Here is a 70,940-nt window from a genome sequence, read left to right on the forward strand (position 1 = left end):
AATGTTTTTGAGGTCTAAAAAGATAGTTCTGTGTTGGTAATACAAGTTATGATAGAAAGTGCTTTAGGTACAAAACTTTCATAATTAGTAAGAAGTCTCTGTGTCATTATTGGGAGCTGGATGATGGGACAGAGAAAGATTCATTATAGATACTGCAGTGGTTGTTTGACTGTTATTATAGATTATTTTTTATTTATTTTGGTGCAATAAAGTTGAGTGGGAGGCTGGAGAGAGATGGCTTAGTGGCTAAGAGCACTGACTGCTCTTCCAGAGAACCCAGGTTCAATTCCCAGCACCCACACGATTCTAAGAATTAGCCATGGAGCCCAGGCTGGTTTCACACTTTAAGGACTTCTCCTGCCTTAACCTTCAGAATGCTAGGATTCTGAGTTTGTGCCACCATACCTTTTGATGGGGGCAAGGTTGCTCGTTCGTTTGTTTTGAGACAGGGTTTCACTATGTAGCCCTTGGCTGGCCTGGAATACTTTTTTTTTTTTTTTTTTTTTTTTTTTTAAAGTGGTATCATCTGGGCAGGCATGATTGCTCAGTGGCTGAATGCCCCTGCTGCCAAACCTGACTTCTTGAGTTGGATCCCTGGGAAAACCCACATGGTGGAGGGGAAGATGAACTCTTGCAAATTGTCCTCTGACTTGTGCCCCACACGGCCCTCCACCAACCAAACTCAACGAGAAATTAACTTTTTAATGTAAAGAAACGACAGCATACATGACAATTAAGTTGGTCCTTTGGGAGGATGTGCATCATGTTTTCTCAGTATGTCATTCCCTGGACAAATGATAGAAAGCGTGGCAAAGGCCCAAGCAAGTCTCGTCGGATGAGACAAGTTAGGGAGCCTGGATTTCAAATGTCCACCTGTCACCAGGGTTCCCTCAAACCTGTAATGTCACAGGCAAAACTGTCTACTGCTGGTGACCTGGAATTTTCTTCTTAGGAATTCACTAATTCCCCAGTGAGTGGAACGGTGTCTCTTAAAGTGATAAATGATAACAAGAAAAAGGAATTGGTGGGGGAAGAAGTAGGATGGAGTAATTAACATTTCAAATATGATGTTCAGGAAAGCCTCATCTGCCAGGGAGCGTTTGAACAAAGACATGGAATAAAGGAGAGCTTAAACTGTAAGATTATTCAGGGAGAGATTTTTGTGGGCAACATCTAAAGGTGTAGGGGCAGGGAGTGTGCTGTGTGTATTCAGTGGGATCCAATCTCTGCGAGTTCAAGGCTGGCCTGGTCTAAACAGAGAAGGGAAGGAAAGGGAAGGGAAGGGAAAACATTTGCTGTTCTTCCAGATGCATGGGGTCCAGTTCTTTGCACCCACATGGTGGCTTACAACCACCTGTTGGGAACTGAACCTGGGTCCTCTGCAATAGGTGCAAGGGCTCCTAACCATGGCCCCTAGCAAGGCATTTTTAATGAGGAGAATAGGGTTCATTTGGGTGGAGAGGCCAAAGTTCATTTTCTGGGTGTTATGTGACTGAGTTTATTTGCTCAGCCATGAGGAGGGCTGTCAGCAGTATCTCTACTAGTAGAGGCCCAAAGCTGCATGTAACTAACTGAGGGGACAGATACTGTAAGTTCATGGAGCACAAGATGATGCCGAAATGCCATCTAATGCCACTTTAAGTAAATATGACCATTGTCATTATTATTGTTATCATAGTTGTAAAATTAGAAAACATGCACAAGGCCTTAGGTTTGATACTCAGGATCACACATGTACACACACACACACACACACACACACACACACACACACACACACACACTTCTTATTTTCATGACAATTTGAGAAGTGTCCACTGCTGTTATCTCTTGACCTTTGTTACCTGTGGTGCCTGGGCTGGCTTTTTAGAGGGACAGCCTCAAAGGAAGCTAGACAGTAAGCAGAACTGCCCTGAACCATGTAATCCACAGACCCGCCCATCTTTGCTGGACCAACCCAGGAGGCAGATGTTGGATACCTAGTGGTAGTGATGCTTTCCGGGGGAGGAGCCCACAAGGGTGAGCTCAGATTTGAATGCCAGGGGCCAGTGCTCTGTCACACAACAGCACTGAAGCAGCCTTGCTTGAAGCAAGCTTCCTTTGGCCTAAGACTTTGAGGGAGACAAGACCGTCACGCTGGATACCGAAATGGACAGGTAACAAGGCACACTCCCGTCTTGCTGGCTGGCTGACTGGATGGCAGGCTTTGCCTGCCACTGTGCACTTTTCCTATCCTGGATCTGTCTCATCAAGCTCTGCTCAGGTCTTTTGTGCTCTGGCCCTAACTCTCCTCACTTCTCTCCAGTTCTCTCTTCTCCGTGTTGCAAAGGAAACAGGGAGCACTGGCTGGTCCTGAGATCTGGATGGTGCTGGAGCTGGTTCATGGCAATAACAGTTAACCCTTAGGGGCCCAGCACGAAGAGGTTGTAGACACCTTACTAAAAACAGGAGTGGTTATTTTCATAATTGTTTGGTGAATAGTCAACATTTTAAGAGTCGCACAAGGAGTCTTTACTGGAATTATTTAGCTATAGTAAGGAAATTTGTGCTTCTTAAGAGTACCAAATATTTGAGATGATGGCTTGCAACTCATCATGATGGCATCTACAGTAAGGAGAGAATTTCATTAAGACAGGCAATTTAGTGTTGTGGGCTCAACTGCTAGACACTTAGTGTCATTTTACTGCTTAATTAATCTGTGCAGAGATGTCTTAATTTCTTGAAAGGTTTTCGGGGCTCTTATATGCAGCTCATGATGAGCCATTATCAGAAGTTTCTCTCTCATTTTCCTCCTTTAACTGCCAGTGTGTGTGAGTCATGCCTAACCCATACACTTCAGCTCCATTCCATTTTGGTTACAATATTTAGAATAAGAATGAATATACCTAGCGATAGTGTAGATGCTCTTCAGATTCCAGTTCTCCCCTTCCTTGTCTTCTTTTTTTTAATTCCCTTTCTCTTCTCCCTCCTCCTCCTTCCACTTCCCCTCGTCCCTGTTAGGGACCACTTTGAGGACCCTGCACAGCTAGACAAGTGCCCTGCCATGTTTCCAAGGGGCAGTCGGTATCAACTACTTAGTGGGTTTATAGGAACATTTTGAAAACAAATCTGAAGTCTAGGCCCTATGGGGAAGGGTCTGGGAGAAGTATGTGCCCACAGTAAAATGCAAAGACAAAAGCAAGACTGAAAGCCCGAGAAGACAAACCAGAAAGTGGAGAGATGGCACGGAATGGAGCAAAGGGCATCGTGTAACTCCTCTGGAAGAACACATCTGCAGAGCCATTAGCGATGGCAGCCCTGCTTCTGCATCTGACTCTGCTGGGGTTATTTTTAACCCTTTATCTTTGGTTTGCATTGCTGGGGAGGCAGCTAGTGTTCTGCCTCAAGGAGCACAGCTGTCCCAGCAGCTGTCAGTCTCCAGGTCTGAAAAACTACCTAGCAATAGCCTCCCTTCCTGAGAGGGACACCCTGAGAAGAGGCTTCCAGCTAGAGTTGAGGGAAGGGATGGATCAAGGTACCCAGTCAACAGGTCAGGATTGTAAGGTTCCGCTCACTGCAGCTGCAATCGTGGCCTAGTATGTCTTTCTGTGGTCTGGACATAATTGTTTTACTTGTCTCACATCCTTCCTTTCTAAATTCCCAAGCTCTCATTCTTCATAATAGCAGCCCCACAACACACACACACACACACACACACACACACACACACACACACACACTTGCATACATACCCATGCTACCCACATTATGTAGGAAAACAAGTTTTCCAGGGCTGTGTGTATGGTTTTGTGGCACAGCCCTCTCTAACACATACAAGCTCCCTGTTCAATCCACTGAAAAGCTTTTCCCATTTTTCCTGTTTAGATAGCACAGAAAATTTAGTTAACTGTAAAGAGGATTTATTGCTGAGAGATGATGCTCACACTGTTTAAAACTGGTGGGATTCCAGCGATACGTGCATACGTGCATTTCTCCCTGTGCTTCTTGGAATATGCAGAGCTTAGCCCTGCTGTGTTTATTGTTGTTATTGTTGTTGTTTTGAGACAGGGTCTTACTCTAAAGCCTGGCTGGCTTAGAATTCTCCATGTAAACCAGGCTAGCCTTCTAAACTCAACATCCACCTGCCCCTACCTCCCCAAATTCTGGGATTAAAGGTGTGGACCACCATGCCCAGCTGCTAAGGGGCTTTATATGCTAGAGATGCATAGTAGACACGGAGTTACTAATCTGACTAATATAGTAAATTGTTATTTCAAAACAAGGCTAGTATTGTTAGAGGCGAACACAGGAAGATCATGAGTTTTGTTTGTTTGTTTGTTTGGTTGGTTGGTGTTTTGAGACAAAGGATTTCTCTGTATTGCTTTGGAGGTTGTCCTGGAACTAGCTCTGTAGATCAGGCTGGCCTTGAACTCACAGAGATCTGCCTGCCTCTGCCTCACAAGTGCTGGGAATTAAAGGTATGTGCCACCAACTCCTGTTGGATCATGAATTTGAGGCCAGCTGCAGCTACATAGAGATTTCCAGGTCAGCATTCTTCATAATAGCAGTCCCACAACACACACACACACACACACACACACACACACACAGACTTGCATACATACACATGCTACCCATAGTATGTAGAAAAAACAAGTTACATAGCAAGACCATATCTCAAATTTTTTCCCCCAAAGTTGGGGACTTGTATCACATTATTGAAATGTGAACTGTCAACTACATACACTCAGTGATGGCACATGCATATACACCACAACACCAAAGTGGATCATACCCTAAGATCAATCGGCACATGAGTGAATAAGCAAAGCACGCTATACCCACACAATATAATACTACTCAGCAGAAAAAAGGAGATAACTACTAATACTTGGATGAATATCAATGTCACCATGTCCAGTGAGAGAAGTCATACAGGGAGAGGGAATGTGATTCATATGAAATTATAAAAAGGCAGAATAATTTACATTTACAGAAAGCAGGTCAGCGGTTGCCTGGGTAGGAGGAGAAATAACAGCAAATAGAGATGAAGAAACCAAAGAAGCCTAGAAATACTACGTACTTTGACCGCATTGACAATCTAGGGTATGGGCAGTCAGCATTCATTGGGCTGTAGATTTTAAGTGAGTTGAGTTTACTATGTAAATTACATCTCAACAACAACCAAAAAAAAAAAAAAGTGAAAAAGGTTTCAATTCTCTTACATCAAAACCGTATTCAAATTCCTAACTAGCTTTTTTTTTTTTTTTTTAACAAATTCTCTGCACTTCCATCCAGCACCACTGTGTGGCAGTGCTGTCTCTACAAGTGAGGGACACTGGTTTTTACCATCTGCTTTATCTCGTGGTTCATGTTACTATTACGTCCATGGCGTTAACAGGGACTTTGCTTTCTTTAAAGATTTGTTTTGTTTTGTTTTGTTTTGTTTTGTTTTTGATACAGGATTTCTCTGTGTAGCTTTGTAGACCAGGCTGGCCTCGAACTCACAGAAATCGACCTGCCTCTGCCTCCCGAAACTTGAGGGAAGGGAAGATGGACCTGTGGAAGCAGTGCTTGCCATGAAAGCATGCAACCAGAGTTTAACTCCCCAAGGGCAGACGCCTGAATCCCAGTGCCTCTAAGGCATGATGGGAGGTAGAGAGGGGAGAACCTTGTGAGCCAGTTAGCCTGGGGTGGGTACATAGTAGAGAACAAGCCATCTTGCCTAAGACAAGACGGAAGGCAAGGACCACACCCGAGGCTGTCCTCTCATCTCCACACATGCGCTGTAGCATGGGTAGCCCCACTCTCTCCATACACACAAAATTTTTTAAAATTATTTTTAAGTCTCTCTTTCCCTCTTCCCCTCCCTCCCCCCTTCCCTCTTCTTCCCTCCCTCTCCTTTTCCCTCTCCCTCCCTCCCTCCCCCTCTCTCTTTCTCTCTCTCTCTGTGTTAGTGCAGGTGCCCTCGGAAGCCAGAGGTCTTGGCTCCCCCTGGAGCTGGAGTGACAGGTGGTTGGGAGTCACCTGATCTGGGTGCTAGGAATAGAACTCGGGTCTTCTGGAAGAGCAGTCCATGCTCTTAACTGCTGAGTCTCCTTTCTAGAACGATTTTATTTTTAGAGAGAGAGAACCCTCCAGGGGCTAGAGATATAGCTCAGTTAGAGAACTTGCCAGCAGGCCACAACTCTGAGCTGAGTCTCCAACACTGCTTAAATCAAGCGGGTGGAGGACACCTGTAATCCCAGCTCTGGGAAGTGGAGGCAGGGGGCAGTCATCCCCCATCAAGTTCCCTACCAGCCTAAGCTCTGTGTGGTCTTGTCTGGAAACAAGTAACAAAAATAAAAATAAATCAATAAATAAATCCAACGAAGCTGACCAAACAAAATCCAGAAACAAAGACCCAAGTCAGGGGTGGGGAGGGGGAGCTGTCGACATAGCTTAGCAGGTGAAGGTGCTTGTGGCCAAACCAGGTGAATTGAGTTCGATCCCTGGAACTCACATGACGGGAAGCAGAGAGCCAGCTTCCACAAGTTACCCTCTGACCATACTCACACATTATGCACACAACAGTAATAAATAAATGTAATTTTTTAAAGACACGAAGGAAACTTTGTTATATTGCTGTTCAGTGAAGAATGGTCACTATGCAGAAATGCAAGCAGGCATGACCTTATGTGACTCTGTGCTTAGAGAGGGGAGGAGGAGCCAGCAAGGCCAGTCTACAGTGTTCCTTTCCCTGGATGTAGGACAGGACCCCCCTAGAATGAGGGTCTTCAAGGAAGAGAATGACCTTTCCTTCCTCAGTAGCTCAGGCTGGCTTCGAACTGCTGCTCTTCCTTCTTCCACTGCTCAAGTGCTGGAATTGGACTTGTGTGCCAGCAAGCCTGGCTGAGAGTGACCTTTCTAGGTTTCTTGTTTTGTGGTGCTGGAGATTGGTATTGGGGACTCAGGTACCACAGGCAACAGCTATACTAAAGCACTGTATTCTTGCTGTAGAGGCCAGGCTGGGCTCACATTTCCAGCAACCCTTCAAAGTGCTGAGGTTACAGGCATGAGTGACCTTACCTAGCCCTTGCCAGGTTTTATGACTTGCTTTAAGAAGAGTTATGGTTCTGTGTTGCTCTTGGGGTAGCCAGGAGACAGGAGGAGGTCAGAGGTTAGAGAGACAGTTTTCAAGGCTGTGTCTCCCAAGTTCCAAGTTTTCAGAATGTTAAAGCCTGTACTTTTTTCTGAGACCCAATAGAACATTTTTTTTTTTTTTGAGACAGCATTTCTCTGTGTAGCCCTAGCTGTCCTGGGACTCCCTGTGTAGTCCAGGCTGGCCTTGAACTGAGATATCCACCTGCCTTTGCCTCCTGAGTGCTGGAATTAGTTGTGCACCACCACCGACCAGAAGAAATTACAAATTTATACTATTAATTAAATATGAAAACTGAGGAAGGAGAAGTAACCAATGGGGGCTGACTAACTAGTTTGATTACTGTGATGAGGGGGAGGCGTGGGCCATTGTAGGTAAGGACTGCTACTTGACCATGTAGAGTTTGAGATGCGTGTGGACCATGGAGGCAGAGACAGGAGGAAAGGCTAGAAATACAAGATCAGAAGAGCAGAGCCCTTTGCATCATCCTCAGCTAGAAGACAGACAGATTCAGAAGAAGAAATAGGTTAGGGCTCTCCCAATGGGTCTCAATTGGAAGCTGGAAAGGACAGATTTTAAGGTGAGCATGTCTCAGGTTCCAGAAAGGAAGCAAAGCTATCTAAAGGGGGTGCAGCTCAGTCATGAGGCACTTAGCTAACATGCACACAGCTCTAGGTTCAGTCCTCAGCGATAATAATGCTGAAGGAAGAACATGATGGCAGAGACGTGTGTCCTGAATTTTTTCTCTCATTCACAGCCTTCTGATGAAACAAAAGAAGTTTCTTTACCATTTCAAAAATGTCCGCTGGGCTAAGGGTCGGCATGAAACCTACCTGTGCTACGTGGTGAAGCGGAGGGACAGCGCCACATCCTTTTCACTGGATTTCGGCCACCTCCGCAACAAGGTACCAATGGTGTTGACTGCTAAGTTGTGGCATCGACACTAAGTTGTGGATGGCACTGATGCCAAGTGCTGAGGGGACAACTCTCCTATCAACGCATGTGCGTGCGTGCATGCATGCATACGTGTGTGCGTGCATGCTCAAAGGGGAGGAAAGGGAAGGAGAGATGGAGAGAAAGCAAGCACCTATACTCCCAAGCTGACCTGACCATCTCTGGCAATCCTCCTGCCTCTGTAATTACAGGTGCCCACCACCACACTGAACTTTTTTGGGTTATTTGATTAACGTCTCCACCAGCTTCCTCTGGTTCTTTTCACAATCTATTCGCCCACATTAAACATGTTCTGAAGGGTGTTAGTCCCCTCCTCAGGAATGCTGGGCACCCTAATGTCACACCTTCTTTCAGTGACAAGATTGTTTCTAAACTCTCCTGTCTTTCCCCAGCCTCTGAACTGCTTTGAGACTAAAGTAAAGAAGGGGGCCTGAAGAGGCATTTGGTGATACTTGCTGATATTCTGGAAAGCCTAGGCTTGAGTCCCATCACCTACACGGCAACTCCCAACCAGCTCTAACTCCTCCTGTTCCAGGGGATCCAATGCCCTCTCCTAGCCTCCCAGGGCAGCAGGCACATGCAGGCAAAACATCCATGCACATTAAATAAAAATGACTGTGACTCCAACTCATTTCATTGCCTTTGGTCCACACATCCGCAGCCTTCCTTTACCCAGCAGGGCCAGTATAGTAAAGGTATTTGGCTCCAGCAAGAAGTCTCTTAACAAGAAAATTATCATTAAGCTACATGTGCTAGCTCACGCCTTTGATCCCAACACAGCACTCTGGAGGCAGAGGCAGGAGGATGGACCCCTGTGAGTTCAAGACCAGCCTGGATTACTACGTAGCAAGTTCCAGGCTAGCCAGTTGCAGCATTCTCTGCAAGCATCCCAAATGGCCCTGGGTGGGAGGGGCGTGCCTGTCACACCTCGAGTGCTCTCTGCTCTCTCTGCAGTCCGGCTGCCACGTGGAACTGTTGTTCCTGCGCTACATCTCAGACTGGGATCTGGACCCGGGACGGTGTTACCGCGTCACCTGGTTCACCTCCTGGAGCCCCTGCTATGACTGCGCCCGGCACGTGGCTGAGTTTCTGAGATGGAACCCCAACCTTAGCCTGAGGATTTTCACCGCACGCCTCTACTTCTGCGAGGACCGTAAGGCTGAGCCTGAGGGGCTGCGAAGACTGCACCGCGCCGGGGTCCAGATCGGGATTATGACCTTCAAAGGTGAGAGCTGTGCACGGGGAGGTGTCTGAATTGCAGCTCAAGTGAGGGTAGTCAGCGGAGACTGGGGGCGGGGAGGGAGGCGCCACAGCCGCTCTCAGTTCCTCTCCGATGTCAAGCTTTGGTTTTTGAGTCAGGGTCTCACTATCTCAGGCTGGCCTTAGCTTGCAACTCTCTGGCCTCTGCCTTCTAAGTGCTGGAATTCCGAGCACACACCCATCTCAGAAAGGTCAGAATTTGAGGGACAGAAGTTGGGAGTGCTACGGGTGCGATCAGTGACAGAATTCTTGTCCAGTGTGTGCAGATCCCTGCGGTCCGTCCTTAGCAGACAAATAATAACAATAACAATAACAATAATAATAATAGAAATAATAAGAGGGCCAGGGGATGGCTCAGAGGTGTACTTGCTTTGGCGACTTAAGTTTGATCCCTGGAACCCCACGGGGTAGAAGAAGAGAAGCAAGCCTCAACAACTACCCTCTGACCTTCTAACCTTCTGACTTCTGACCTCCTGACTTTTGACCTTCACCCACACACACCTTCTTATTTACTTATTTATTTATTTTTATTTTAAGACTATTTTTACTGCTGGAATACATTTGTAGAAAATCATGAAAGAACTTTTAAAGCCTGGGAAGGGCTGCATGAAAATTCTGTCCGTCTAACCAGACAACTCCGACGCATCCTTTTGGTAAGGATATCCTTGCTTTCCTTTCTCTCTTCCCCCTACCCCACCAGACTGGAACTTCTTACTCTTAGATATTTGAGCCACTGTTTTCCATATGGTGAATACTCAGGGCTCCTTCCTCTTACCTTCTCTCCACTGAGTCTCAATAACGCTTTCTTTTGTTGACCTCCCCTCAAATGGGTTCCTTCCAAGCCAGAATTCTCCCTTCTTTTTCCTGGTCCTGATCCTAATTTTCTTTCCTGTCAAGCCACCCACTTCACTTAGATGCTTTCCCTTCCCCCAGCTCAATTGTAAAGCCATTCACTCAGTCTATATCTCTTTCTCCACAGCCCTTGTATGAAGTTGATGACTTGCGAGATGCATTTCGTGTTTTGGGACTTTGACAGCAACCTCCTGGAATGTCACATGTGATGAAATTTCTCTGTTGAAGAGAGTGGATAGAAAAACAATCCTTCCAAGTACCTGTTTTTCTTCTTAAATACTCAGTTTCATAAGAGTGTAGAGGGAAATTATATGACTTTTGAAAAATACTTGCAATGCAAACTAACATAGGACCTCCAGAGTGATGATGCAACTGGCAGCCTTGAGTGCAACGTCGCCATCTACTGGAGAACAGCAGAACTTCAGGACTTTGGACCATCGTTAAGTGCGGGTCTCTGACTTGTAAGCAGTATGGAAACAGAAGGTTGTATGCTTAGAAAAACATATGGGGGTGATCACACGGTTTGTTGCACCTGCCCTCTGTGTTTTCATTCGTTTGGATTGTCGGGGGTATCAGTGACAGATTTTTCTACTCTCGTCCTTTGAGGCTCACTTTCAAGGAAGCCCCCCCCCACCCCCCAGAGGTCGTGGATTATAGGCTGTCCTGGTAAGGGAGACTGAGGCACCATAAGCTGCTCTCTCAAAAGCATTAAGATGCGAGCATGCGCTGTACATTTCATTGTCTGTCGTGTCTTTTATATTTGCATGTGAGAGGGCTTGGGTGGGATTTGAACTATGTGTGATCACCTCTGGATGATTTTAACAGAGGATCTTTAAATACAGATGAGAACTACGAAGAAATCACTCTAGAGATGAGTTGATGCCTCAAGGAGCAAATGCTCTGGGGACACACACTTTTTTTTTTTTTTTAATGTCATCAGTTCATTTATGAGCTTATCTAGTATAAGAGTTCAAGAGTTTAATCCAATTTTCACATCACATCTCTTAAACAGTCTTCATTCTGTTAAAGGGCTGCATTAAAAACATCCTATTTCTTAAGTAGCTAATAAAAGAGCAGCAAATCCAGATCCAACAGCCACGATAGCCACTTGTTTCCACTGAAAATGGTAAATTCTTTCCGAGCCCTCCTCATAGTGGCTGCGACTGGCCACAGAGGTGATGAACCTTGGGATACGCTGGCCCAGCATGGGGCTGTTGAGGCGAGGGGTGCAGAGACAGATTTTGAAAGCAAAAATGGCCGCACCACCCTTGTGTCCTTTCCTTGTAACCCTGGGACACAGACTCTTAAAGGAGCCTGTGATTTAGAAACACCACAGACTTCTAGTAATGGACACCTGGGAGCTGCTTGAGTAGCGAGAGGTAATCTGTTCTCATTGAAGGATGCCAACAAAGGGTTTTCTACTTTTCATATGTGTGTGATGCCATTCCCCCGAATTGTGAACTATGTAAGAGGGTGACAAAATGGATTTGTATCTGATGCCAGGCAAAGTGATACTCATCTGTAATCCCAGCATTCAGGAGGCTGAGACAGGATTGCTAGTTCGAGGCCAGCCTCAGCTGCACAGTGAGATCCTATTTAATTGGAAACAATGGTGGGGGGGGGGGGAGGGAGGAACAATATTTAACAAGGAAAAATGCAAGACCACAGCAAGGAAATTATGCTTTACCCAACAAAATATGGGGACCAACATAGACTTCCTGTTTGTCCCTGTTTGTGCCTGGTCTCCCTAACAGCTATCTTTGATGGTGAGAAAAAATTCAAAATAAACATCCTCACACAGAAATTACCCAGTTACCCTTGCAATGCAATTACAAGACCCACAGGAAATCCTGTGCACACATCTGTATTTATTGTATGTCAGTTGCTGTGGAAGAGTTGAAAGTTACATATCCTTACTTCTTGTATCTATTCGTGTTTTATGTTATGCTGTATAGCATCCAGTGATGCTATATCCCTGCCATCATTTCCTCTTCTGCAATGCTGAAGTAGGTTCCTGACGTCTCATAAATTCGAGACTTTAGAAATCACTATAGCAATGCACAAAATCGTAACCATTTGAAGTCGTAACAGTTTTGCTCAGCAGCTGTTCTCTTGGTTTTTAGGAACTTTTTTCTCCACAGCAAATTCATTCTGACTAATTTTAAATGAACAGAACAAATGAATAAAATTTGGAAATTTTGAAGATGAACTACTGAATAAAATAATTCCAAAAGTGATTTATAAAAATCAAAGTCCTGTAGATTGCAGGGCAGTGTTGGTGCATGCCTTTAACCCCAGCATTTGGGAGATAGAGGCAGGAGAATCTCTGTGAATTTGAGGCCAGCCTGATCTAGATAGAGAGTTCCAGGACAGCCAGAACTACATATGGAGACCTTGTCTTAAAAAAATTAAGTAACTAAATACATCATGATGGAGTAGAATTTAATTAAGAGTCCCAGAATTAACCCACACATCTACAACCAACTGATTTTAAACAAAGGTGTAAGGTGTTGAGTCCGGTCAGCAGATGGTTGTGGAACAACCTGATATCAGGTGCTAAAGAGTGCACTTGGCATGGTGGCACCTGCCTGTGTTCTACTGGGAGGTGGAGTCAGTACGATCAGTAGTTTGAGGCCAGCTTGGGCATGAGAAAGACTGTCTTGAATAAAACAAAACAAATAAAAGAATCGCCTTGGGGCTCTTCCATACATCACACACAGAAATGTGTTCAATGTCAAATGCTTCCATGGAGGAACTGAAGGTTTATTTCAAAGCAGCACAGATGCTGTTTCCTACCCACCAGGATGGCCACCAACTGGAAATCAGGTCAATGAGTCAGTGGAGCAATCAGAGCTTGTGGATGAGTAGGAATATAAAATGGCACAATCACGGTAGAAAATAGTTTGGCAGATCCTCAAAAGTTAAACCGATAATTGCTATATGATCCATAGTTTCCACTACTGAGTTTCAAAGAGAATTACAACTTTGAGGGGTTAGACAAATGACTCCTTTGGTAAAGGGTTTATCTTGCAAACACAAGGACTTGAATTTGAGTCCTAGCACTCATGTAAAACAACTGGGCAAGGTAGTACATAACCCTGGCACATAGAAGGTAGACACAGGTGGATCCTGAGGCTACTGGACAGCCTAACCTACTTGGCAAGTTCCAGGTGAATGACAGAATCTTTTTTTTTTTTTTTTAAGGCCATGCTTGGTGCACATGTCTTTAATCCAAGCACTCAGGAGGCAGAGACAGGTGATCCTGTGAGCTCGAGGTCAGACTAGTCTACATAGTGAGATCCTGTTTCCAAAAAAAAAAAAAAAAAAAAAAAAAAAAAAAAGAGGAAGGAAGGAAGGAAAAAAGAGAGAGTGTGTGCACACACACACACACACCACAAACAAAATTTGTACTTGAATATTCAAAATAACATTATGTATAATAGCCCCAAAATGACACATTTAAATACTCATCCTTGGTGAATACATAAGCCAAGTGTGGTGTATCCACAGGAGAAATTTAATTTATTTGACTATAAAAGGAATGAAGTACCAAAACATGCTATAACATGAATATCCCAAGAAAGCACCAGCCAGGTGGCTAAGTGGGTAAAGACCTCTTCAGCCAACACTGACAACCTGAATCACAGGCCCCTGGAACCCTATGATAGAAGAAAGAACCAACTTAAAAGAAGCTGTCCTCTGACCACATAACCATCGTGACTTGTGAGCCACCCTCACCCCCACACACATACAATAAGTAAATGAAATTTTAAATAGAAAGAGAATTACTAATTAATTTAAAAAGAAATCTTCATGCTCTGTAAGAGAAACACACAAAAATCTACACATTGTATGATTCCAGTGCCTAAAATGTCCTGAGTAAGAATCCGGGTTTGGCTATGCATACCTGTAACCCCAGCACTTGGGAGATGAGGCAGGAGGATCAGAAGCTCACACCCAGACTTGACTACACAGAGAGTACAAGGCCAGTGTGGGGTGCATGAGACCCTGTCTCAAACAAAACAAATCAGAACAGACAAAACAAGTTGATAATTGGTAAACCCATGGAGACACTGAGCGCTTGCCAGGGGTTGGAAGGAAAGAGAAATGGAGATCTGACTAGGATTGGGTACCAGGGTTCATTCAAATGGAAGGGTTTTCCAATGAAATTAGTAGAATCCTGTGAGGTTGAACTTTTTTTTAATTAGTTGGTTAATTTACTTTTTTGGAGACAGGGTCTTCCTAGGTAGCTTTGGCTGTCTTGGAGCTTGCTATATAGACCAGGCTGGCCTCAAATTCAGAGATCTACCTGTCTCTGCCTCCCAAGTGCTGGGATTAAAGGTGTGCACCACCACGCCTGGCTGGCATTGTCTTTAAGAGTGGCATCTGTCCTTTCTGCCTACAGGACAGAACCCTGAAATCATCCCTGCTGTGTCTAGTCTCCAGCCTGGACAGGGGGATTTTGTACTGAGTTTTTCTCCTTATTTTGGTGGTGATAGATTCTAACCCTAGGGCCTCCTGCTAAGCAAACATTCACCTAAGAGCCACACACACACCCCTACCCCCACCCCACCCCCCACTTCTAAGTAGCTCTGTATTTATTTATTTATGATTTTTTTTTCAGCAGGTTTTTTTTTCTCACATAACCAATGCTGGTTTACAACTTGGCCTTGACCACCTCATTCTTCTGCTCCATCTCCTGAGTATTAGGATTACAAACACACACCACCACAGGTGGCCTCTAAGTAGCTCTCTAACCCCTCCATTACTGTCTGGGGAAGGCAGGAAGTAAACAGCCTCCAAGATGCAAGCTTGCCCAACACTCAAGGCAAAGTTGTATCAGTTCCTGTTGCGCATACTTTCTTAAGATACCAACTTCATACACCGTTAGTCTGAGAAATTAAAATCACTTTGTAGTTGAGTCACTGTTGTCCTGCTCCCTCCGCAGGTACTGGGAACATAGCAAGAAGGTCCTTGCTCCCACAGATCTCCAGAGAAACCAGGGATGCTAAGCATACAGGATTGTCTTTCCAATGGGAAAGATGAGAAACCTCTTCTTCCACCCAGAAAGCTGAGAATTGGGAGTGACAAACTGCCTGGTGCTCTGTGTCATCTGTTGGGCCAGGCTATATCAAATCCCTACAACCAAGACCGGAGGTGGCTAGTAATCCAATGACCCTGATAGCCAGAGGCTCCCCCAAGCTCCCACAACCAGGACCAGAGGTGGCTGACAGCCCAGATGACCTCTACACTCTGTATGACCCGGACCAGGACAGAGCCTTAGGCCTATCTCTAGAACCCATCTTCCCGGAAGAAATGACATGGATCCCGAGTTGAGTTTCAGTGTAGTATGGAGGATTGTATCACACCAGGGAACTTTCCCCAAACTATACTGGGCTTAAATACACTGGGAATAACCCGCCCACCCAGTTTTAGACTCCACAAGTCTGATCCAGGTTCCCTAATTCAGCCTTATCTCTTGGAATGGTTCACTTCCCTCTGTGATACCTGCAGGGATCCCCTCACAGAGCACCATAAGGCTTAGTCACAAGCCCAGCCACACAAGTCACACTGTCCACAACAAACCCTCCTTTGCTATCACCGAAGCAAACTCTGGAACCTGCTCTCCCTGGGAATCCTCATGGCTCCCCACCATGTATTTTTCCTTCTCTAGAGTCATAAATGTGGTCAACATTTTCAAATAAATCTGAAGATTCGCACACTGAACTCTGAGTCATCAACACCTGTAGCTCTGTCTATTGAAATTGCTTACAATGGCCACCAACTGGTTTTAGTTACTTTGTGTGTGTTCGTTACTGTTTTGTTGTTGTGCTAAAACAGCATGCCCAAGGGCAATTTAAGGAAGAGTTTATTTTGGCTTTTAGTACCAGTCGGATGATCCCGCCACGGTAGGGTGGAGGGTACAGCATCAAGGGGCAGGCATGTGAGGAGCAGGAAGCCAGCTGAGCAACCATATCTTTAACAGCAAGCACCAAGCAGAGTGGACTGGAAGCAGGATGATACTGCAGTGTGGTACCTTAAAGCCCGCCCAGCCCTGGTGATGTATTCCCACAGCACTTCCCGAACCTCCCAAACAGCACCACCAACTGGGAACCAAGCTCTGAGCCTGTGGGGACATTGCTCATTCTAACACCACTCATGACAAGTGCTCTTACTCAGTGAGCCTTCTTGCCAGCTCATATTCCATAATTTTATTTCACTTTATTAATCAGTGGTGGTAATGATAATTGTTTTTAAGGAGACTACATTAAAGATTAATACTAATCTACTAATTGTTCACTCATCCAAAATTTTATGCACTGTGATCATTATGCAGGTGTAATAAACACACAAACACAGAGAGAGAGAGAGAGAGAGAGAGAGAGAGAGAGGGAGAGGGAGAGGGAGAGGGAGAGGGAGAGGGAGAGAGAGAGAGAGAGAGACTGATTTTAAGGCTGAAAAGTCTTGGGACTGGAGAGCTAGCTCAATAGTTAAGAGTATTTCTTGGTCTTCCACAGGACCCAAATTCAGTTCCCAGTACCCACATTTAGCAGCTCACAAACACCTGTAACTCCAGCTCCAGGGGATCCAACGCCCTCTTCTGGCCTCCATGAGCACTGCATACATGTGCCATACAAACACACACACACACACACACACACACACACACACACACATAAATAAATAAAATATAAATACATAAATCCTTTTTAAAGCAGTATTAAGCCTAGTGATGGTGGTGGTGCAAGTCTTTAATCCCAGAACTCAGGAAGCAGAGGCAGGAGGACCTCTGTGAGTTTGAGGCCAGCCTGGTCTACAGAATGAGTTCCAGGACAGCCAGGGCCACACAAAGAAACCCTGTTTCGAAGAAAAAAAGTCTTAAAAATCCATGTACCCAGAGGAATGCTATTTGAAGTTTTGAAACGGGACTCTGAGAACTTCTTTTCACAGAAACTGATGTTTATAGTGTTTTAAAATGTAAGTAAATATTCAAACCAGTAAGGTAAGAATTCAATGTAGCTAGGCTGGTAGAGTGCTACACACTGCTGGATATGGTGACCCATGTCTGCAACCCTAGCATTCAGAGAAAGGGTACAAGAGGATCCGAATTTCAAGGTCAGCCCTTAAAAACACCTCCGATGTTAAATGTGCTTGCCACAAAGTCTAACAAGCTGAGTTCTGGCCTTGGAACCCATGTAAAAGTGACAGGAGAGAACAAGTTGTCCTCTAACCTCCACAGGATTGCAGTGCACACATGCACCTTCACACAGACATCTTATAAATATAAAGCTTATTAATATATATATTAAAAGTTCAAGGTCATTCAGCTACATAGGAAAGTTGAGATCAATCTGGGCCTGTCTCTACAACAACAAAAAGGTAAAAAAGTAAAACATATTAAACCTTTACTTCCTTTATTATTTACTTAGTGAGATGGGTGTGCTGGGATTAAAGACCTGCATCACCACACCCAGCCTCTGCCTTTGCTTTCACAACCATATACAACAGGTTCCTTCATTCTGAGGGTTAACATGTGTTAGTTTTATTTCCTTAGAGGACTAAACTTCCATGATGTGCAGTGATTTCATATTTTGTTTGTGCATGAACTTTAAGATTATTGTCTCAAGGTGTGGTGGCACACACCTGTAACACCAACACTCAAGAGGCTTAGATAAAAGGTTCATGAGTTCTCAGCCAGCCTGGGCTCTATTCCAAGACTCACTGGCTCCTCCTCTCTCTATTCAAACACCCTTCCTGTATCTTCTAGTCCTCTCTCTATTCAAACACCCTTCCTGTATCTTCTGGTCCACGAGCTGCATCCAGCCCCAATAAAGATGAACAAAAAACAGATCCTGAGGCAGCACTGGCTATCCTCTGACCTGTTGGCTGTCTCTGACATTTAATGCTGTGATACAAAGGCTACCCCAGGCATTGCACCTATGGTTGGATGTACATTGTTCTGGGCTTTATCCCACATGGATATGCAAGTTGAAAGTAGCATCTGCCTTATTTTTGGCTCCTGAAACCTAAGTGACACACTGACATATCCTTCCCTTTAAATTACTAATTCTTGCCATATTTCAGTCTGGGAGGAGTAAGAATGCATTGCCCAATAGTTTCATAAAAATGGGATTCTGTCTGCAGAAGGTAACTTTACCTAGGAAATCTAATAAATGTTTAATGAGAGGATGGTTTATAAAGTTAAATGAAGCTTAGGAGGAGTCAAAAACAAAATAAGGATGAATCCCTGGGTTAGTCACTGATAAGAGTTGTCACCCTCCCTGGGAGGTAGATAATCAGGATGTGGCAGTGTTGGCTATAGAGAGAGCCACTTTGGGAGAGAACTTACCCGGAGTCAGGGCCCATCTGGGAGACAGGCTCAGAACCCGGCAAGCGGTACACATAGCAAGATGTTCTAGTCTGCAGACCGTGACATCTTCACAGCACAAACAACCACATTAGGGCACTAATCAAATGTAATCGGTCCCTGGGGTTTTAAAACTGTCATGGTCTATGAAATTTGGTTTCTTTTTTCTTTCCAATTTAAATCTCACTGGGGCATCACGTATCTTTATCAGACATGAGATCTAAATAAGAAATTAAGACAAAGATACAAACGTTAGAAAAGATTTCACAAATGTCTGTATAAAAAGCAGACTGAGGACCTGTGGTGACCTTTGCTTGTAGTATAAACCCTAGATGTTCTTTCCCAAGATTTCAGCAGGGTCTGTTTACTCGTAATGGAATGTTTTCACACAAACAGGATTTCATAAAACATGCTGTGAGATAAACATGGTGATAACTTAGGCAGCAAAGTAAAAGAATTTCTATGTCCGAGGATGCCTCGAGGATGTTATCAGGGACCTGTCTTCAGCACAGCACCTATTGTGCTCTGTCAGGATTCACTAGACATGGGTGATTCTGTTATAAAATAGTTATTCCAGGGGCTGAGGGTGTAGCTCAGTGGTAGAGTACTTATTCGTCATGGGAGAGGACCTAACTTCAATCTCTGGCACTGAAGGAAAAAAAAAAATTGGGGGGGGGGGGTAGATATGGTAGACTGTGCCTGTGCTTGGGAGCAGAAGCAGGAGAATCATAAGACTGAGGCCAGATTGGGCTATATAGTAAGACTTTGTCTCAAACGAAATAAATGAAGAGGGAATGACAACAAAAATAAATAAAAATAAAAGTTCTTCCAGGAGACACAGGAGTTGAGATGTAGTGTAGCTCTGATGGTTTGGTTTGGTTTGGTTTGGTTTGGTCTGGTTTTGAGACAATGTCTCTCGTGTAGCTTAGGCCAGCCTCACACTTGCTATGGAGCCAAAGATGACCTTGGGCTCTTAATTCTCCTGCCCCTACCTATCACGTTCTGGATGCCTATGGCATCACTCCTGGTTTATGTGGCTCTGAAGATAAACACGGGGCTTCATGAAAGCTAGGCAAGCATTTTCTTAGACACCAGTTTTCAGTGTGACCGCTGAGGCAGGCTGGACGTTCCCTTTATTACCAAAGGCCAGATTAGCATCCTTCTAACTATAGTGTGTAAACATGATGTACCTCCTGCCGGCAGGTCAAACTCCATCAATCAAATCTACACACCAGTGCACACGTCTGGGTGTTTGCTTGCCCTGAAATCTGGGGTTAAGAAGGGAAGTATTCAGGAAGTGACTCACATTTATTGGTTCCTCGTTACCAGCTCCTGTATTGGTTTACTCTTTAGTAATTGAACAAAGACTTGGAACCACACAAGCTCCCAGAGACATCACTTTAAAGTGAGTGTCTGTCTCTCAGAGTGGAGGAGGCACTTTAAATATTCAAAGCATCCATCTCACCATCCCTGAGCAATGTCAGAGCCAAAGCTGACTTCCTCCAAGGGTTATTTCTTAATTGCAAAATCTGGAGGGAAATATGTACATATATATTTGATATATGTATCAAAAGGCTGCTTCCTCTTTCCTGGGCCAGAGGGACTTAAAGTTCATCAGTTCAGTGGCCCTGGTCGAACCATTTGAACTTGTGTTTAAGTTTTCTCTTTTCCAAAGTTAAGACGGTGATAGGTAGAGGCAGCCGGTAAGAGTAAATGAGTTCTGGGTATGAAATACTCAGCACTTGGTCCAAGACGAATGCCATGTAGACATCTGCTGGATTTTTTGTTTTGTTTTTATTCTCCCATTCAACACAATACATAGAATCAAGAATCAAGGAGGCCTGGGGCTGGAGAGATGGCTCGGTGGTTAAGAGCACTGGGTTCAATTCTCAGCACCGATATATCAGCTCACAACTGTCTGTAACTCCAAGATCTGACACCCTCACACAGACATATATGCAGGCGAAACACTAATGAATATAAAGTAAAAATAAATAAATTTAAAAAAGAAAAAGAATCAAGGCCTGATGGCACAGTTTATGAATCTGTCTGCTGACAGTGTGTCCCTCCCTTGTAAGCACCTAGCTCTGGGTACATTGAGAGAGAGGAAATCGAAACTGATGATTCTCTTGCTTAGGTTTCATTTTCACAGCCCTATTTCACAAACGGAACTTTGTGGGTAACTTCCCCAAGAACCCTTGGCAGCAAGAAACCGAGCTGGAATTTGACCAGATTGTGGTGGCTTCTGCTAGCTACCAGAGTGTTTGAGTACTTTATCACTTTCTATAGTGTTTGAATAGTATGGACTGAGCGGTTCCCAGCCCATTCAAGAGCATGGGCAGACTGGTTATCTATTCAGTGAGCCTCTGTCTTAATTTAGTTAGTGCTGTTGTGGTGTCAGTATAAATGTGTTATGATGGTTACTCCTGAGTGTGGTGATGGTTGGAGCCATCAAGATGGGCCAGCAAGATGGCTCAGCAGGCAAAGGAGCTTGCTGCCAAGCCTGAGGATCTGAGTTTGATTTCCCAGATTTACTTGGTAGAAGCAGAGAACCCATTCCTTCAAACTGTTCTCTGGCTTCACATGTGTGCTGTGCCATGCACACACACACACACACACACACACACACACACACACACACACACACACCACACACAGGAATGAACACATAAAATAAATGTAATTTCAGAAAAAGCTTTTTCCTTGGGGAAACAGGAAATGGTGGGGTGCAGCAGGAGGGTCCAGAGAACCTGGGTGTTTCGGGAAGTCCAAAGGTCCAGAAATGAGCTCAAGCTGGACTATAAAAGGATTCCTGATGGTTAGACAAAAGCCTTCACTCCTGAGGAGCTTGTGAAGTGGCCTCTAGTGAAAGGGCCATATGGCTCTGCCTTGACATACCTTCAGCTGCTATCAACATATCAGAGCCCATTCCGACCTCCCTATTCATTACACATTTCGAAGTCCACACTAGCATCCTAGCCCTTCTCAACTCCTCTTCCCTATACTCCTCCCGGCCCCTGGCTTCCCCCCACCCCCAGCCACTCATCGGCCTTGTAACTGGCTCTTCTCCTGATACTCCCTGTCTCCCGAGCTCCGCTGTCCTCTCCATTGTCCCTGCCACTCTCCTTCCTGCTAGCTCTGCTTCCCCTGTCCTGGCTGTGTCTAGCCTGCTTCTCTTTCTTTGTACTCTGGACTCCTCCAGATACCCCCAGATATTTTCTCTCTCGAATTCACAATAAAAACCATAACCAGAGTGGCCATTCCAACAGTTTCCTTACTGAGCCTCCTTACACCAGGGGCCCAGCTTTGGGAGGGAGTGCTGGCAAAAACAAGGAGTTGGTCCCCATCACCAAGCTGAGTCACCTAGTCAAGGACATGAGGAGCAAGTCCCTGGAGATCTGCCTGTTGTCACCGCCCACCAAGGAATCTGAGATTATTGGCTTTTTCCTCAGCATCCCTAAAGGAAAAAGTTCTAAAGATCAGGCCAGTGCAATGGCATTGCCTCTCGGTTGGCCACGAGGCCACATCTAAGGCTTCTGTCACTATTGGGAACGGCAATGTTCATGTTGGTCTTGGTCTTAAGTGCTGTATGGAGGTAGTCACTGCCATCCGAGGGTCCATTATCTTCCCCAAGCTTTCCATTATCCCTGTGCAGAGAGGTTACTGAGGTAACAAGATCAGGGAGCCCCACACCAAGCTGTGCAAGGTGACAGGCTCTGTGACTCTGTGCTGGTGCCTCTCATCCCTGTCCCCAGAGGCACTGGAATCATCTGCAGCTCCAAAAAGCTGTGGACCAGTCAGTATTGATTCACCATCACCCTGGGCAACTTCACCAAGGCCATCTGTGTGAAGTCTAGCCTTTAACAGCTGAGCCTTCCCTCCAGTCCCACCAAGGACATCTCTGATGCACTCCCAAGACCTACAACTACTCAACCCTGACCTCTGGAAAGAGATGTGTTCACCAAGTCTCCTTATCAGGAATTCACTGACCAGCTTGTGAAAACCCACACCAGAGTCTCTGTTCAGAAGATTCAGGCTCCATCTGGGGCTACCCCAGACCCATTCATACTAGAAAAGTAAAACCGATTCTGTTTTTAAAAGGTAACAAAAACCAAAAGAGGTAGGGGAAAGCAAGTAATAGATGTCAAAGAATAATGTAGCCAAACGTGGATGCTCTGAATAAATAAAGAATGATAATGAGTGGATATTACTATTTTAATACCTGTGGCAGGGAAGAAAAGGACACATGGGACTAACACATCACTAGAAGGCAAAGGAAAGGATACTTTTTACTCTCTATTTTTCTTGCCTTTTCTTTCTTCCATCCTCTCTTTCTTTCTCTCCTTTTCTTTTCTTTTTTTTCCCCCAGTGCTGGTGATATTAAACCCAGGGTCTCACACAGGCTAGACAAGTGCTGTACCATTGACCCACATCCCTGTGGTGGTTTGAATAAGAATGTCCCTCACAGGCTCGTACATGTGAAAGGTTCATCATCAGGGAGCGACACCATTTGAAAGGATTAGAAGGACTAGGGGCTATGGCCTTGTTGGAGGAAGTGTGGGCTTTGGCTCTTCAAACGTCCAGACCAGGCCCAGTCTCTGCCTTTGCACTGTTTTTCTCTGGCACAGCTGCTGCACCTCAGTCTACTGCTGTTTCAGCCAATAATTGCAGCTCTGCGGTTACTGGCCTCCTTCTCCCACAGCAGCCTGGTGGGGCTTTCACATTCTGCTGGATCTGCCTCCTGCCCCCCACCACCAAATGTAGTTTTAACTAAATCCTTATCATCCTATTCATCAGTAAGACTCTCAGGAGATGGAGGCTGGGGTGACAACCTGCTACTTCAGAGTCCTCCTGCTCTGTCCCATTCAAAGCCGCCCCTTACTACTTCCTGTGGGTCTCTCTATCCATCTTCCAGACTCTCTCTAATTCTCTATGATTACTTTCTGTCAACTAGTTGCTGGCTCCTCCTCCTGACCCAAGGCTGATTATATTTAATTAATGCAAATGCAAACTCAGGTTTCACAGTGTTATCATACATCCTGCAATACCTTTGGACCAAGGTGTAGCTCTCAGCCACAAGTTCCAGTGCCTGCCTGCCTGCCACCACGCTCCCCACTGTGACAACAAACTAACCTTAGGAAACTGTAAGCAAGCCCTCAATCAATTGCTTTCTTTTATACGAATTGCTTTGGTTAGGTGGGTGTAGTGTGGTGCACATCTTTGATCCCAGCACTTGGGAGGCAGAGGCAGATGGATCTTTGTGAGTTTTGTGAGTTGAGACCAGCCTGGTCTACAGAGCTAGTTCTAGGACAGCCAAGGCTATACAAAGCAACTCTGTCTTGAAAATACAAAAAAAAAAAGTTTTTGTCATGTGTCTCGTGTCTCTTCACAGTAGCAAAACAGTGACTAACATAATCCCCAAGAGTTAATTATTTTCTTTCTTTCTTGGTCTCATTAGTGGCATTTTGAAAACTCTAGTATGGATTGCTGGTGTAACTAGATAGTGGGACACTTGCCTGTGCAGGGCCCTTGGACAACCCTTTTCGTCTCAGGGGGATAGTCTAATAGAACCCTAGTAACTCTGAAAAATTATTCTATAGTCTATCAAGCTAACTCTACTACATGAACCCAGGAAGCACCAAGCTACTTGAAAATGCTACTTAACAGGGTAAATTGAAGGCAACAAAATGTCACTAATGAATTAGCTGGGTGGTGGTGGCATACCTTTAATCCCAGCACTTAGGGGGCAGACACAGGCTAATCTCTGTGAGTCTGAGGCCAGTCTGGTCTACAGAGTGAGTTCCTGGACAGCCAGGACTACATAAAGAGATCCTGTATCAAAAAACAAACAAACAAAAAATACAGGTTATGCCTAACATTGGCAAAAATGTAGAAAATCACTTAAAGTCTAGACAAGAGCTTGACCATAGGCCTCCATCCAGAACCCTTTTGTTACTTCTTAGTTTTAGACAAGGCCTTCTTACTAAGTTGCCCAGGCTGGCTTTGAACTCTTGTCTGTAGGGCAAGCAAGGTTTGCCACTGAGATCCTCTTACCTTGGCCTATAGACTTACTGGTGATGTTAGCCTGTGACTCAGGCCCAGCTCAATTTCATTTTCAAAAAAAAGTATTCTTTCTGTGTCTCTTCGTTGTCTTGCTCTAAACTTTATTGTCATGGTGACCCAATGCCTGAGGCCAACATGAAGTAAGGAGAGCTTCACCTTGGCTCATGGATGTGGTGAGGAGGGTGTGACAGAGCCCGGCAGTCCACACCAGGGAGCTGGAGAGCAGAGGGAAGATGTCCTCGCTTGCTGGCTTTCTCCTTCCGTTCCATCCAGACAGACCCTCAGCCCATGGGATAGGGCTCAGCAGTCTTCATGCCTTGTCGAATCTGCTGAAACACCTTCCACGATGTGCCCAGAGCATCCCCTAATCTCACAGGCTCTCTCCTCGGCTTTTTCCTGCATCTGCTTTACCCTGGTACTGCTCTGCCACTGACATGCTGGGGATTTTGCTTTCCCTTCTGATTGTGTCCCAGCCTCCAGTAATTCCCCCTTCCTTGGGTTAGCGTAGTAAACCCTCCAAATGCTTCCTGAAAAGTAACTTCATCCCTCACCTGTTGAAATGTCTTTGTTTCCCACCACATCACTATTCTCTTCACTGTAACAGAACGTCTGATAGGAACACTTTAAAGGAGGAGGATTTATTTCAGCTCATAGGTTCAGAGATTCCAGTACACGGTCCTTGGTTCCCTTGATCCTGGATGCACATAACTTCGACTGGCTTTCTGCCTGGGTTTATTGGGCAGTGGCATTTGCCCATTAAGCAACCTCCCTGCTCTGTCTTTTGTTTGATGGGTTGTTTGTTTGTGACAGAGTCTCAATAGGTAGCCCAATTGCTGGCCTCCAACTCATCGTCCTCCAGCCTCAACCTCTTGAGTACAGAGATCAGAGGCCATGATGCTGTGCCTAACACAAACCTTTTTATAAGAACAAGTGATGGTACACAGCTGTGGTGGCCTTTCAAGATAGAAGAGCATGGCTGGAGTCAAGAAAACGTGCTCAAAGCCAGAAGCGTTTCTGTGACAAGAAGCAGCCAGAAGGGAAGAGAGCAGAACCTAAGACAGAGTGGGCTAGAGAGAGGAGACCATGGCTGAGTTCTGGATCCCAGATGGACAGGTGGACGGATAAAAAACAAAAACGTCCTTGAGGAGCAGGAGTTCAAGGTCGTCCATGACTACATAGTGAGTTGGAAGTTTTTTGAGACCCTGACTCAAAATAGAAACAAAACGGGAAAATGCTGAGTTTGACTCTAACGAGGTGGGAACCCCTGACCCACATGGACAAACATCCTTTCCTTATTTTTTCACAGACAAACTTCAGTGGGTGCTGGGAGCCAAACAAACACAGTAACAACTGATAAGTGGTATCTTTCACGGCAGTTTTTTTTAATGTACAGATATAGGGCTATTGGGACAGCTCTGGGATAGAATTAATAATGATGAATTACTTTTTTGAACTGGCGATCTTCATTCATTCCTCAGAATGGATAGTAGGAGAGAGGAAACACTAGAAGTTGTTTTCTGACCTCCACAGGAGTGCCACAGTATGCACACACAACTCCCTCCACACACACAATAATAATAATAATCAATAAATGTAATTTAAAATTTTTAAATGCAGAGATAGACTTTGTAAGAAGTTGTAAGGTTAAGCCTCTCTCAGTGCCCAGGGACTGGTGTATGCCAGGACAGTCTTTGGAGGGGCGGGCAAGCAAATCCTGAGCTGGTCAGAGTGACTCTATTATGCAAGTTGGTGACATGTTGGCTGCTGGCATAACTCGAAGGATTTAGCACACTGAATCTCATATCTGTTGAGGCCGGCTTCAAACCTACTGTGTAGCTCAAGATGACTTTGAAGTTGTCATTCTCCTGCCTTTACCACTCAATTACTGGGCTTATAGGAATGTACCACCTAATCCTGAGTCTTCAATTTCAATTTCTAAATTTTGTTTTGTTTTGTTTTTCAAGACAGGGTTCTCTGTATTGCTTTGGAGTCTGTCCTGGAATAGCTCTGTAGACCAGGCTTGCCTAGAACTCACAGAGATCCTCCTGCCTCTACCTCCCGAGTGCTGGGATTAAAGGCATGCATCACCAATACCCAGCTCAATTTCTAGAGTCTTGATTTTGGCTTTTAGTTAGGTTTTGGTTTGGTTTTTGATGAGGTTTCACTGTGTATCCTGGGTTGGCCTGGATCTTACTATGTAGACCAGGCTGGCCTTGAACTCCCAGAGATCCAGTGCCTCAGCCTTCCCAAGTGCTGGGATTATAGGAGTATACAACAAGCCATAGCTGACTTAATGTCTAGATTTTCTGTTTTCCTCGAAGTTCTGAACCCTGAGCTTCACACCTATAACGAGTAATCTACCCAGGAGTGATAGCCCAGCTTGACATCAAGATTCTTCATGGCAGTCACTTTTAAATAGGTCACCATTGCTTGCTGTCCAAACAGTACATATACAAGGAGTCATTTTATTCATCTCCAACTCCCAGAGGTCATATCAACCCTGTAGCCCAAAGGATGTGGGGTGGTATCCTTTGGTAATGGCAACTTTGGAGATTAAGTGTGAAAAACGTAAGCGGGTGTTGGTGTCTTCTTATAATCTTTAAACAAGGTGGAAGTCCCTGAAACAAAGAAGATTATAGTTTATCTTCTATAGTTACTATATTACTATAGTTAGTATAGTTATAACTAACACTATTAATTACTTATTAATTAATTATTACCGACTAATAATGATTAATCACTATCACTGTGAACATTTTAAAATGTCTATTGGGATTCAGTCGAGCTACCATTTGGATCAAGAATCCAAATGAGGGACCTTTTCTTCAACGGTGTGACTGACCTCTGCCACTATGGAACACTTGGAACACTGAGGCTCTGGTCAGTGTGACAGCAACAAGAAGGGCAAAATGAAGTCACTGTGTTCTAGCCACACCTTACACGGATTGACACCCACCCCTTCCTCCCCCCGCCCACACTTGCTTCCCACTAAAGAAGCTATTTCAGGTGGCAGTGGTGCAGATTTTGGAGACAGTCTAGATTTATAGCCCAGGCTGGCCTTGAACTCAGGATCCTCTTGATTCAGCCTCCTAAGCACTGGGATTTCAAGCATGTGTCCCATGCCTGGCTTCAGATTATCTTGTTTTCTCATTTTAAGATGAGTTACCTAGTTAAATAACTAAATTTAAGTATAAATGACATAAATAAACAAACAAACAAACTGTGGTGAGAGTCTATGGGAAAATCCTCAGAAGAGAAGCACAAAAGAGGATTCCTTTTCTTTGCAGCAAAGCTTTTGCCCCTTAGGTAAATGTACAAGAAAGTGGGGGGGGTGCACACCTTAGTCCCAGCACTTGGAAGGGGAAACAGATCGCTGTGAGTTCTAGGCCAGCCAAGGTTATATAGGGAGACACTGTCTCAAAAACAAAAGAGGAAGGAAGGAAAGAAAGATGGGGAGGGGGAAGGGAGAGAGAACGGAATGGAGAGAGAAAGGAAGGGAGAAAGAGAGGAAGGGAGAAAGAGAGAGAGAGAGAGGAAGGAAGGAAGGAAGGAAGGAAGAGTGTGGGACAGAGAGAGGGAGAAATAAGACACATTTATGAGAGGATGGAGAGAGAGGTAGTCCGTGGTTAAGGGCGCTGTGCCGCTTGTATGAAGTATCCACATGGGCTCCAGTTTATCACTTGCTGTCCCGTGGTGGCACAGTTGGGGAAGGTGATGAACTTTTGGGACATGAAGCCTTGCCAGAGGAAGTACAGGTTTGAGAGTTTATAATTGCTCCCTTAGTCCCAGTTAGCCCTCTCCTGGCTCCTACATGGATGGGACTGAGATCCAGTCTCTCAGCATTCTGTATCTGCTACCATGTCCCTGCTTTATATACAGACTCTCCCTCGGGGATCTGCAAGCCACAGCAAAGGAACTGACACAAGACAGGCTGCTCTGGAGCTCAGTTCCCAGCCCCCACCACAGGTGGCTCACAACCACCTCTCACTCCAGCTGCAGGGACCCTCTCCAGGCACCTGCACACTTGTAGCATCCATTCATAAAGACATAGAGGCACATTAAAGGATGAGGAAGAGAGTGAGGTGTTGGTGGCACATGCCTTTAATCCCAGCACTCAGGAGGCAGAGACAAGCAGATCTCTGAGTTCGAGGTGAGCCTGGTCTACAGAGTGAGTTCCAGGACAGGCTCCAAAGTTACACAGAGGAGATGGACTTACTAGGGAGCCAGATGTGGTAGCACAAGACTATAACCCCAGTACTCAGAAGGTGGAAACGGATCAGGAATTCAAGGCTATTGTCCACTACATAGTGAGCTCAAGGACAACCTAGACTATACAAGAACTGTCTCAAAATAGAAACAAACAGAATACCAAAATCACTTACTAGAATGATGCAGTACAGTTCTAGCACATACATCCTCATCCACGGATTTGGGTACCTTGGCCAGTAAACTTCATTTGAAGGTGGATAGTTGACAAAATTCCTCCAGCAGTAACAGTACTCTAAAGAAACACATAATTCAGTTCATTTCACAAACACCATGGTAGAATATTTCAAATGACCTGGACACAGTGGCTCATGCCTGCAATCCAAGCTGTTCAGAAGGCTGAAGCAGGAAAACTGCAAATTCAAGGCTAGCCTGAGCTACGCCACAAGTCCAGAGCAACAACTTAAGGACCCTGTCTCCAATCAAAGCGAAAGAGAGCAGAGGCGTAGCTCAGTAGTGTAGAGCTTGCTCCCATGTAAGCTTAGCATGTACAAGGCTTCGGCTTCAATTGCCGATAGCAACAACCACAAAGCATACATAAAGGCTCTGCCTATTTGCTGCTAGAGGTGGTTGCGCTCCCTAGAAGGGAAGTCCATTTTAAGTGACTGGCGGGCAGAGGTGCCTAGGGTAGAAGAAGGAGTTACTTTTGTTCATCAATCCCTTGCTGTGAAGGTCAGACTTCATTCCCCCCTAAATTTATGTTGACCTTTCACCTCTGGGATTTCATCCCAGCATCACCAACAGCTGGTGTCTGCCCCCTACCATCTCTCATGGACATTCTGTTCTTACCTTGTTCAGTCATGATCTGGATGGTCACACCTCTGCTGATGAGGTCCCTGAGTCCTTGCCGGTTCCGCTGGTCCATGTGGTGATAGAGTCGTGCTACATAAATAAACAAAGTCACGTTGGGGTGCCGGCTCAAAAATTCTGTAATGGCTTTGGAGCATTCCCCACAGGGACTCCAGGACAGGAACCAGATGACAGAGCACCGGGTGGATGGGTAAAAGTATCTCTCTGAAGTGAATTTTTCTATGAAGTTGATTTCCACGTGTTTGCTGGTGTTCTGGCCCGTGTGTCTCCAGATGCTATTCCTTCCGCCACCCCAGTTGATCTCATAGAGCAGACAAGTCTCTTTCCGAAGTTCCCTCTGGTCGAAGAAGACCTCAAACTCCTGGGGTTCAATTCTTCTCCTGAAACACAAAAAGATTCCCATGAAGTCTAAGAAATCTAAGGAACATTTTCCTTCATTTTTTTTTTTTTAACCAGATCTTATATATTCCAGGCTGGTCAAAGATGACGTCAATCTCTCTATTCTATTCATATTTTATTTATTTATTGGGTGTGTATGTTTGCATGTATATGTCCATATGCACTTGCTCATATGTACACATGCAGAGGCCAGAGGTCAATGTTGGGCATCTTCTCCTAACATCCTCCACCTTGCTTTTCTAGACAGTCTTTGGATAAAGCTAGAGCTCATTGGCCATTAAGCCTCCTGGATCCACTTGTCTCTGCCTCCACGGTGCTGAGGTTACATAAACACTCCACTAGGCCTGACTTATAGGGTGCTGGCAATCCAAAATAGGGTACAGTACAGTAAGCATTGTATCCAATGAGCCATCTTCCCAGCCAGACCTTGAACATTTGATATTCTTGCCTCTACCCAAAGAACTGAAACTAGCGTAGTGGTTTTGTGCATGTAGGCAAGTACTCCACAAACTGAGATCACCTTCCCACCCCTCTCTTTTAAAAGTCTGTCTTTCAAATTGCCAGGTATGGTGGCACACATAATCTCAGCACTAAGGAGGCAGAGACAGGAGGATGACAAGTTTGAGAACAGCCTGGGTTACATAGCAAGACTCTGTCTCAAAAGCAAAAACAGGAGCTGAGGAGGTGGCTCAGGGGGTAAAGGCACTTGCTGCCAAGTCTGCTGGGTTGAATCTCCACCATCAGTGTGGTAGAAAAGAGAAGAGAAGTGACTCCCACAAGTTGTCCTCTGACCTCTACATTTGTGTCAAGGCCTGCATACTGCTACACACACACACACACACACCACACACCACACACACAGACACAGACACACACAGACACAGACACACACACACCACACCACACACACATACCACACCACACACACCACAAACACACACACACACACACACCACACACACAGACACACATACCACACCACACACACACACACAGACACACACACACCACACCACACACACATACACACACATACCACACCACACACACACACACCACACCACACATACCACAAACACACACACACACCACACACACATACCACACCACACACACACATACCACACCACACACACACACACACCACACACACACACACACACACACACACACACACACACACCATAATAATAAACAAGGAAAAGATAAATGGTTAAAACATGTTCACTTCTGTGTGTCACCAGGAAACCTGATTTTCTGCATGACAGAGGCACAATGACATGTCTCATTCCCTAAAGACACTGATGAGGAGCAGGGAAGGAGGAGGGGAGGGGAAGGGAGGGGAGGGGGCTGGCTCCTCAGTGCCTGTTTAGAAGCACCACTAAAAACCCCTCTGATTAGAGCACTGGACTTCTTGCTCAGCACACCTGAGCAAAGCCTGTAAAAGCAGATATCCAGGATAATGTTAATATAGAAAACATTATTTTAAAAATGATAAGGAATGGCCAGGCAGTGGTGGTGCAGGCCTTTAATCCCAGCACTTGGGAGACAGAGGCAGGCGGATCTCTATGAGTTAGAAGCCAGCCTGGTCTACAGAGTGAGTTCCAGAACAGCCAGGGATACATAGGGAAACCCTGTCTCAAAAACCCAAATAAATGAATTAATTAATTTTAAAGTATGTAAAAAGGAAATAAGCAAATAAAACTCATAAATATTCTTTTCAAAACTCCTCTACTTTTCATTTTACCGTAAATGTAAATATTATCTGTTTCTTTCACAACTGGCTGAGGTGCTTTTTTGCTATTTAATAAAGACAAGCAGATTTACACTCTAAAAACTAAACTGTAGTTCTGTAATTCCTAAACATCCATTTCTGTGTGATTGAGTTGGGAAACACTATGCCTGTCTTACCTCAGAGTGGGGTCAGCAACAGCAGGACCTGTAAACCAAGACATGACTTTGTCAGATAACATCCAATTCACACTGAACTGCTATGAAAATGTATTCTAGTCCCCCAGACCTACAAATCATATTGGAAAATAGAAGCCAGTACACACAGTGGCACACACCTCCCATCCCCACATACTAGACATTGTGGCATGAGGGTATGGAGCTCAAGGTCTGCCTAGGCTACACCTTGAAGTCCAACCTCAAGAAAAAGAAATCAACCTACTGGGAAAATCATTTCTCAAAGGAAGGATCCAAAAGGTCCAAATTGGAAATCAAATGGATTATGCCTATCTTATTCCAGGCTCTGTCATTCTACCCAAAACATGTCAGTTAACAATGCAAAGTACTGAATAACGATTGAATGAACTTTACTAAAGTCTACTACAAGCATAGTCTATTTTCTTTTAGGTTTGTTTCAGGGGTAATGTGCAAGCTGAACACACTTTATTCATGATTGGAGTCTACATTCAGACTTGGGTTTCTAATAAACACACAGAGAAGACCCTATGTCCATGAATGCTGCAATGCCTCCCAATCCTTACAGCCACAGCAATAGAAATGGCGAAGAAGAACTTCCAACTTTAAAAACTTTTTCAGCATTCCATACAACTTGGTTTAAAGTTTTGCTTTTAAAATAAAAATAATGTGAAAGTTCCCGGGTTTTGTCAATACTCATCAGATGTTTCGAATGTCCAATTGGATTACATACTTCCGGCCTACAGATGTAGTCTCTATTATTAACAGTTATGGCAATGTGGGTGTCCCCTACAGTGTCACTGCTTAGTGGATTATTAAGCAGTTAAGGTGGAGTGTCCCCTACAGTGTTGCTGCTCAGTCGGCTATTTGCCATTCTTTCATTTTGGATATTTCTTGTTGGTGAATTCTGCCCTGAACTGCTTCCTGTATATTCTCCAGTATTTCCAGAGTCAGAGATTTTAAGGATAAAAGTAGGTTTATGCACCACCATCATGGTTACATCTCCCACAGACAACTGTCCTTGGAAGAGCTTCGCTCCCACCATATGTAAACTGTTGAGTATGGCATTGCGGAACAGCTTTTACCTGTGTGAGGATGTGTCACTGGGATTGGTTTGATAAAGAGCTAAATGGCCAATAGCTAGACAGGAAGAGGTTAGGTGGGACTTCTGGGGACAGAGAGGACTCGGAGAGGAAGCAGAATGGTGAGTACAAACAGAGGAAAGGTAACCGCGCCACATAAGAGAACATAGATTTTAAAATATAGGTTAATTTAAGTTATGAGTTAGCTAGAAACAAGGCTAATCTAAGTCTGAGCTTTTGTAATTGTAATTGATAATTCTCCGTTTTTGTTTTTGTTTTTTTTTTTTTTTTTTTGGTGAGCTGGAGGCCCAAAGAAAAATCTGCCTACAGTATGGGGCTTTTGCTTTTGACAAGTTTGATTTTTTCCTTGCAGCTTTTTGTATCTGACTTGTAATTAGCAGAACCACTGTCTCCCTGACTGAAGCCTACAGAAGAAAATGTTCATTCCTTCCCAGATGGCTCCACTGTTCTCATGGCTCGCCATTGCCCTGGCTTGCTGTTGCCCTGGATTGTGTTGTTTGCTTGTTTTTGAGAGTCTATTATAATAAATAGGCCAAGTAGCCTCACTTTTTCAGTTATTTTCTGTGTCCAGCCACACACTAATTAAATAGTAGGCAAATGTATCCAACGTGCTACTTCAGCCATATCTCTAAGCTTCAGAAATTGTCAAGGTTGTCCTCTGCTACCAAGTGTACTCAAGGCCAGCCTGGCCTACATGAGACCATGTCTCAACAACAAATAATAGATAAATACATTTTTTAATATCCAAAGACCAGACCTCTGCCAATGACAATAATAAAATGCAATTTTAGGAGTTGGCTCCAATCCCACTTCATCTGAAATCATTTCCTTCCTAAGTTAGACATGTAATTCTTCATATACCACCTCTCAAACTCAGATTACAGGCAGCAGCCACCATGTCTGTTGTATGTGGTGCTGGGAATGGGACCCAGGGTTCCCGGCATGCTAATCAAATCTATAGCAACTGAACTACATCCCCAGACCATTTGTTTGTTTATTTGGGGGGGGGTGTCTCATATTGTAGCCTAGGCTGGTTTGAAACCTATTATGCTGCTCAAGTGAGCTTCAAATTCCTTGTAATCCCCTGTTTCTGTCTCCAGACTACTGAGATCACAGGTGGGAATAACCACACCTTACTGACATTAATTAATAATTGTCTCGTTAGTCAACTAGCATACAGACCATGTGTCACTACTTCTGTTTTATCTTCAGTAGTTTTAGTTTTCCTTTTTCCAGGTAGAAGAGTGGGCAGGACTGAGAGATTGAACTCAAGCTCTCACATATGCTAGGCAAGCTCTCTATTGCTAAGCTATACCCCCACTCTTCCTCTTAGCAAAAACAAAGCTTTTTAAGGTGTGTGTGTGTGTGTGTGTGTGTGTGTGTGTGTGTGTGTGTGTGTGTGTAGGTGCCTGTGGGGGCCAGAGGAGGACATCGGAACCCTTACAGGTGGTTACGGGCAGTTGTGAGCAGCCTCGTGTGGGTACTGGGAATCAAACAAGAACAGCAAGTATTCTTAACTGCTGAGCCATCCCTCCAGCTCCCCCACACTTTTGAAAGGCAGGTTCTTGCTAAGTTACCCAACTTGGCCTTGAACTTCCCCTATAATGCACAAAGACCATCAACTAATAATTCTCCTGCCTCAGCCTCCCAAGTAGCTAGAATTACAAGCCAATATCACCAGACTCACTAACTTAAATTTTTTATTTCCATGAAACCATCATTGATTTAGTGTTATTTGTCAAAATCATCAGGAGGCATAAATACTTCATCAGAATAGTAATTCACCTAAAGAACAATATTAATGTATTAATCATAATAGGAAAATTGCAAAGCACCCAGGGACCCAAGCATAAGTTGGTTATAGTCATGTACAGATGATGCACTCTTCAAGACCATGGAGCTAAGCTAAGCTTGGGAGCAGACATCTACCTGCATTCCCAAGTACTCAAGAGGGTATATGAAGCAGAAGGATCACTTGAGGCCAGAAGCTGGGGGCCAGCCTGGGACAACATGACAAAAATCTGTAGAGGAGGAAGCAAAGTAAAGAGGAAAAGATCAACTGCGTGCCTTGCCAGGACCTGGCATCCGCTTTTACCTGCCTCGGAGCTCATCATGCTGTCTCTGGACTCCTTCCTCTGGAGCTTGTGTGGTAAGGGTGACTTCTGCCAACTGTGTGTCTGGACTTCGTTTCCTCGGGTGTGCCCACAGCCATCTGCACTGACAGAGCATGACTCATTCCTGAGAGTAAGCTGTTACTTGATATCTGAACTATGTAAATGAAGAAGGAAGTGGCGTCTGGATTTTTGTCCTCCGTGGTGAGGAAGCCGGTGGGCACAGTAACCCTCAGTTCTGCAGAGTAGAACACCGATGACCCTAAACTTCAAATGTTTCATAAATGTCAGATGCTTTTTTGGTAACAGCTGAATTCAGAAAGCGTTCTCCTCCCTTCAAGTTCAAGTAAGACTGGAAGAGAAGACAGAACAGCGGTCAGAGAAAATGAAACTGTTTCTATGACTCGAAAGGCTTCGGAGTGACCCAGTGATAATATTGTGGTTTTCATCTATTTCTTCTTCTCATTTGCCCTTTGCTCCATATCTCTGTTGGAAAAGGGAGGGGCGCCTTGAACAGAAGGACCTTGGTCTGTGAGTCAGATATCTAGTGTGCTGGTCTTGGGCTCCTGAAGGGAAGGTTAAATGAATTTTTAATCCCTAATTTCAAATAAACTTAATGTGCTATAGTTTTCCACAGTAGCCACCTCTGTTGTCAGAACTTTGGGTCAAGTTCAGGCGACCAATTCCTCTGGGGCTCAGCATGGGCCCTCAGAATCAAGATCACTCTTCAAGACCAAAGCCTCCCACTAGGGTCTCATCATAGTTTGGCTTTTATTGCTGTGATAAAGACCAAAGGGAACTTGGGGAGGAGAGGGTTCGCTTGACTTACACTTCCAGGTCACACTCCCTCACTGAGGAATGTGGAGGCAGGAACGTGGAGGCAGGGATTGAAGCAGAGACCATGGAGGAGCGCTGCTTACTGACTTGCTCTCCCTGGCTTCTTCAGCCTGCTTCATTGTACACCGCAGAACCACCTGCCCCGGAGTGGTACCGCCCACAGTGGGCTGAACCTCTCACATCAATCATCAGTCAAGAAAATACCCACAGACTTCCCTACAGGCCAATCTGATGGGGCATTTTCTCAGTTGAGATTCCCCCTTGCCAGGTGACCCCAGCTTGTGCTTTTCTTTTGACCCAGAATTCCCGCCTCCTAGCACAAGTCCTGCTTCTTTAGGTCTGCCCACCGTTGTGGCTTGAGGGCCCTTGAAGATGAACCTCTGCGCACACACCCTTGATAACAGTTTTGGGCCTCAGCTCCCATTCTCTTGGTAAAACTAGGAGGGAAAGCATCATAAGTGTCCTTGCTAAGTTGTAAAATATCATATGAAGATAGAACTTATCAAGGTTTTGTTGAGGGCTGTTAAAGAAAATTTACTTCCTCTTGGTCAGAAGAATGAAATCTGAGTTCTGCCTAGGTGGAGACTTAACATTCCGGTCTGACAGGAAGATCAGAACACCCCCTACCATCCTTAAGAGTCAACCCGAGGCAGAGACAAGTCCACAGGGGTGGCCACGCATCTCGACGCCAAGAAGTTTGTGCGCTAGCCCAGCGGCCTGTGCATGGTGCCGGAGCACCGTGCCTTCGGAAGCCTGTCCGGCTTGGAGGAGCCGCAGTGGGTCCTGTACAAGGAGTGTCAAAGTTGTATGCGGTGTGATGCCAAATTTGACTTTATCACCAGAAAGCGCCACTGCCGCCGCTGTGGGAAATGCTTCTGCAACAGGTGCTGCAGTCAGAAGATGCCACTTCGGCGCGTGTGCTTTGTGGACCCAGTGTGTACTGGTGGCTCACCGTGAGGCCTGAGCTTTATGACAAGCAGCTCAAGGTGCTTCTAAGTGGAGCTACCTTCCTTGTTACTTTTGGGGACTCAGAGAAGCCTGAAACCATGGTTTGTCATCTCTCCAACAACCAGAGATGCATGAGTCTGGATGGGGACAGCCATCATGAAATTGAGATTGCGCATGTCTGTACTGTGCAGATTCTCACAGAAGGCTTCACTCCTGGAGCAGGTAGCACTGGAGCCGCAGGCATGTTCCTGCAGTACACAGTGCCAGGGGCAGAGGCTGCAACACAGCTGAGGCTGATGGCTGGAGAGGATGCAAACGGCAGCAAGAGGCAGGCAGCACATGGCTGGCAGCCATGCACGGTACCAAGCTCCTCTACGAATCATGAGGCCAGAGACTTCGCGGGAGCGGAGCACATCAAGTTAGCATGTCCAGGCTGCTTGCTCCTGCCTGAGTACTCAGGGCTCTGGGTGCTTGGAAGCAGTGTTCACTTACCTAGTGCAATATGTACACAGTTGATTAACGCTTTAAAAGAATCTATGTTGTAGCCAGGAGTCGGTGGCGCACACCTTTAATCCCAGCACTCGGGAGGCAGAGGCAGACAGATTTCTGTGAGTTCGGGGCCAGCCTGGTCTACAGAGCGAGTTCCAGGACAGCCTCCAACACTACACAAAGGACCCCCCCCCAAAAAAAAAAAAAACAAAAAGATCTATGCTGTATTGTTGGTACTTACTAAAGTTGGGAGATGCTGCACTACAGTACTAAATCAGTTTTAGTATAGCCTATACCATGTTTATAAATCCCCTGGTTTATTAGAGATTTTTGGCCCTGTTCCCACAGAAACAAATTAGGTGGTGGTCGACCATTCAGGCCCCTAGTTCAGCACTGGACCCTGCGTATCTCCAATAGCCCGTTTACAATGCCTTAACCTGTTTATGACTCTCCGTTTATTTTGTCACTAACTTGGGGCAATGAACAATCCTTTCCTAGGTCACTAAGGGGAAGGTATCACCTTTGTGTTTTCTACTTTTCACTTACTAGTTCACTTTATTAAATGACTGTACATACAGTAATTTGTATATAAGGCATATGATTAAAACTTATTTTGAAAGTTAAAAAAAGTCAACCCAACTGGGCCTGTCAATCTCCTGCTGAGGAGAGCGCTCTATGAGAGAGCTGACTCACAGGAAGACAAGCTGAGGAAGTGGGAGGAGTAAGCATTGCCTTCACGAGCAACCCCCGAACCTCGAACCCCGGGAAGTGGCTTTCCCCTGATGCAATTGCTTGAAGCCCTTTACTGCTAAAGGCCTGCCTGCTTTCTGAGTTCTAATTCATGAAGCGTAACTTTTCCCCCTTCCCACATCTTTTTTGGATTCCTGTCAACATCCTAACTATACCTGTCGTGATATTCTGGGCCCTCCCACTCTCTCTCTCTGAATTGTCTCCTCACCCCGACCATTGCCAAGCCCCATTCCTGGTCCTTCCTGCTTTCTTAGACACTAACTCAAAAGTCATGATCATCTCTCCTCCTCTCAGCCACCAAGACTGCACCTTGCCTGATCCCTGGTTTTCTTCCGAACTCTAATAGAATAGTCCCCAAAGGGCTGGAAAGGCAGCTTGGTGGTTAAGAGTGCTGGCTGCTCTTCCATAGCACTGGGGTTCGATCCCCCGCATTCAAGTCAGGCAGTTCATAGCCATTTGTAACTCCAACTCTGGGGGTCTTGATGCCATCTTTTGGCATCCACAGGTACTACACACTTGTGCACATACACACACATGCACACACATGAATAAAAATAATCTTTCTTTAAAAATGGCCTTCAAGGCCAGGCAGTGGTGGTGCATGGCCTAGCGGTGGCGGCGCTCACCTTTAGTCCCAGCACTTGGGAGGCAGAGGCAGGTGGATCTCTGTGAGTTTGAGGCCAGCCTGGCCTACAGAGTGAGTTCCAGGACAGCTAGGACTGTTACACAGAGAAATCCTATCTCAAAAAAAAAAAAAAAAAAAAAAAAAAAAAAAAGGCCTTAAGTGTTCTTCAGAATCCAAGTTAGTTAGTTTTCTGGGAACAGAGTCTCTTTATGTAGTTCTATAGTTCTGGCTGTCCTATAACTCACTATGTAGATCAGGCTGGCCTCAAAAATCACAGAGACCCTCTACCTCCAAAAGCTGGAATTAAAGGTGTGTGTCCCAGTACAGCCAGCTTCTAGATCCTTTTGAAATTAGCATACTAATGAGACTAAGAACTGGCAACCCTGAATCCCCTGTAATATTCTCATTCTCTCTAAATATGCCCCTGCCGTGCAGATGCTCACACTCCTAACTACCTGCTTTCTAACTTACGAAGCAGGCCTGGAGAGATGGCTCCGTGGTTAATAGCACTTGTTACCCTTCCAGAGGACCCGGGTTCAACTCCCAGTACCTACCAGGCCAGCCACAATCATGTGGCTTTATTTCCAGGGGGATGCAACACCCTTGCTGACCTCCATGAGCAACGGGCACAGAAAGGTGTGGGGGTGGGGGTGGGGGATTCAGGACAGGGCGCTTCTGTGTAGCTCTGGCTGCCCTGAAACTCTGTAGGCCAGGCTAGCCTAGAATTCAGAGATCTGCCTCCCAAGTGCTGATATTAAAAGCATGTACCACCACTGCCTGGTGGCATATATATAAAAAATTAGCCAGGTGGTGGTGGCACACATCCTTAATCCCAGCACTCAGGAGGCAAGACCAGGCAGATCTCTGTGAATTCGAGGCCAACCTGGTCTACAGACCTAATTCAGGACAGATAGAGCTGCTACACAGAGAGACCCTGTCTCAAAACACCAAAAAAGAAAAGGAAAGAAAAAACAGAGAGGAGGGAGAAAGAAAGGGGGAAAAAGAAAGAAATTCAGTATGCATGACCTCCTCTCTTACACGTTTCCATATCTCTCCACCTGGCAGCTGCTGAGGTCTCTAGCTTGCCTGGAGTGTAAATTTTCTCTTAAACTGTAGAGACTGTAGAGGGCTGAGAAGTGCCGCGCCTTAAAGATGGCGCTGGCTTCCGCCCTCCACCTTCCGGATGGTGAGTGCTGTCTGTATTAAACAATTCCATATTTGGCTAAAAGCTGAGAATCTGGCTTGCTTCTGTGTATGCGGACCTGTCTGTTTTTGTTTTTCACCACATGGCATTCTGGGGTTGACTGCCCAAGGACTTTTAAGCTGTGGGCCGGGCTGCCCTGGGGTCAGAAGATTGTACAAGGTTCCTGAATAAACTGCTTAAAGAAGAGTCTGAGCGTTGCATTTTCCTTGCTGGTCAAGGTAGACGTGACATTAAACTAATAAAATTATCCTTGAGTTTCCTTCTTGTATTTTTTTTTAATTCTTTTATCTATGAGACTGTGGGTGAAAGGACCCTTGTTTTCTCCAGTAACTCCATGAGTGCCATTGACAATGCTATCTTGGTAATGATTTCAACCCCTCTTTTATTTAGTGTCTACATAGGTCAGCTTCCACTGTGGATATGCCAAAATGTATTATGTCCATTGCCTTTTGATTTAAAGCTCTCTAGGAATCACAGGCTAGCATCAAATTCGTGCCAATGCTCCTATCTCAGCCTTGAGTGCTGGGGGGGACATATTTTATACCTGGGGGACACATTTTTACAGATGCTTAGGCACCGTAAATAATGTCCCAAGCATGATCCTTATATCTCCATCTCTAGGTAATCACTTCTTTAGGAAAAGGTCCTAGAGAGGGAGTTACAAGGTAGTAAGACATTAGTCACTCTTTTTAAAGACAGAATTTCATTTATCCCAGGTTAACCTCCAACTCACTATAGCCACTTCTGACCCTTCATCCCCGACCTCTGGAGTGCTGATGTTACAGCTGTGTGCTACCACACCTAGTTTATGTGGTCTTAGGAATGAAATGCTACATTCCCAGCTCTTGGGACATATGTTAGCCAGGGCCTAAGCAACCACAGTTAGCCTGCATGAAGACAACCTGGATACAGTGAACAACACTCCTGGCCGGCCTACCTGCCTTTAGGCTGTTCAGCTGCTGTGACCAGCCGGGCCCACAAAGCAAAGATCTTTTGAGCACCATAGACTCAATATTGAATACCCTTTCCCTGAGCCGTCTCTCCATTAGAAATCCAGGTGTGCTCACTATCTAGGCCAATCTGAGATCTGCAATGGTTCCCAGGCTAAGGCAGGTAGTTGGCTGGTTCTCAAACAAAGTGCATTTTATTGAACATATTTTATTGATAAGTAGAATAAGCCAAAGACAATGATGTAATAATTCAACAGTGGCAGACTGACATCACTCAGTCAGGATAATTACTTCATCACTTATCCTTTAAACTTCTGGAAAATACAGAGTTTCCTGGATTCACACTTCTCCAGTGTCCCTCGGGCTCTCACCCATACTTCCTGAAGACTGGCAATCAGTTTTCATATCATATATAGTTAATATATAAAAAATAATCTAATGTGTTATTAGATTATTTATCTATGTGTGTGAGTGTTTTGCTTGCATACATATATGCACTATCTTTTTCCTGGTACCCAAGGAGATCAGAACAGGGCATAAGATGCCAAGATGCCCTGAAACTGGAGTTACAGATGGTTGCGAGCCACCATATGGTTGCTGGGAACTAATTTCACATCCTTTGTAAGAGGGGCTCTTAACCCCTGAGCACAGTCTTCAGCCCCACTCAGTGGGTAGAACATAAGTTCATTCTCACATCAGAGGTTCATGAGACTATCTCAAACAAAACCCCAGAATTGCAAACTCTGGAAATAGGTTGTTTCAGTCTAGGACAGTATGATCCAAACAATCTGAGTGCCAGTTTATGCCAGCTTATGCAGGACCTCCAATCCAGGGTCAGATGCTCCTTGCTGCTAGAATGTGCCTGGTGGCATGGGCAGCATCAGGACCATGTGTATGTTGGGGCTTACACTCTCACAACCTTGCAGAAACAAACAACTTAAACAGAAGACGTAAGGGCAGCCCTCAGAAAATGACCGGTGAGTACAATTCATCTTTCCTAGGCAGATGATGCCTAAAACCTCGAATCACACCAGCTCACCCTCCTCTCTGGGGAGCTGTTGACTGCAAGCCCAGGGGGGCCTGGAGACCTGGAATACCGTAATGGGTTTGGTTGTTATTGCAAAATTCTTTGGATTGTTTTTGTCTTGGAGATCAGTTCTCCGCCGTATTTCCCGTGCTAGCTAGCCATCCTGCCTCCTACCGCAGCCTGCCTAGAAGCTGTGCCCAGCTTAGTCATCCTTGTTTTAGCCAGCAGAGGACAGAAAAACAACACAACTGGCTGCATCAAGTCCTGGGACATACATCCCTGAAAATCCTCAGGTTCCTGTCTCCCCCCTTTATTTTGACTTTTCACAAGGTGGAGCTCTTTACTTGCCGCCTCACAACTTACTCTGTAAGGGTCCGAACCCCTCCGCGCCTACCTGCCCACCACGTTTCCCCTCTCCCCTCCTTCCATGCCTGTTTCAATCCAGGTTCTCCTGGGTCTCACTTGGACTCTTGTGTCTGTAGTTATAATATTTACCCTCCCGCAGAAGCTTATGATGACTAAATGATTATTATTTCTCTGGGAGTCTTTGGACAACTAACCCTTTAGGGGCCAGAAGCGCCCATATCGCTCGTTATGTTAATACTTTTTATTTTAAAAAAATCTTGCCAGAGCCGGGCATTGGTGGCGCGCGCCTTTAATCCCAGCACTTGGGAGGCAGAGGTAGAAGGATCTCTGTGAGTTCAAGACCAGCCTGGTCTACAAGAGCTAGTTCCAGGACAGTCTCCAAAACTCACAAGAGAAACCCTGCCTCAAAAAGCAAAACAAAATCTTGCCAGGCAGTGGTGGTGCACACCTTTTATCCCAGCACTCAGGAGGCAGATCTCCATAGTTACACAGAGGAAAAGAAAAAGAAATGTTTAAGTCAGACATGGTGGTACATGTCTTTAATCTCAGCACCAGGGAGGTGGAGTGTCACCAGCAAGAAGATAGGCAGTACATATAACAAAAGGTAGGTTGGTATAACAAAAGTTGTATTTTATTATGTTGAAGGTCATCCCATAAGGTTCACACTCTAAATTCCTACCTATGGTGCTAAGTCTGTCTCCCCAAGGTTGCTCACCTGAGGTATCTTAGCTGAGGTCAGGGCCAGTGTCTAACAGAAGCCTCTGATTTGAGGGTCAGGACCAGGAGAATACTCTCTAGCTGCAGGACAGATCAAAGAAGCATATCTCCAGTGTCTCCATAGAACACTGCATTGCTTTTTTTTTTTAGTTTTACTTTCAATACAGGGTTTCTCTGTGGCTTTGGGGCCTGTCCTGGAACTAGCTCTTTGAACAAGGCTGGTCTGGAACTCATAGAGACCCATCTGCCTCTGCCTCCCGAGTGTTGTGACTAAAGGCGTGCACACCCAGGTATTTCATTGCTCTTGGTCTCTGCCTGTATATTATCAAATGGGCAACATGGGTGGAGTTCAAGTCCTGTGTCTGGTTATCTTGAGTAAGTGATGTCACTGGGTTATCAGGCGCAGCCTTGGTTGTAGTAGGGTCCCTGGCTAAGCTACTTTTACATGACTAAAAGGCATTTTTAAATTATGCTCATCACACAGAGGTAGGCAGATCTCTGTGAGCTAGAGGCCAGCCTGGTCTACATAGTGAGTTCCAAGACATCCAGGGCTATACAGAGAGACACTGTCTCCAAAAAAAAAAAAAAAAAAATCAAAAATCTTTTTTTTAAGGTTATTACATTTTTTAATGCATGTGTCCTCGTGTATGTGCAGGTATTCAAGTGTGTCAGGGCTCCATGTGGAATTCAGAGACTAGCTGGCAGGGATGGACTCTTTGCTTCCATCTTGTGGGTCACAGGACCCAGACTCAGGTCCGCAGCCTTGCTGTAAGAACATGTACCCACCGAGCATCTCACCAGCCCTGTTGGACTTTTAAATCAGGATCTCATTTTGTAGATCAGGCAGGACCCTCCTGCCTCCACCTGTCTGGTGTGTGTTACTCATGTGAACTACTGTGCCTGGCTTATTGTTTATCTTTTAAGTCTTGCAAATTATAGTTTGTAGTTAAAACAATTTTTGTTTTGTTTTGTTTGGACAGTATCTCACTATAAAGTTCTAGCTGGTTTGGAATTCCCTATATAGACCATGCTGCCCTGGAACTCACTGAGATCCACCTGCCTCTGCCTCATGAGTGCTGGAATTAATGGTGTTTACCACCAAGACTAGCCAAAAGCATTTTTTTCTTTAAAACAAATTTTTTTTATTTTGCATATATGAGTGTTCTAACTGCATGTACTCATTTATGCCAGAAGGTATCAGATTTCACTATAGATGGTTGTGAAACACCATGTGGGTGCTGGGAATTGAACTCTGGACCTCTGGAAAATCAGCCAGTGCTCTTAACCACTGAGCTTGCCTAATTTTGAATACAAAGGAATGTGGAGTGGAAGCATGAAGTGCTAAGGAACAGGGTGATGGAGGAGTCAGGACATGGTAAGATTACAAAGATTTGGGTGTAGGAATTGAAGACAGGGATCCATTCATGCTCCATATCCCTGAGCTATAAGCCAGGTCCCAAACAGGGTTCTCCCTAAGGCAAATCTTGGTGACAAGATACTGTTGTGGGATATCCACCAAGGAAGACTGCTCAGACATGGGTTTAAGCCAAAAGAAAGTCTTTATTAGGCCAGGCAGTAGTGGCACATGCCTTTAATCCTAGCACTCAAGAGGCAGAGGTAGGTGGATCTCTGTGAGTTCAAAGCCAGCCTGGACTACAGAGTGAGTTCCAGGACAGTCAAAGCTACAGAGATTCCCTGTCTCAAGAAACAAACAAGTCTTCATTAGCCAGCTATGGACAATACTGGGTATTCAGGATCCCAGTGTAGCCCAAGCCTTTCTCGGGGTGAGCTTTTAAGCACAAACCCATGTCCTGGGTTGACATACTTCAGTTAACAAGAACAGTCAGTCAGTAGCAGAACTGTAGAATCCGAAAAGCAAAGTTAGTACATGAGAGCCTTTCCCAGAACTGTGGACTTTGATGGATTAGGCTTTTGCTTTGGTTTTGGCAGTTGATATTGTCTCTGTGCTGAGTTTTACAGCCCAGATGGCACTTTCCTAAAGGGGTCAGTTGTGCTAAGGTCTGGGGGCCTGTGACAACATCCCTTGACATCTAGGAGGGAAAGAGGAGTTGCCCAGAGATCCTGGCTGGTCAGATAAGGAGGATGGGGCAATCTGGCTAAACTCAGTAGAATGTTTGACACAATTCTTCCAGATGCTGCAGCCAAACTCCTGCCCAGTGCTCTGAATGTCAAAGTGGAGAATTTCAGCATCACTGAGATCCAGTGGAGTTACTGTGACCCAGGAGACCAGCTATGTAGAGTGGTGGCAAGACTCAGAGAAGTCTAACCAACAGAGTCAAGGAGAGAATCTGGTCACGTGTCATTTCTGTCTCTCCCCCCCCCCATGCCTAAAACAACAAAAAGGATGAAATCAAGAGAACCCGGATGTTGACAAAGACAGCTGTTGGCACCCAACTCACCACAATCGGGCCTTTACAGACACACGCTCCAGTTTCTCTGCTCCTAAGCAAAGCATCCATGTGTTCTCACTAATAGAGAAATCACTCAAAACTGTTTTAGGTAGAGAGTAAAGTGGCAAGGAAATAAAGGTTCAGGAAAGTGTGGAATTACAAGCCTGTAATTCCAGCAACGGGACATGAAGACAAGAGGGCCGAGGTCATTCTTGGGCTTCATAGTGAGTGTAAGGTCAGCTTGGTTTATGTGAGACTCTGTCTCAAAAAAAAATAAATAAAATAAGGAGAAAACTCTTTAGAATCACTAATATCCTTACTTAAAAATAAAAATAGGGAGCCAGGTGGTGGAAACACAGGCCTTTAATCCCAGCTCTTGGGAGACAGAGGCACGTGGATTTCTGAGTTCAAGTCCAGGCCAGCCTGGTCTACAGAGTGAGTTCCAGGACAGCCAGAGCAGAGCAATACTGAGAAACCCTGTCTCAAAAAAAGCAAAAAAAAAAAAAAAGGGACTTACAAAGTGCTAGTTTGGATGCAATGTTGTGAAACTGCACCTTGACCGATAGGTGGCGCCAGGACAAGTTGTTGAAGTACTATCATTCATTGACTTTGGCCTTTTATCATAATAATAAAATGTTCAATAAGATGTGCTTTGTTTAAAACCAACTAACCAGCAGGGTGGTGGTGATGGTACATGCCTTTAATCTCATCACTCAGGAGGCAGAGGCAGATGGACCTCTGTGTTCAAGGCCAACCTGGTCTACTGAGTGAATTCCAGGACAGCCAGGGCTACCCAGAGAAATCCTATTTTGAAAAATCAAAATATTAAATAAATAGGCAAAAATAGTAAGTAAAAATAAAAATGGGGTTAAGAGCACTGACTGCTCTTCCAGAGGACCCAAGTTTGATTCCCAGCACACACAAGGCAGCTCACAACTATCTATGACTCCAATTCCAGGGGATCTGACGCCCACACAAACATGAATGTAAAACCACCAATGTATATAAAATAAAAATAAATTAATTTTAAAAATAGGGGCTGGGGCAGTGGTTCAGGGGTTAAGAGTGTTGACTTCTCTGTCAGAAAAACCTCAATTCAGTTCCCAGCAGTTCACAGCCAGTTCCAGGCTCCTGTACACATGTGGTACACAAACTCAGGCATGAAAATACACATAACATAAAATAAATAATAAATTAATATTTTTAATTAAAAATTTAAAGATGACCAGCACTCGGGAGGTAGAGGCAGGTGGATTTCTGTGAGTTCCAGGCCAGCCTGGTCTACAGAGTAAGTGCCAGGACAGCCTCCAAAGCAATACAGAGAAACCCTGTCTCAAAACAGCAACAAAAAAGTTCAAGGTCATCCTTCCCACGGCTACTTCAGGTAGTTTTGAGTTAGCCTGGGGTAAATAAGACTTGTCTCAAAAAAGATATGGAAAAAAAATCTAAAGCCAAGCATGGTGGTTCACATCGATAAGCACAGGATTCTGGAACCTGGGAGGCCACTTTAGACAACAGAATGAAACCCTGTCTCCAGAAAACCAAAGCATAAGAACTTCGGGGTGTGGTGGCACACTCATACAATCCCAGCATGACAGAGGTGGAAGCTGGAGGGTCGGAAGTTCAAGACTATCCTCGACTACAAAGGGTCCTGAGGAACGCTGGGACTCTGTGAGTCTCTCTCAAGAAAACAAAACCAAATACAGGGAAAGTCCATGATATACTAGTGAAGAAAGCAAGTAATCTAAGTCCTAAGATCATATGAAGGGGCTAAAGAAATGGCTTACCAGTTAAGAGCACTTATTGTTCTTTGGGAGGACCCACTTTCAGACCCCAGAATCAACATGGCGGCTCATGATCACTTGTAACTTCAAGGGATCTGACACCCTCTTCTGACCACCAGAGGTTCCTGCATGTGCATGGTGCACTTAGATTCACACAAGCTTACGCTCATAAATAAAAATTAATAAATAAATATTTTTTAAAAATCATGTAAGTTTTTCTACATTATATTTTCTTAAAATTTTACAGATACATAATTACATATATACTTGGTATGGTGTGCCTTTAATCACAGCACTAAGCAAAGAGGCAGGTGGATCTCAGCTGAGTTACAGGACAGCCTGATCTACACAGTGAATTACAGGGCAGCCTGATCTACCTGCAAGTAGCTTTCTGTTGGTTTGAGGTCACCCCAGTCTACATAATAAGTTCAGAGTAAGCTGTAGCTAAGTCTCAAAAAAAAAAAGTATTTGATACTGATGGTGCACAGTTGTAATCCCAGCAATCAGGAGGCAGAGGCAGGAGGATTGCTAAATTCAAAGCCAGCAAAGGAGCTGGACAGTGATGCCACACACCTTTACTCTCAGCACTTGGGAGGCAGAGGTGGGCAGGACTCTGAGTTCGAGGCCAGCTAGTACTGTTACACAGAGAAATCCTGTCTTGAAAAAAAACAAGAAAAAAAAAAAAAGTCAGCAAAGGATACACAATAAAACCTAGAATAAAAAGTCCAGCCCATTATGTGTATATTAGCACACAAATTAGCTAAGATAACTAGGGCTCCACAGCAAGTACTCAAATATGTGTATTTGTGGGGATGTTAACCCTGATGATAGACATGTCAGATTCAAAGGTCATTAGCCAGTACGGTAGTTTATTAAAGGATTTACCCCAAGGACACTCCTGTCCTATCGCTGACACTACCCACACCCACACTCGTCAACTACCATGTCTTCATAATGTCGGAGAATGACATTCTCATCATTATCTTGATAGAGCATGGAAATGGGGGACAGCTTGGTGGGGATACACACCGCCCTAGGGACACTGGGGTCAACCGCGTGCATCAGTGCCTGCATAAAAGCATAATTGGAACTATTCAAATAAGTGGTCATTGAGAAGGGACAATCTCCATGGCAGTAATTGGCCATGAACCCCTTGGGGGCAATGACCCACTTGTGCCAACCCAGGTCCCGGAAGCTAATGAACAGCTGATGACGATGGCAGAGATTCCTACAAGAGCCCTTGGGGACAGGGATGGCTGCCCTCCTTTTTCTGGAAGAAGGGTGACAATGCTCGGGGTTAAGGGTCACCACCAACAGTGAGGCATGAAGGGAACGTGTCAGCCGGTCACAGGTGTTCTCAACCTGGAAATTCACCCCAGAGTATCTGTCCTCTTTGGCCAGAATCTCTAAGTATAAACCCAAATTCTTCAGTCTGGTGCCATTCCAATCCTTAACCACACCCTGCAGGTTGAAATGTAGAGGACCCTGAGGCCCCGGGACAGATTGCAAGGCAAGCATTCTGCCTGGCTTAGGGTGGGATCGCCCCCACACACCACGCCCCTCAACCACAGACAGCATCACCACCACTTCTGGCCCCAGGTCATAGTAGGACCTGGGGCCCAAGTCCAGAGTCAGCCGGGCCATGGTCATCTTCCCCTTTTCTTTGACAGCAGACAAGTTAAAGTAGAGGAACTTCTGTAGGCAAGGGCCGTCTCGGGAAGGTTTCTGTGTGTTAAGAAAGAAACCTAGAAGCAAAAAGGAACGTGTGAGAGTCACAGTGACTACTTGAGACCCACCTCTGATATCAATGTCAACACAGGCATTAATCTGGGTTCTGCTCAAACCCCCCTAATCCTCATTCAAGTCCAGACACTCCAGACACTGGATGCCAGTGTTACTCCTCAGAAGCTGTCCACCTTGTTTCTTTAGATTAAGGTCTCGGGGCTGGAGAGATGGCTCAGTGGCTAAAACACTAGCTGGTCTTCCAGAGATCCTGAGTTCAATTCCCAGGAGTCGCATGATGGCTCACAACTGTCTGGTACCCTCTTCTGACCTAGACAGAATACTGTATACATAATAAGTAGATAAGGTCTCGTTGACCTAGAGTTCACCAATTTGGCTAGACAGTGAGCCCCAGGGATCTGCTTGTCCATACCCTAGAATACTGGCTTACAGGTGTACATGTAGTACCAGGCTGCTTGTAAATAAGGTAATTTCTTCATGGTCTAAACTATCTCCCCAGCCCTAACATTATATATGTAGGTTGACTTTGAACTTGTGATCCTCCTGCCTGCACTTTCAGAGTTCCTAGATTGCAGATAAACTTTTACACATCTGGTTTATCCTGTGCTGGGGCTCAAACCCAGACTTCAGGGACATTAGGCAAGCCAAGCACTGTACCAACTGAGCCCAGCTCCCCCCTCCCCCCAGCACATACACACTTGGTCTTTGTTTTGTTTTCACATAGTATCTTATATACAATCTCCCAGGCTGGTCTAGACCTCATGATCCTCCTGCTTCGCTGTCCAGAATGCCAGAACCAAAGGCATTTACCACCATGCACAACACACACACACACACACACAATCCTCTTACAAATTATTAAGAGGTCTAATAGATTGTTATGAAAAATATAATTCAATAGAAAACTAGTCATGATATAGAAATAAACAGTTATTTAAAATATAGAAACTATACATTACTCACTATTAAAGAAATACAAAAGAAATGAGTGTGATGGCTCACTCTTATATTCCAGTTGTTAGGAGGCTCAGACAGAGCCGGGTAGTGGTGGCGCACACCTTGAATCCCACCACTGGGGAGGCAGAGGCAGGAGGATCTCTGTGAGTTTGAAGCCAGCCTGGTCTGCAGAGCGAGTGCCAGGACAGCCAAGCCGGTTACACAGTGAAACCACACCTGGGGGAGGCGGAGGGGAGATGCTGAGAAACCCTGAATGGCAGGGGTGGGGGAGGGGTGGGGGTGGAGGTGCTGAGGCAGGAGGATTGCCTCTTGTTATAAGCTATCTTAGGTTACATAGAATCAGGCCAGCCTGAGATACAAAGTGGAATCCTATGTCAAAAAGGAGGTGGCAGTGTGTGTGTGTGTGTGTGTGTGTGTGTGTGTGTGTGTGTGTGTGTAAATAATGTAACTGCATTTTGTTAGCAAATTAAATTAATGGAAAGCTAAGTGGGATGCCGGGAGCCTGCGTCATTGAAGTGACTCAGCAGCTCATCCTCCCATCTGGTGGACTCTGAATCCTACTGTTCCAAACCAAACAGCTCAAAGGCAGTCAACCTGAGTAGTGTGGATGGGTAAAACATTTGTTACACAGTTATCACATGCAATACTATACAGCAGTCTGAATGGAGAAACCACAAATCCAAACAGCATGGCTAAGCCCCACAAACATGGGGTTAAGTGAAAGAGGCCAGATGAGAGAGAGAGAGAGAGAGAGAGAGAGAGAGAGAGAGAGAGAGAGAGAGAGAGAGATTGAGATTCCAGTCAAGAGACTGCCCAAGAATTTGGCGTGGAAATGAAAGTTGCTCTCTGAAGTGACTACCCTGCCTCAGTCACAGAGATCTGCCTGCCACTGCCTCCTAAATGTTGCTAAGATTAAAGGCAAACACCCCCATGCCCAGCATTTTTTTTAATTGACACAGGTTTGTTTCCCTGACTGACCTGGATCTAAAAAGACCCAACTGGCTCTGTCTCCAGAGTGCTATGATTAAAGGTAAATGCTGCCATACCTGGACTCGTTGTCACTTTTTTTTTTTTTTTTTTTTTAATGTGTATGTGCACTGAATCTGAGCAGGTGCCTACAGAGGACAGAGTGTCACACAGTCCCTGGAACTGCAGTCATACACAGGCAATTGTGAGCAGCCTGATGTGAGTGCTGAGATCAGTAAAGATGGCTAAGCCATCTTCCCAGCCCCCACTGTCTGGGAGGCGGGGGGGGGGGGGGGGGGGGTAGAGACAGGGTTTCTCTGTGGCTTTGGAGCCTGTCCTGGAACTAGCTCTTATAGACCAGGCTGGTCTCGAACTCACAGAGATCCAACTGCCTCTGCCTCCCAAGCGTGCTGGGATTAAAGGTGTGTGCCACCACCTCCAGGCTCTCACCGTTATTTTAACTTAAATGATATGTAAGGGTGTTTTGCCTTCATGTCTGTCTGTGCACCACACACATCAGTGCCCAAGAGGCCAGACCCTGGGACTGGAGTCATAGACAGTTGTGAGCCATTATATGGGTGATGGATTGAATCAGAATCTTCTGGAACAGCAGTGAGTGCTCTGAACCACTGAGCCACTTAACGGAGTGGGTTAACAACCTTCCCTTCAAGGCTTTAGTGGGAAGCCTCCCCTTCCCTTTAAGGCTTAAAGCTCCTGGTTTAGAATTTCCACACTGTTTTGTTTCTGCCTAAAGTTCTTCCTCCCTTGACTCTCTCCCTTAACCCCCCCTCCCTGCCCCACACCCCACCCAATGACTTTGGGTCCTTTTATCATGACACCCCTCATAGATGGGAATTCGTGTTAGTTCCCTCTTGAGACCAAATTTGGAGTTATACTTTTTAACCAATGTTGAGACAGGGCTTCTCTCTGTAGGTAGCCCTGGTTGTCCTAGAACTAGCTCTGTAGACAAGGCTGGCCTCAAAACTTGCAGAGGTCCCACCGGCCTCTGACTCCCACAGTACTGGGATTAAAGGCGTGGGCTGCTGCCACCACCACTGCCTGGCTCTAAAAACTCTTAAGCTGGGTAGACTTTTGATAATATCTGCATTCTCAAGGCCAGCGCACAGTAGGTATGCATTAAATATTTCAGGGACAAATACATATCCAAATCTTCCTTTCATCTGCAGTATAACTAACCATATCCGTGGTCTTCAGGGTGGTTCACACTGATAATCTCAGCACTTGGGAAATGGAAGCGGGACAATTGCTGAAACTTTTGTGGCCAGCCTGGACTATGTAGTGAGTTGCAGATCAGTGTTGCATCTCAAAAACAGAAAGAAAAGAAGACAGTGACTAGGAAGGGAGGCTATGCATCTGAATGCCGAGGGGAGGAAGGCTCAGGAATGTGGATGCTAAACCATCCTCTCCTTTTTGAATAAGAATCAAGTGGGGGAGTGGAGGACAGCTTGGGGCTGGGAAGAACCTACTTTAAAACAGATGGCTAGTGTGATTCTGTAGGGGGTCGGTTTGAAAAACTGTGAGATGGCTGGCACTCTGACTTGCACACGAAGAGTGTGATTGTGGCCCACATTAATTCAGTTGGTCTGTATTTTTTAAAAATCTACCTTGGAAAGCAGAGGCAGGCAGATCTCCAGAACAACCAGGGCTATACAAAGAAATCACCACCACCCTTTGTTTTCTTTGAGGACAGGGTTTCTCTGTTTAACCCAGGCTCTTGGTTTATAGACTCTTGTCTATAAACCAGGCTGGCCTTGAACTCACAGAGATCTGTCTGCCTCTGCACCCCAAGTCCTGGGATTAAAGGCATTCACCTACCACCACCAGGCTGAGAAACACTGTTTCATAGAAACTAAATATTAGCAAATAAATAAAAATCAAGAGATTTGCTGGCTTTTAATCCCAGCACTCAGTATTTGTTAAACAGAGGCAGGTGGATCTTACTAAAGTCTACATAGCAAATTCCAGGACAGCCAAGGGCTACACGGAGATATTGCCTCAAAATTAATTAATTGAAATCAAGACCTGCCTTTTGCATCCAAGGAAAGTCCCACACAGGGCCAGAAAGACGGTTGAGTTTAAGAGGACCAGAGCTCAGTTCGCTGCAACCATGCTCTTGGGCGGCTAACAACCTCCTGTAACTTCAGATCCTGGGGATCCGACCCCCTTCTCCAGACTCTTCAGATAGGCATGAACAAACACAAATAAAAAGAGGGAGAGAGGAAGAAGGTAAAGAGAGAAGGGAGATGGGGGGGTCGCTCGTTTTAAAAAAAAACCTGCCTTGCATTTGGTCCCACCCAAGGTGTGATCTTGTAGCCCTCAGAATGCTGACCAAACTGTCTGAGCCCAGTCTCTCAACAGTGAGTTCAACTGTGCTAAAGGCTTAGCTGCAGTTAGACCAGCGTGGAGACACCCCGGAGGACAAGAACACGCACCTTCTTCCTCCGGCTTGATCTTGGAACTGAGACAGAGTATGATGGTCCTAAGCTCAGTCTTCTACCAGCCCTAGTGCCCGTTCTGTCCCCTCCTTTCTCCAGGGCACCCACTTGAGATTTTTCCCTGACGAACATTCTGGGTCCTTACCATGGTCTGGGAGAAGCCGAAGCAGGTTCCCACGGACACCTAGCTCCTTCACGTAGCATAAGTCCTGCGAGGCCCCGCCAGCTGCGGCGGCTTCTCGAGCCTGGAAGATCTTCCTTAAGACGCGAGGCACAGGTTGGAGCCTGTGAGGTGAAGGCGCTTTCTCCAAGTCCAGAAACTGCAAAAGGTCATATTCTTGAAACCTGGATGTCTGGCCCCAGGCCAGGCACAACAGGAGGCCCCACAGGGACCACGGCATGGCCGACTGGGTGGGGTAGAGCGGCCACTGGGGAGTGCGGCTGGGCTCAGTCTCCCCTGCTCTGCTCAGCTTGGGAGGTAATCAAGTGTGAATTGGTCTTTTCCCACCTCCTTGGAGGCAACTGGATGTGAAAAGATTGGTGTGGCTCCCCCCCACCACCACCGCCTTCTCTTGCTGTACTCTCGCAGAGGGATAAAAAATAGTACCAGTCGGGTTGGTTAGCAGTGGACAGGGTGGGTGGGAACAGGAAACACTCATTCAACACACAGACATTAATGTGTGATGTGAAAAATGAGATAGCTACTAGAGAGCGTGGCAGAGAATAATTATGTTATCTTTTGGGGTTTTTTATTAACTATATGTGTATCTTTTGAGATGGGGGTCTCATGAATCCTAGGTTAATCTTTATATTTTTTTTCTTTTAACATTACATTTGTTTGTTTATTGTGCATGTGAGTAGGGGAATACAGGCCACTGTCCAGGTGTAGGACTCAAAGGCCCATTCTCAGGAGTTGGTCTCATCTTCTTGTGGGTCCTCGGAGTCCAACTCAGCTTTTCAAGCTTGGTGGTAGGCACCTTTACCACTGAGCCATCTTGCTGGCCCAGGTTTGAACTTCTGATCTACCTTACATATTACCACCACTTGCTGGGATTACATGCATGTGCAACCATAGTTAGTTAACGAGATGCATGGTATGGAATGCAGAGCCAACAGGTGGTGGTGGTGCATGCCTTTAGTCCCAGCACTGGGGAGGCAGAGACAGGCGGGTCTCTATAAATTCTATAGAGCAAGTTCTAGGACAGCCAGAGCTGTTACACAAACCCCACTGGGGGGAGAGGGAGATCTTAGGCCTGGTACATGCTAGGCAAGCAGACTGCCCATTAAGCTACATCCCTAATCCTATAATTTCTTCCTTCTTTCCTTCCTTCCTAAAAGGGGGGGGGGGTCTTGAAGGGGTTATTTCAATATTCAAGAAGTGGAGATAGATAAATTAGAATATAAGACTAAGTTCAGTCTTTTAGGAAGTTCGAGGCCAGTCTGAGATACATGAGACCTGTCTTTTCCAGGGGAGTCTGTAGAACAGTATCAAGTGTTCTTACCCACTGAGCCATCTCTCCAGCCCAAACTGAGAGAATTGTGATGAACTGAGCATGGTAGCACCTACAGCTTAGTCACAGCTACTCTTCTAGAGGACCCACGTTTGATTCCTAGAACCCACATCTGGTGGCTCATAACTGTCTGTGACTCCAGTCCCAGGGGACCTGACACCTCTGGCCTCAGCAGGCACCTGCACTCATGTACACAGACCCATGTGTAGCCATACAACCTACACATAGTTAAACATAATAAAAATAAAATTTAAAAATAAAACCGTATAATTTTATAGTTCATCGTCTAATTACACAACACTAGACGACAGTGTAGATCAGTGGCAGTTACTCAAGAACCTAGGTTCAATCCAACACTGCAATAATATAATGTTCCTCATTAAGAAAAAAATTTTTTTTTCTTTTTCTGGCTTTTTGAGACACAGTTTCTGTGTGTCACAGATCTGGCTGTCCTAGAACTCACACTGTATCTTTGAATTCTCAGAGATCAATCTGCCTCTGCCTCCCAAGTGCTAGTACTAAAGTTTTACACCACCGCCACACTAGGAAAACTGTTTTTTTTTTTTGTTGTTGTTGTTGTTGTTGTTGTTTTGTTTTGTTTTTTATTGTTGTTGTTTGGTTGGTTTGGGTTTTTTTTTTTTTTTTTTTTTTCAAGACAGGGTTTCTCTGTATTGCTTTGGATCCTGTCCTGGAGCTCACTTTGTAGATCAGGCTGGCCTCGAACTCATTCAAGTCCTCCTGCCTCTGCCTCCCAAGTGCTGGAATTAATGGCGTGCGCCATGAACACCCGGCTAAGAAAACTGTTTTTAACCAGGAATAGTGATACAGACCTGTAATTCCAGCTGCTCCAGAGGCTGGGACAGGAGGATCAGAAGTTTGAAGTGTGTTTGAGCTGCTAAATTCCTGGCAGCCCTGTCTCAACCTGTCCAACCTGCATTCCCCTTCCAAATTATTGTCCAACAGCACCCTGCTTGAATAGGAGACCCAGTCTTTGGGTGAGCGTCCTCACTTACCAGTGGTCCTGCATCAAATATTTCACTTCATCTCACTGAATGTTGCCCCAACTAAAAAGAAAACCAATAAACTTGCCATGGAAATGTTCTGAGGGGCTGGTTGGGACTCCCACATTGCCCATCACCAGAAAAAAAAAAGCTTATGCACTGCTTTTTAGAGAAATAGCCAGCATTTGACTGGAGACATTTTGTGTGGAAAAGCAGTTACTGACAAGGTGAAAGGAAAATGTGGACCCAGTGTTAGGATAAAGATCGAGAGGGACCTTGGCAGATTCCATGGGGTGAGAGGTAAAGAGACGCAGAGACAGAGAGAGGACAGAAGAGAAGAGGGAGACAGGAAAAGTCCTGTCTGCACACGGGAGACAGCAGAGAGAAGACAGAGTAAATGGGTGGAAATCTGTCTTCTAAAGGGGTCCTTTGCACCTGCATTCAGATTAAACAACCATAAAGCTCTGGGCTGACCAGGGTACTGCCTGAGTGCATTCTACCAGGTAACAGGGGCAGACCAGCATAATGCCTGAATCCTTACACCCAACATGTGGGGGAACCACGTATGGGTACCCCACACCTATATTCCCGTCACGTGGGAGGCACAGGCAGGTGAATCATGAGTTCAAGGTTAACTTCTGCTACCTAGCAAGTCCCAAGTCGGTTTTGTTGTTGTTGTTTGATTGGTTGGTTTGGGCATTTTGTTTTTGTTTGTATGTTTCTAAACTTAAAAAATATATATTTATTTATTTATTATGTATACAGAATACATGTATTCTGCCTGCATGTAGCTTGCAGGCCAGAAGAGGGCACCATGTGGTTGCTGAGAATTGAACTCAGGTTCTCTGGAAGAAGCATCTCTCCAGCCCTTCTTTGTATTTTTGAAACAGGATCTCACTGTGTAGCTTTGGCTGACCAGAAACGTTTTTACATTTCTTCATTTTATGTATGTAATTTTGCCTGCCTATATGTCTGTGTCAGGAGAAGGCATTGGAACTGGAATTATGGATGTTAGCTACCATGTGGGCTCTAGGAACCAAACGGGGTCTTCTGCAAGAAGTGCTCTTTTTTTTTTTTTTTTTTTTTTTTTTTTTGGTTTTTTGAAACAGGTTTCTCTGTATTGCTTTGGAGTCTGTCCTGGAACTAGCTCTGTAGGCCAGGCTGGCCTACACAGAGATCCGCCTGCCTCTGTCTCCTGAGTGCTGGATAAGAACAAGTACTCTTAATGTGAGCCATCTCCCAGCACCTTCCCTCAACTCCTCAACTTTGGGTGTAGCCCAGGCTAGCTACTGATGTGTGGTCATGCTCCTGCCTCAGACTTCCTGGGATTACCAGTGTACTCTGCCACTCCAGGGGATTTCTATCTTTGTTCCTCCCAAACAAATGACTAGAAAGACTAAAGACCCTAATGAAAATCTAACTCATTCAAACTACTAGAGTAGTAGAGCAAGGCCCTAGGGGCTGATCATGCCTACTACAAAAACAACTGGCTACTTTGTTCCCCAAACACTGCTCATGGTTTGTTGAAACTGAGGTGCTAAAATTTTGAATTGTCTAATTCTAAGAACCTGTCTCCCCCACACACACACACAAAAAAAAGGGGGTAGACACTGCTTTTCAACCTTGGTTTATGGTCACAGGATAAAATCTTCAGCTGGCCATTTGAAGGTTCCTGTCTGGCCTCCAGTCGAGGCCAGCTTCACTTTTGACCTCTCTCCATCCTCTGTGGTAATGCTCTGGTGTTGTTGACCTGGCTGTTGGGCTGTGAGCTCCTTTTGCCTCAGCCTGTGTGAGCACATTCAAAGGCCTCCCAGCTCCTCAGGATGGATCAACTCCCTTCTTCCAACAGTTGAGCCTCCCAGGGGTCAACCGAAGAACCTGCCTTGGGGCCATCACTGTGTTTGTTGACCCTCTCTCAGACAGCACCCCTTGGGGTCAGAACCATAGATGGTAGACACATTGTGGATCATACTGACATCTAAGTGACATCTCCCTTTGTGCCCTGACACTAATTTTTGTTTATTGGTTCCCAAAATGGTTCCTCTATGCCTGAAGGTGGTGGCACACCGTTCACCACATCACTTGGGAGGCAGAGGTAGATGGATCTCTGTGAGATCAAGGCCAGACTGGTCTACCCAGAGTGAGTTCCAAGACAGCCAGAGCTACACAGAAAAAAAAACCTGTCTCAAAAAAAAAAAAAAAAAAAAAAAAACAAGAATAGTTTCTCTAAGTAGTGCATGCTGCCCTATAACTCAGGATATACTTCTACCTCAAATTCTTCAGCCTCAAATTCTTCTGCCTCAATTTTGGATATCAGCCCTGTACTACCATGTAAGGTCTTAGTTATATTTGTTTCATTAATTTCAATTTTGTTTCTCATTTGCTTCTATTACTCCCCCCCCCTCCTCAATTTAGCTGTGAAGGCAAATGTTTGTAATCCAGCACTTGAAAGAGGAAAGAGGGTCCAAGCGTTCAAAGCCAGACTGGGCGAATACCAACTAACCTACCCCCCCCATCCCCGGAGCTCCTCTTATAATTCATTTTATTTTATACATGTTGGTGTTTTCCCCACAAGTATGTGTGTATGGGGGAATCATATCCCCTGGAAGAGGAGTTACAGACAGCTGTGAGCTGCCTTGTGGGTGCTAGGAATTGAACCCAGGTCCTCTGGAAGAGCAGTGAGTACTCTTAACCACTGAGCCATCTCCCCAGCACAAGTGCTGGGATTTTTTGGTTGCTGGGATTTGGGGATGAGAATCTCACATCGCTCAGGCTAAATTAGAAATCCCTGTGTAGACAAGGCTGCCCTTGAATGCCTGACCCTCTCATGACTCCTAAAGGCTGAGAATGCAGCCATGCATTTTACAGAGCGCTGCAGATGGAAACGGGCTTCATGGGCACCAGACTAATACTATACATATCCAGTCCCAGGTTTTCTTGGTTGTTTTCTTTGTTTGCTTTTTCAAATTACTTTGTTTGTTTGGGATTTTGTTTTGTTTTGAGACAGGATCTCTAATAGCTCTGGTTGTCCTGGAACTCACTCTGTAGATCGGGCTGACCTTGAACTCAGAGATCCACTTGAGTCTGCCTCCACAGGACTGGGATTATAGGTGTGGCCACCTTTATTTATCTTTATTTATTGTGGGAGGGAAGCACACAGGCACTTGTGGAGGTCAGTTTTACTTCTACTGTACTGTGAATCCCAGGGATCAAACTCAGGTTCTAAGTCTTGGCCACAAGCTCCTTTATCTGCTGAGACAGCTCATTATCCCCTCCCCCAGAGATCCCCCACTACCACCTTTGTCTGTTTTGTTGTGAAGCACAGACAACCTAAAACTTATTAAAGAAAAGCAAGAGAACTCCCAAGAGCAGGAGGGGTTCGAGGAAGGACTACCAGCTGTCTGGGGTTTTGTTCTGCTTTTGTTTTTGTCTTTTGGAATAGTGCATCATGGTAGTCCAGGCTAGCCTGGAACTCACTAAGTAACTCAGGCTATTCTATGATGCCATGCCTGCACAACAAGGGTACCGAGCTTCTACAGAGGGTGTCAGGATTGACAACACAGGACCTTTGTACTCCAGGGGCTGCTTTATATACCCCGGCACCAGGGGGAAGTGAATTCTTAGCCAAGATCTTAATTCCTACACTATGATTCTTTATCAGTCCCTTCTGGGATTAGTTTGAGCCATTGAACTTGGTGCCAAATGCTGGGATTATTGGTACAAGCCACTATCCCAGAAAGATCTTTTCTGACTCACCCCTACCCACTTTGAGACAAGGTCTAGCCTCAAGCTCAGAGATCCACCTGCCTTTGCCTCCCAAGTGCCTGGCTTCTTTCTCTGGTTAATGTACGTATTATTCATTCTTTGAGAATTCCATACATGTATCATTCATGAGGTAGGAACACTGGGTGTGACACTCAGAACCATGAGTTCAAGGTTACCTTTGGCTATACAGCAAATTCAAGCTTACTTGAACAAAACCATAAAAACCCTTCAAGTAGGGGCTGGAGAGGTGGCTCAGTGGGTTAGAGCACTGGCTCCTTTTGCTGAGGACTGGGTCCAATTCCCTGCACTTACATGGTTACTCACAACTGTCTATGATTCCAGTTCCAGGGGATCTGATGCCCTCTTCTGGGATTTTGGGGGTACTACATGTATGTGGTACACATAAAACAGATAAATACATTTGGGCAAAACACTCAAGCACACTTTTTTGTTTTCTGGGATTTTTTTTTTTTTTCCTGAGATAGGGTTTCCCTGTGTAGCTTTGGAGTCTGTCCTAGAACTAGCTCTTGTAGACCAGGCTGGTCTCCAACTCTCAGAGATCCGCCTGCCTCTGTCTCCCGAGCGCTGGGATTAAAGGTGTGCACTACCACTGCTTGGCCAAATACATAAAACTTAAAAATAAGTAAGTCACTGGGTGTGGTGACAATGACTTTGATCCCAGCACTCGGCAGGCAGAGGCAGGAGGAGTTTTTTTTTGTGAATTTTAGTCCAGCCTGGTCTACAAAATCGAAATCTGAGGTCGAGTTCCAGGATATCCAGGATTGTTACACAGAGAAACCCTGTCTCAAAAATCAAAATAAGTAAATCAATAAGTCTAATCATAATAACAACAACAACAACAACAATAATAGTAATAAATCCTCCTTGCTTTTGATGAGGACCTGGGTTCAGTTTCCTGCACCACACAGTAACTGACAACTGTCTGTCACTCTGTTTTCTGAGGATCTGACTCCTGTACTTGTCTCCCTGAGCCCTTCATATAAAAACACCAATACATGTGCAGTGGGTGGCTGGCACTTTAATCCCAGCACTTAAGAAGCAGGGAGTTCCAGGCCAGCTTGGTCTACAGACAGAGTTCCAGGACAGCCAGGACTACACAGAGAAACCTGTCTTGAAAAGCCAAAATAAATAAATCAAGTATTTATAGTTTGGTAATATACCTAGGTGGAGCATCTCACCTGCCCCACTCCACCAGGGGGTGTCTAAGCAGTTAATTGCTTAGTAATTAGTGATAAGTAATTACTAATAAGTAAGACATTTTCTTACTCATAGTTCATCCTATAAATAACCGCTCTCAGATGCTTCTGTAAGTAACCTTAAGTTCTGCTTCACACACAGAGTTACCCAAGTAACCTCCCTCTCCAGCCCTGTAAACTAACTTTAAAAATAAATATGCTAGGGGCTGGAGAGATGGCTCAGAGATTAAGAGCACTGGCTGCTCTTCCAGAGGACCCAGGTTCAATTCAGCACCCACATGGCAGCTTACTTGTAGGAATTAAGACCAAGACTAAGAATTCACTTCCCCCTGCTGCCCTCAGGGCAGGCAGCTTTAACCGAAGGAAAGAGGGATGGGCCCCTAAAAAAAAAAAAAAAAAACGCCCTAACCCGTCCTTGCAACCTGGTGCCAGGTATAAAAGCCAGCCCCCAGAGCAAAATAAACAGAGGGTCCTGTGTTGTTAATCCCCACACTTGGTCCCCGGCCTTGCAGTACGGCACTTAACTGTCTGTAACTGAAGTTCCAATGGATCCAACACCCTCACACATACATGCAGGCAAAACACCAAAGCTCATAAAATAAACTAATTAAAAAGATAATAAATAAATAAGTATGCTAGAGTGGTGGTACACACTTTAATCTCAGCACCCAGGAGGATCTTTGTGAGTTCAAGGCCAGCCTGGTCTACATTGTGACACCTTGTCTATTTTGGTTTTTGGTTTTTCAAGACAAGGTTTCTCTATGTAGCCCTAGCTGTCCTGGAACTCACTCTGTAGTCCAGGCTGGCCTAAAACTTACAGAGATCCTCCTGCCTCTGCCTCCTGAATGCCACCACCACCCAGCTTGAGACATCTTGTCAACAACAACAAAAAGCTTTTTCTTTTTGTTTTTTAATTCAAGGTCTTCCTCCCCACATAAAAACAGGCCTGATGGAAAACAAATGAACATACATGTAAAAGAGGGGGTTTTTGTTTGTTTTTTTCAAGACTTGGGCCTCTCTGTGCAGCCCCTGCTGTCCTGGAACTCTCTCCGTAGACCAGGTTGGTCTAGAACTCAGATGCCTCCCCAGTGCTGAGATTAAAGGCATGAGTCACCACCTCTCAAATGCAATTCTGTTTTGATTTGCTCTCCCCACCCCCATGGTGGGAATCAAACCCAAGCTCATGACATTTGCTGTGAAGCTCTCTAAGGCTGAATTACTCTCAGCCGCTGTGTTTAATTATCTTCCATGGCGATTTCCTGCCCTGTTCAATAATTTACCTAGCTGATCACCCATGGACCTGTATTGTGTATTGAGCTGTTTCTGTTTTTGTTGTCTGAAGAAGCCTCTGGCTATGCAGCCTAGACTGAGCTAGAAAGCCCTACTGTAGAGACCAAAATGATCTCAATTTTCCCAGTCCACCTGCCTTGGCATCCTGAGTTGCTAAGATCACAAGAGGGGTGTGCTACCCAGCTCTGTACCACACTGGCCAGTATTCTTCCAGGGTGTTTGTCTCTTGGTGCCCAGGAAGCCTTTAAAAAACATTGTAATTGTGCAGAATACAATGCCTGCTCTATTTGAGTAACTCTCATCCTTCCCCTTCCTTCCATTCCCCTCTCTTTTATTTTATTTAGCTGTTTTATTATTTTTGTTTTTGAGACTGACTTCCTCTGTGTAGCCCTGGTTGTCCTAGAACTCACTCTGTAAACCAGGCTGGCCTTGAACTCAGAGATCTGCCTGACTGCCTCCTGATGCTGGGATTAAAGATGTGCACCACCACACCTGGCTCTGGCTTTTATCTTATTATTTTATGTGTATAGGTGCTTTGCCTGCATGTATGTCTGTGTACCACATGTGTGCAGTGCCTGTAGATGCTGAAAGAAAGCACTGTGCCCCATGGAACTGGAGTTACAGACAGGTGTGAGCTACCATATAGGTGCTGGAAATCAAATCTTGAGTCTTCTAGAAGAGCAGCCTGTCTCTGCAGAAACATCTGCTCAAACCACCACTGTTTGCCCGTTTTGTTGTGTTTTGAGACAGGGTTTCTCTGTGTAGCCTTGGCTGTCTTTGGAAATTACTCTATAGGCCAGGTTGGCCTACAGAGATCCACCTGCCTCTGCCTCTCAAGTGCTGGGATCAATGGTGTGGGCCACCACCTCCCAACTTTTTTTTTTTTTCCTCAGACAAGTCTTGCTATGCACCCTGGCTGGCCTCAAACTCACTGAGATCCAATTGCCTCTGCCTCCAGAGTACATGTGACTTTAATCTGTGTAGCTAGAAGTAGTTGCTTTTTTTCTTTTCTCGTTCATGTATATGTGTATATGGGCACCCACACAGGAGTGTGGTCAAGGAGACCAGAATAGGGCAATGGATCCCCTGGAACTGGAGTTACAGAACCTTGTACGGCAGCCAAAGTGGGTGCTGCAAACCAAGCCCCTGTTCTCTGCACCAGCAATTACTGAGCCATCTCTCCAGGTCCTAGATGTAGTTTCTTAAGTGGCTATTTAAATTTTATGTAGCCAAGGATGACCTCGAACTCCAGATTCTCTTGCCTCAACCTTGTGTTAAACCCTAGCCCAAGAAAATTATACCACAGAGAAACCCCTGAGGACCTGGTGGTCATTGTGTCATAGAAAACTCTTGCCACACAGACCCGTCTACTGAAGACCCCTACAGTGAGAGGCTTCAGTGCCAACTGAATGTCTCAACCTGATGCTTCCTCTGTGGCAATCTGGCCATGTGACACACATGCTGGTCCAGAACCATACCAAGCATAAGAGGCCCAGTGTCCCTGCTCCTGGCTCTTGGCAGGGGAAAAAACAATTAAATAATAATTTCAATTTAATAAAACCACTGTGAAGTGATATAGAGACTATTCTGTTTTGTTTTGTTTGGATGGGAAATTTCAAATCAGACCGTTAACAAAGAATCACGCTTAAGGCAGCCTATGACCTGTGGGTTTAACCTTCATCCTGTCTCAAGTGTAAAACTCTAATCAGAAGAATTTTAGGGACAAAACTAGAAATTGTTTTTATCTCTCCCAAGACCCAGCCTGAGATTTCTTTACCCCTGGGCTGGGTATGGTGGAGCACACCTTTAGCTTCAGGGCTCAGCAGACAGAGGTAGGCTGCTTTCTGTGAGATTCAGGCCAGTCTGCTCTATGTAGTGAGCTTTGGCTTTGTGCCTGGTGCCTGATGGCTTTGGAACAGAAGAGGGTTTTGACTCCTCCAGAACGGACTGACCCATTAAAGAAACATTCCTTAGGTAAGAATAGCTTGAGTAGGCATGGTGCATACTCATGCCCTTCTGTCCAACATGGGGAGGCAGAGGAACTCTATGAGTTCCAGACCAGCCGGGACTACATATAGTGAGACCCTGTCACAAAACAAAACCACAAAATAGTAAGTGTCCCTTGGTGGCTCTTTGCCAGGAGGGTCAAGCCAGGTCACTCAGTTCTAGGCCAGCCTATATTACAGGAGAAAACAGTGTTAGAACTCTGTATACTCTGTGCCCTGGCTGGCTGAGATGTTGCGGGTCCCAGCCCTGAACTCCCACAGCCTCAACTCTTCAGAGCCTTCTCCATCATGACAGGGTACTTTCCTAAATCAGGAGCCAAAACTAATCCCTTAGAAACTTGTTTGAGAAGCCACAGCTACTTGCGCCTGCGCCTTTCTGAGTACCTTTCTTTCTCTTAAGCTTCAAGCTTTAGCCTACAGTAAAATATCCTTATCAAACCCCAAATCTGCATAGTTACAACAACTGTGTGGCTGAGCAGCTGAAAGCACAAAGGGCAGGAGTTCTACCCCCATTAACTGTATCTAGCTCCGGGTCAGAACGAAATCTCCAGGCTCCAGACATAAACTCTCTCACGTATACATACACACACACACACACACACACACACACATTAAAAACTTTTATGTGAGACAAGACGTTATGTCCTTCGATTTCCTCTTCTGCATTCCTTATAGCATAGAAATAAGACAGCCTTTACATGTTAATTTACTTAGGGAGTGCAGGTTTCATCTCCCTGGTGAGTCAGGCAAGAAAGATAACTTGGGGCTGGTGAGTTGAGTCAGTAGGTAAAGGTAGTTGTTGTAGAACCTGAGCTCGGTTTCTGGGCCCCACCCGATAAGAGATCATGACTCCCGCAAGTTGTTCCTGGCCTCCACACACATGCACAAGAGTAAATGTAACTTTAAAGAAATACAACAAAATGAAGATAACATGCATTCGACAGGTTATGGCATCTCAGGTGTTTGCTTGTTTACTTTGGTAAGCCTTGAACCAGAAACTAAGGCTTTGTGCCTGCTGGGCAAGCTCTGTACCACTTAGCTGCAAGAATACAGCTATGTCCACTATTGCTTTTTCTCTAACTTCTCCAGTGGAATTCTCAGATACAATTCTTTAGTAAGAACAAGGAGAGCAGATCGGCAGGTCCAAGGTGCTATAAAGCAGTAAGAATGCCTTAAACTCTATCTAGCACAGTCTAGAACTAGGTAGATAGGGGGGTGTTAGAGAATTTGCATCTTAACAAGATTCAGCCCTGGGTCTGAGCTACCGCTTCCAATTAGCACATCAAAGAAGTTAGCCAGGTACCATTGATAACATCTTTTAGAAACAACACCGGAAAACTACTTGAATGAAGTATTAAAATACATTTACCCAGCCAGGCAGTGCTGGACTCTTATGATCTCAGCCTTGTGCGAGGCAAAGGAGGCAGAGGCAGGAGAATTCCTGCAACCTCAAAGCCAGTCTGTTGAGTCCCAAGCCACCTGAGGGTGGCTCATGGTTTTAAACCCAGCACTCTCTGTGAGTTCGGAAGCCAGCCTGCTCTACACAGCTTGAGTTCAGGACAGCCAGAGCTGTCTTGAAAAAAACAAAACAGGAAAAAAAGAAAGAAAAACTGTGGGAATTTGGGGTTTCGTTCTACTTTTTTTGTTGATACACTTTGACACAATTTACTCCAAGTATTTCTGGAGTAGGGAGATAGCAATTTATAAGGTTAAATTTATTATGGGGGGAAGGTTGAGACATGGTTTCTCTGTATCTTGGGAGCCTGTCCTGGAACTCACTTTGTAGACCAGGCTGACATAGAACTCACAAAGATCTACCTACCTCTGCCTCCTGAGTGCTGGGATTAAAGGCCTGACCTAGAACTCAAAGAGATACTGTTGCCTTTGCTTCCTGTGTGTTGGCGTTCGGATTACAGGTGTGAGCCATCACACCCAATTAAAGTTAATTTTAGGAGCTCAGCAATGTTTATAGCCAGGTAGGTATGCAGGCCCATGCTGAAATACCAGCACTGGTATGGAATGGGTCAGGATAGAAAGTTTCAAATTGGAAAGTGGTGGCACACACCTTTAATCCCTGCACTGGGGAGACTGAGGTGGCAGATCTCTGAATTGGTGTCCAGCCTGGTCTACACAGTGAGTTCCTGGACAGCCAGGGCTACCCTAGCTCAGAAAATAAACACGCAAACAAACAAGAACCAAAGAAACCAAACAAATAAAAGCACCTACTGAGAGAGACCTGAGTTGTGTCTCTTTTAAAAACTCGATGTGGAGTTTTGTTGTGAGCCTTTAATCCTAGCACTTTGGGCAGAGGCAGAAAGATCTCTTGAGACTGAGGTCAGTCTGTGATACACATAGATTGTCTGGACAACCAAGACTACACAGAGTCTCCAAAAATGAAAGAGTTTGATACTATTAAATGTATAACCCATGAAACAATTCATAAGTATAGATGCTTAAATGTTTAAATACATATACCATGAACTGCCAACTTATTTAAGTGTGTGTAACATACATGTTTATTTAGTAGCATTACAAAATGAATAGTCTCCGAAGATTTAAGATGAGGCAGGTGAAGGAAACTTTATAATTAACTTAATTAAGAATTAACTGGCAGCTAGAGGAGAATTGCTTGCTTATTCTAAAATATTTAAATCCAGTTCACCTATCAATAGTCATCTCCAAGAATGTAACAAACAAAACAAAATCCCTGACATTTCAGGAAAGCAAGAATAAAATTTCTACCCTCCCTCCCTTTTTTCTTTTCTTTTCTTTTTTTTTTTTTTTTTTTTTTTTTTTTGTGACAGGATCTAACTTTCTGTGTTTACCAGGGCTGGCTTAGAACTAACTGAGATCCACCTGCCTCAGCCTCCCTAGAACCAGGATTAAAGGTGGCGGACCCCACACCCAGGCAACATTTCTAGTGTTTTTGTCCCAGGTTGGTGTTAAGGCAGAGCAGGCAGTGTAGTTAATCCGACAGCCCTCGCCTTTAATCACTGCCTTATTAGCATTAAAGTAGCCTAGAGGCAGCTTTACTGGACTTTAAAAGGAAACCAGATCTCATTGTTGGCTCACTTCGCCTCTGCTAGTGAATTTGGGTTTCGGTCTTCTCCAATACTTATCAATTTTGTTTGGAGCTAACCTGCCCCTCGCCATGGAGGAACCATCAGAAGTGTTGGACTCCGTTGTGAACCCAGACCCTCAGACGACTGATGAGCAAGATGAACAAGACCACTCGGACGACTCAGGTAGGCCGGCCTTTCAGCCCGGGGAGAAGTCAGGTGGCGGCCATCCTTTGTCACCTTGCTAGGGAGTGGGTGGCTGCTACCCGGGACCCCAGCCAGCGCTTGTAGATGGAGGACCAGGACTTTAAAGTCATCCTCTACAAAGCGAGTTCATAGTCAGCGTGGAGTTCCAGATAAACCCAAGCCAGAGGTGGCTGGGAACCCACCTTCCTCTACAAGAAAACACTGGTCCAAAAAGGAATGAAAAGAAGGAACTAATATTGCAGGGGGACCGCGTTAAGGGCAACAGTGGGAAAGGTTTCGGAGAAACGCAGCGTGGGGGTTCTAGCAAGGCAAGGTGGAGCATCATTTCCTTATCAATTGGTCGCTGCAGTGGTTCTTAAAACATACTTTGCTTTGGTGTTTTGCTTTGTTTTAGCTCAGAAATCCCTTTAGTTTATTTGAGACAGGAAGGATCTCACTATGTAGTCCTGAATACCATCTCCCCAATTATTTATTTTTAAGTGCATTGATGTTTTGCTTATGTGTATTTCTAAGAGGGTTTCCTGGAACTGGACTTAACAGTTGTGAGCTGCCATGTGGGTGCAGGGAATTGAACCCGGGTCCTCTGAAAGAGCAGCCAGTGTTAGCACTGCTGAGCCATTTCTCCAGCCCCATCCTGGGACTTTTTGTAGGCTAGCCTGGCCTCAAATTTGAGATCCTCGTACCTCTGCCTCTAGAGAGAGTGCTAGGACCAAACACAAGCTTCTGGTCAGGTTTTTCCATTTTAAACACTGTACCACTGACTCTGGTGCGGGGCGGGACGATGGTGCAGCTGCTGTTGAAATTCATTTGCCCTGAGGACCTCCAGGTTTGCATCTCATGGGGGGGGGGGCTATGGGCGTGGCTTGCAGCGTGGCTTGTGTAAAGCCCTCTTTGGCACGACTAGATCCTTCCTCAGCCAATCTGAGAGGAAAAAAAAGTTTGCCCTGGATCTGCCCTACCTGAAGTTAGGCGTGGCCTCCTTATTTCCCAGTGGTGCCTTTGTTTTGGGGCTTTAGTTTTATTTTTTGAGACTGTTGCCTCTGCTGGCTCAAAAACTCACTGTTTAGGGCAGGTTAGACCCAAATTCTGTCAATAATCCCATCTGTATCTCAAACCTGGAAATTGCCGAGGCGAGCCACTATGACCTTGACTGAGCCTGTACTTGTTCCTGTCCTTTAAGAGGCTAATTTACTGGGTGTGAATGGGGAGAGTAGGGTTGATTTCTTTAAAGTGCCTTGTTACAGAGTCCAATGAGAAGCACTGAGAACTAACGCAATTCGATTTAGGTGGAAAGTTAACAGCCTGTTTTCTAAAGGGCTCCAGAGCCTACACCTGGGCAAGCCACCCACATTCCCAGCACAGTTGGCTTATTGGTGCAGAGTCTCTGCAAGTGAGTTTCCTGCACGTGCGTGAATGCAGGTCTCAGAACCTCTGGACCTAGAAACAGGCAGTTAGGCCACGGGAACATTAGTGCACGGAATAGCGCATGGCAAAGAAGCCAGGGGATCTGTCTCTGCACAAACACTAGGATATCTGTGTGGGGCATTCATTCATTGTCTTGGAGAATGGTGGACCTCACACTGATGGTTCTTCTGTTCACTTGTGTTTCAGAAGTCTCACAGCCAGAAGAAATATTAGCGAGGGACCTGAAAGAGCTGACTATCAGCCCCCGTGCCAAGAAGCTTCCTCATCGGCCAGTTCGTCGCCGCCATGGGCGCCGCCGCATCATCTCAACAAAGATAAAACCAAAACTGGTTGAGAACAAAAGTGAAGCAATCTTGAGAAAGGTCCAAAGTGCCTTTCCCAGGAGACAAGTCCGCACATTGCTATCTGTGCAGAACGACCCTGTAGCAAGGATGAAAAGATTTATGCGGGTGAGTTGCATTTGTGAACAGGACTATATTATATTAGATAGCAAGCCCAGCCTCTGGAGATGACTGAAATTACCATGTAGTTGACTGCTTCTAATTCCCAGCCCTTCGACTTCCAGGGCTATCCTCTGCTACATAGTCAGAGGCCAGCCTGAGCTATATGCAAATAAGCAGTAGTAAGCAGCAGTCAGTCTGGTCACAACTTTTTGCTATTTTGGGGGGTCTCCCTTTAGCCCAGGCTGGCTTCCAAGTCAGTCTACACACTTGCCCCTCATTCTTCCCCAGTGGTGGGATTGACAGGTTCCTGAGCTACCCTACCATCTAAGGCTAACTTAGATTGGATCTCAGAGCCATAGCTGGCCTGTTCCTCTAGAGACCAGGCTGGCGTTTACCTGGGTTGGTCTTCCTTACAGTGCTGCCAGTAACAACTCTTTTTTGCAGTAGATGTTTTAACTTTGTCTTGATAGTTTAAATAATTTTGGCTTTGTTTTTCTCAAGATTGAGAAGAAACTAAGAAGTCGTAATGGAGATGCGGTAAATAACTTTTTTTATTGCTAATACATGTTGGTGGGTTGGGTGTCTGTGTCCTGGGTTTTGACAGGGACTGTGGGGCTAGGGTACATGGTCTCAACCACTAGGAATTCTGGTTATTGTACCCTCACCCAGGTGAGGGTGTATGCTTGTTTGGCTCACAATATAGATTAACTAACCTGTTGCCTTATTTCTTTCAGTATGAAGAAGGTGAACCATTCAGATGCTTCTGCACTTTCTGCCTGTATCAAGGATGGGACCCTTCTGAGAATGCTAAAATAGGGCAGGATTAGGACAGTCAATTCAGGGCTATATTGTATACTGCCCTTATCTGCTGATACTGCCATGCAGCAGATTAAACTGCACAGCAGAGAGTTCTGTGATAGTTTTTTTTTGTTTGTTTTGTTTTTTCCTGGTGCTGGATGATCTCTTTCCACACTAGTTATGTTACATCAACTTATAGAGAATGTGTAAAGCATATGGACGACTCAAAGAAGCAAGGGTGGGCCTTAGAATCCTCAAGTCTGCAGTTACTATCAATAGAATGTGGTGGTTTGGGTTAGAAGGTAATAATTGGAATAGGTCTAGTTTGTAGAAATTTGTAATAAAAGGCAATCTTGCTATCTTAATTTTTAGTAATAAATACACTAAACTAATTAAACAAACCACTGGAGATTGTTTGGAAATTATTTCCATGTATCCATTTATTGTATGTGTGCATGTGGAGGTCAGAATGGAATGTCAGTATTTTTCATCTTAGTATTGATCTCAGGTCATCCTGTCACCAGGCTTGGCAGCAAGCTCCTCTTCACCCACTGAGCCATCTAGATGGCCCCTTGTTTACATGTTTCCATTTCTGTATATGTGTATATTCCGTGTGTGTGTGTGTGTGTGTGTGTGTGTGTGTGTGTGTGTGTGTGTGTGTGTGTGTTGAGGGGGGGAATCAGTACTTTCCTTGTGAAGTCTGGGGATCAAACTCAAGTGTTCCAGGCATATTGGCAACCTGATGGGTTTGAGACA

General features: G+C 45.1%; 4 protein-coding genes and 1 pseudogene across 4 annotated transcripts; 3 read left to right on the top strand and 2 right to left on the bottom strand.

Moving 5' to 3' along the window:
• Positions 1 to 7,866: 7,866 nt before the first annotated feature.
• On the top strand, positions 7,867 to 10,367 carry Aicda (activation induced cytidine deaminase; the record flags this gene model as incomplete). Its single annotated transcript, XM_051203540.1, has 4 exons — positions 7,867 to 8,025; positions 9,029 to 9,299; positions 9,902 to 9,987; positions 10,314 to 10,367. Coding segments are annotated over 4 exons (570 nt in total), but the record flags the coding sequence as incomplete, so codon positions are not given.
• Positions 10,368 to 27,009: 16,642 nt separating this feature from the next.
• On the bottom strand, positions 27,010 to 35,446 carry Apobec1 (apolipoprotein B mRNA editing enzyme catalytic subunit 1). Its single transcript, XM_051203763.1, has 5 exons — positions 35,217 to 35,446; positions 32,004 to 32,031; positions 29,673 to 30,073; positions 29,000 to 29,118; positions 27,010 to 27,235 (listed from the first exon to the last, which is right to left on the bottom strand). The coding sequence occupies exons 1-5, from the start codon at positions 35,233 to 35,235 to the stop codon at positions 27,107 to 27,109; spliced, it is 696 nt and encodes a 231-aa protein (XP_051059720.1). The 5' UTR covers positions 35,236 to 35,446; the 3' UTR covers positions 27,010 to 27,106.
• Positions 35,234 to 37,402, top strand: LOC127236106 (zinc finger FYVE domain-containing protein 21-like; annotated as a pseudogene).
• Positions 37,403 to 48,204: 10,802 nt separating this feature from the next.
• On the bottom strand, positions 48,205 to 53,863 carry Gdf3 (growth differentiation factor 3). The gene is made up of 2 exons (XM_051203541.1): positions 53,608 to 53,863; positions 48,205 to 49,085 (listed from the first exon to the last, which is right to left on the bottom strand). Exons 1-2 carry the CDS (start codon positions 53,861 to 53,863, stop codon positions 48,256 to 48,258), a joined length of 1,086 nt encoding a protein of 361 aa, XP_051059498.1. The 3' UTR covers positions 48,205 to 48,255.
• A 13,540-nt stretch (positions 53,864 to 67,403) lies between these two features.
• On the top strand, positions 67,404 to 69,544 carry LOC127236109 (developmental pluripotency-associated protein 3). Its single transcript, XM_051203543.1, has 3 exons — positions 67,404 to 67,497; positions 69,130 to 69,392; positions 69,494 to 69,544. The coding sequence occupies exons 1-3, from the start codon at positions 67,404 to 67,406 to the stop codon at positions 69,542 to 69,544; spliced, it is 408 nt and encodes a 135-aa protein (XP_051059500.1).
• Positions 69,545 to 70,940: the final 1,396 nt, after the last annotated feature.

The sequence above is a fragment of the Phodopus roborovskii genome, unplaced genomic scaffold (assembly GCF_943737965.1).
Source record: "Phodopus roborovskii unplaced genomic scaffold, PHOROB, whole genome shotgun sequence".
In the NCBI taxonomy this organism is placed as follows: Eukaryota; Metazoa; Chordata; class Mammalia; order Rodentia; family Cricetidae; genus Phodopus; species Phodopus roborovskii.

Excerpts from the sequence above, each read along its gene's own strand:
- Apobec1 (XM_051203763.1), bottom strand. Across the intron at positions 30,074-32,003 it reads GTTGCTGACCCCACTCTGAG|GAGAAGAATTGAACCCCAGG; the intron begins GTAAGACAGGCA and ends TTTGTGTTTCAG. Across the intron at positions 29,119-29,672 it reads CCAGATCATGACTGAACAAG|AGTACTGTTACTGCTGGAGG; the intron begins GTAAGAACAGAA and ends GTGTTTCTTTAG.
- Gdf3 (XM_051203541.1), bottom strand. The coding sequence starts at position 53,863 with ATGCCGTGGTCCCTGTGGGGCCTCCTGTTGTGCCTGGCCTGGGGCCAG. Across the intron at positions 49,086-53,607 it reads TCGGCTTCTCCCAGACCATG|GTTTCTTTCTTAACACACAG; the intron begins GTAAGGACCCAG and ends TTTTGCTTCTAG.
- LOC127236109 (XM_051203543.1), top strand. The coding sequence starts at position 67,404 with ATGGAGGAACCATCAGAAGTGTTGGACTCCGTTGTGAACCCAGACCCT. Across the intron at positions 67,498-69,129 it reads AGACCACTCGGACGACTCAG|AAGTCTCACAGCCAGAAGAA; the intron begins GTAGGCCGGCCT and ends CTTGTGTTTCAG. Across the intron at positions 69,393-69,493 it reads GGATGAAAAGATTTATGCGG|CCCTTCGACTTCCAGGGCTA; the intron begins GTGAGTTGCATT and ends TCTAATTCCCAG.